Source organism: Chelonia mydas, chromosome 1, assembly GCF_015237465.2.
Source record: "Chelonia mydas isolate rCheMyd1 chromosome 1, rCheMyd1.pri.v2, whole genome shotgun sequence".
Taxonomy (NCBI): domain Eukaryota; kingdom Metazoa; phylum Chordata; order Testudines; family Cheloniidae; genus Chelonia; species Chelonia mydas.
In genome coordinates, this window is record NC_057849.1 from 13,435,099 (window position 1) to 13,506,675 (window position 71,577).

General features: G+C 49.4%; 1 protein-coding gene across 2 annotated transcripts; it reads right to left on the reverse strand.

The window, feature by feature from the left end:
* Positions 1-15,803: 15,803 nt before the first annotated feature.
* Positions 15,804-53,133, reverse strand: P2RY2 (purinergic receptor P2Y2). Of its 2 annotated transcripts, XM_037881335.2 has the most exons (3): positions 52,853-53,133; positions 26,200-26,407; positions 15,804-20,702 (listed from the first exon to the last, which is right to left on the reverse strand). In XM_037881335.2, exons 2-3 carry the CDS (start codon positions 26,232-26,234, stop codon positions 19,631-19,633), a joined length of 1,107 nt encoding a protein of 368 aa, XP_037737263.1. In that variant the 5' UTR covers positions 26,235-26,407; positions 52,853-53,133; the 3' UTR covers positions 15,804-19,630. The 2 variants fall into 2 exon arrangements, with proteins under 2 accessions (XP_037737263.1, XP_043383539.1); XM_043527604.1 differs by lacking the exon at positions 26,200-26,407 and having other exon boundaries at positions 52,853-53,117.
* Between the last annotated feature and the right edge of the window lie 18,444 nt (positions 53,134-71,577).

Below are 71,577 nucleotides of genomic sequence, written 5' to 3' on the forward strand. Positions count from 1 at the left end.
TTGATCCCAACCTCTGAATAAGGACCCTGGCTTCGCCCTTTGAAACCTGGCTCCATTCCTTCCCCCCCGGCATTGGTACTAGGACCTTGACGCTGGTCCTGAATTCAGGCTACCTCTCCGAGGCTCCAACCCCAGTTCTGGCTCATGACCTGTGCCCCTGGACTCTGGAACTGGCCCTGACCAACTAGGCCTGACCACCCAAGCCCTGGTCGTGACAGCTTCCTTGTTAGGCTGGGGTCCACGGAAATCACAGAAAAGCCTTAACCAGCTGGACTGGGAACGTCTGAAGCAGCATTTTTAAATGCTTGGTGATTTGAACAGTCCAGTGCCTGGCACAAAATCAGGCCTTAAAAGAGCTTCCTGAAGAATCTCTTTCTGCTGAGTCTGCAGGAATTTGTTGACTTGGCTACAAGTGACAGCAAGCCATTGGTGTTCCGGCCTGGGAAAGGTAGTGCCCAGAGCCATGTAACTCCCACGTGTAAGTCAGAGTCTCACAAGGCGTCTAGTCCAAGGGAGCTGAACTGCTCAGTAGCTTTCCCCTCTCTATTCACAAGCTAAAGCGAACTCCTCAGGTCACATCAGCAAGCCCTCTGGGGTCCTTTCCTAACAGCAATAGGGTCAGTTCCTCAACTGGAGTAAATCAGCTCAGCTCCATTGATTTCAGTGCCAGTTTACACCAGTTGAGGACTTGGCTCATATAAAGTCACAAAGACCATTGATGTGATTAAACCTGTCCCTGCCCAATCAGAATTAGCCCCTCCAGTGCATTCCCCAGGGCAGTTTTAAATGACTCCAGCAATGTGGGGCAGGTTGCCAGCAATTCAGTATAGTTCCAGTGAATCTAGGCAATATTCTGAGCCTAGCCAGGGTTCTAGTCCTCACCTGGTCCCTGTGACTTTTCATGACCAATGCAATCACTAACATGTCCCTCTAGTGTCACCGTAAATGTCAGAGCAGGAATCATGGTGCAGCTACAGTGTCTGATGCAGAAACTACCACTGCGGTAATAAAAGGGGGAAATCTCTTAGAAAAACACGTCCTTCCTTGTATTGAATCCATCAGGTCCAGGTCAACTGTAGGGTGACACCGGGGCCAGGGTGAGCATGAGCGAAAGCGAGGATATTGCAGCCAAATGGAGGTGTGAGTTGTGGGGAATATCACAAAGAAAACAAGACAGGACCTTTTAACAATGCAAGTCTGATAAGGGGGTGGGGACGGGGACACATGAGGCTTGTGAAAGGGGAAGCAATGGAGTATATGACCCCGAATGTATGAGTGAAGTGTCCAGGGTGCTGATGAATGTGCCATGATTTATCATTAAATGCTGAAGTCACAAGCAGAAGCACCAGCCAGGATTGGGCCCCATTGTGCCAGGCGCTGTACAAACACATAACAAGAGACAAGTCCATGCCCTGAAGAGTTTACAATGCAATGGAAGGGCTCAGGGCTGGGCTGAAGAGGATAAGGGAGGAGAGGGGGTATGTGGGCTTCAGGTCACACTTAGGGGAAGTGGAAAGACAGATGCAAAGTTATCCCAGCTCCAGTGCCTGGATCAGGGAAACAGGCTGTCATGTGACAGTCCCACTTTCTGCTATAGCTGATGACATTTCCTATCCCTGTTGTGAGCCCTGCTCTCTGCTGTATCTTCCCCTAAACCAAGCTCTTAAGGGGGTTCTCAGCACTGGAAATACCCGAGCTGCTCTCTGAAGTGTGAACTTGATGCGGTTTTTAGAGCTGATCTCCTGCTCTGCTGTGGAAAACTGCTATCAGTGATGAGGAATCAAAGCAAAGCACAGGATTGCCAACCTCAGGACCTCAAAAATCATAAGATACACCCCAAAAATCATGAGAAAAAAACTCATGATTTTTAAGCCAAAAATAATACAGTTTGTAGTTTTTTTAAAAAAGAAATTTCCTTTCTGAGACTTTGGGTCACGTTTTCACACTCTTCTCTGCAGTCACGAAGGCTAGAAATGTACGGGGGTTTTTTAATGGAAGTTGAGATCTTCCCGTGCTCTCTTGGCTCCAGGAATTGGGTCTTTAAGCTAAACACCAGCTATCGCAAGACTCGCAATGAAATCATGTGAGTTGGCAACACGGAAACGGTATCCTGTTGATGGATCACGTCACCGCTTGTTTCTCCCCAAAAGAAGTTTATTTACATTAGAAATAGGGAGGCTTAATTTCCCATTGCAACAGGAGAACTTTGGACAGTGACCTCGCAGCAGGCTGCCATCTGAGTGGAAAGAATTGCCGAGAGTACCCGTGAGCAGCATAAACAGAGCGACGTCAAATTATATTTTAAAAGCACTTTCAGTTTTAATAAGCCAAAGTTTTGCTTACAAGTAAAGCAACTTTTCAGACCTAGGCCCTGATTCTTATTTACACATCACAGCGCTCGGGCAGTATGCAAAGTGCCTTACTGAGATCATAAAACATGGTCTGCTTCCAAGCTAAGGGTGCTTTATGCTGCCAGAGTGGTGTGAAGGGGCCTTGAGGTAAACAAGAATCCAGCCCCTGGCATTTTAGCCTGGCAGCCTCCTTAAAATAGATGATTAGCTTGATTGTGCTTCTAGGGGCACAACCTTGCTCACTGCTGCACCCAGCTCATGTGACAGGGCTGAGAAGGGGAATTTTCCCCATTCCCACTGCAGGCCTCATGAGTTTCCCCTCCTAAGGGGTTGGGTTCCCTGGCCTGTCTCCATTCACCAGCTGCAGAATCCCTTCATGCTGCCAAACTTGGCACCCCACCCAAATCCTGCCATGCACCAGGTCCACCACCGGAGGGCTCTGCTGGGACAGGATTTGCACCTGCAGAAGACAGGCGGGACATTTAACAGAGCATCGGCTGGCTCTTAGCACTGAAGACAGAAATCAGCTCATCAGGAAGTCCCCTAGGCTCTCCATGGAAGGTCAGTTAAAGCCACAATAGTTCCATAAAACAGCGCGTGTGTAACGTGTAATGGCATTTCAACTGGTTGCATTATGCCATACAGAGCGGAGCACAGATAGTTCCTCTTGGTCAGCATGGAAATAATCTCTAGGCTACTGGTGTACTCTGCCCTCAACGCCCCCACCCCCAGACAGGCAGAGGGGGAAGTTAAAGGACAAGAAAACAGCTGATCCAGCTGGGTAGCTCTATTGGCTTCTGCAGAATTGCTCCTGATTTACACTGCTGTAAAGGAGACCAAGAGTGGGCCAATTAGGCAAAATAAGGTTATTGGCCGGGATGAAAACCCTGAGGCCAACCCATCTCTGAAATTTTGGGAGAGCTCAGAGCTGGATCCAGACTCTGAAGCTTTGACCGGATCACTGCTTGAATGAGACAATGCACTTCTCTTCTTTTTAAACAAATGATTATTGTGGCAGTGTCCAGAGGCCCCAGCTAAGATCAGGGCCCCATCATGCTAAGCACTGTACAAACTCATCACTTTGAGTCCCTGCCCTGAAGAACTTGCAGCCTAGCTAGACAAGACAAAGGCAGGGTTATTTGCAGCACTATATTAAACACAACCGCTGTGTTCAATGTTCACAATTCCAGCAATGCCCGTGGATGGCATCAGACGAATAACGGATAGCTCATAATAATAATTCATAATAAGGTCTGGGTGAACACAAACTAACCTGCCTCTTCCCCAAACTTTCACCCATTGCTAGTACTGGACTCGAACCTTTTTGAGCCTCCAGTACGTGAAGGCAACATGGCTTTGAGAAAAATGCAGTGAGTGACTGCCATGGTCACCCCATTTCTGCCTCTGGATTCCAAACTCTCCCACTACCATTAAGTCCTGGGCCTGCCCCCCTGAAATCAGTGGCAGGTTACCATTAACTTCAGTGGCAGCTGTCTGTGCATTACTGTCTTTGCCCATCTAGTCCCTGCCGCTACCCCTTCCCGCTGTACCAATTCAATTTTATTGTGTGTCTGGGGGGCAGTACCAAACAGTGCTTGAACAAACAGAAATATCAAGCTGAAAGGAAGACATGTGTTTTCTAGTGGCACTGGATGAGATGTGTTCTTTGTCCACACAGCTTATCTAGCCCCATCAGTTTAACCTGAGACACATGATATCATTACAGCTTTATTGCTGTAATTAAGAGCTGGGTGTGTGGCAGACATGCACTGTGCTTCCATGCCGTGTTGTTTTATTACCTGAGAGAATTCTTCCTAGTGTACGCACAGCTATTTCTTCTACATCAATAGCCCTTTCGTTAACACGCTCCCAGATAAAGCAGGACCTGCTCTGGTAGGTGTCATCCAAGGCCAGATCCATCCTGGGTGTTAGCACGTGTAACTCCAATTCCATTTGCACCGGGGATGGATTTGGCCCATTGTGCCCAGATGCAACAGATCAGCCAGCGAAGTCAACATTTCAGATTGTTACCCACACTTATGTCTGAAACCACTAATGGGGGCGGGGGCAGCTTGAGAGGCATTTGGGGAGGAAAGAGGGGCAGGAGGGAGGAGACAGTGAGTGGACACTTACAGCGTTTGAGGGTTTTTAATCATTTGCATCTCTACAACGTTTCTGAGCAGGCGGATCTCTCTCCTGGCCCCCACCACTGCAGCTGGTATTTCCTCGGGAGCGTTCCCTGTGTTATAAGAGTATTCATGACACTTTGGAATTTACTTCAAGTGACACAATAGTCATTCATCTTTTTACTGGGGCACTGGACAATCTCTAGTGATTTATACCCCGTTGGTGTCCGGTGTCTGCACTGGAGACGTAAGCACAAGATCTGGATTTTGTGCAAGCTGCCAGTGTTGGATCACTACTGGGGCAAAGGGCTTAGCACATGCTCTTGAAGAGAATTTGTGGATCTGGTTTCTAAGATCATTGATGTGCTTGGCAACAATCACTAGACATACAATTTCTAGCAAGGACCATGTTACCCTGAAATTCCCAAAGCAAAGATCTCTCATCATCTCAAAGCTAACTAGGGCAGACAAGTTAAGACTGTCAGCAGTTTTCAAGTCCCAGAGCCAATCAGTGCAGGGCATGCTGAAAGTTTCTTTGTGAAACAGATGCCCAATGCTGCAATTTCTTTGCAAAAACATTCCGGATAAACACAGGAATTCAGTCTCCAGGGGTATCCACTCAAAACCATTCACTTAAAAAAAAAAAGTCAGAAAGAACACTCTTGAATGAGGTGAGGTCTGGTTTCCCTAGGAGATCTGAAAAGGTTACTTATATTCAAAAGCACGGGAATGATCTATATTCCCCATCCGCTAGTATAAATTCTCTATATAGTTTGCTGGAGAGATTTCCTCTCTTTAGTGCTGCCATCTAATAGTCAAGTATTTTCCCCACAAACCTACAACAACGTGCTTAAGTAGTTCAGTGATGACGCTCTTGCTTCCTTTGTTACCTTTGAAATAGCCAATAGCAACATATTTGACACTTGTGCTGCTTTTGTAACGTTATGATTAAATTTCATACCTCCCCAAAGCAATAAACAACCACTACAGAAAAGGATCTAAATCTAAGTCTGTTAGGACAGAAAGTTCAGGCACCATTTAAGCAAACCACGTTCCTAGTGTAAGTTTTCAAAAAAAAACCACATATAAACAGAGGGAATGGAGAGATACAGAGAAAGAAAAATGCACACTCAGTCTATAGTGAAAATTAAATCTGAGCATCTGTATTCATGCTCATTTAGCCTGACAAAATGAGCTATTTCCCATACGTGAATATGTATGTAACATAGAAATAATAGGATTTGGGGGTAACATAAACTGACAGGCTCTGTTTGCCATATCACCACAGCCTATTCTACAGCATAGCAGGATCCCAAAAGGAACCTCATCTACTCAGTTGTCATCCATATTATCATTTGGACACAACTCCCCAGACTGATTCAAACCAGCTGTGGTAGAAACGGGTGAAAACTCACCTGGCAATTGGCTGAGCTACCTTTAATAATATTTGCCAGCTGAGCTGTACCGAGAACAATAGTCCCTTGAAATTTCACTGATTTCCTTGCAAATATAAAAACTCAGCACTATGGGCCTCATTCTTCTCTCGGTTACACCGGCAAACTGAAATGGATGCGTTGGAGTCACTCTGGATTTACACCAGTGTAACTAACAGAATTTGACCGTACATCTTGGAAGGGAGATTTGGTGTATCTTCCTGAATTCTCTGTTTTATTGCAAGACTTCTGCTGCTCCTAGCAGTTCCCAGCAGCTATCCCAGCATCTCCAACATGCAGAGTACCGTAGCTATGAGCCCAAATGCTTACAGTAAAGGCTGTAAATACTCTCCTGTGACAGGAGTTAGAGATTCCAGGAATGTGTTCATTCTTCTTCCTTCTTAACCCTTACAGCACTCAGAGCAGCTCTTAGAAATACATCCGAGCTTGATTTAAAAATTGCCAGTGATGGAGACTCCACCTTGGTAACTTGTTCCAATGGTTAATTCCCCTGACTGTTAACAATGTACGCCTTATTTCCAGTTGGAATTTGTCTAGCTTCAGCTTCCAGCCATTGGCTCGTGTTACACCTTTGCCTGCTAGACTGAGAGTCCATTGTCAAGTTTTTGTTCCCCAGTGTTGCACTGCCTCACATCCTTATTATTTATATTACCATAGCCCCTAGGAGCACCAGGCATGGGCCAGGACCCCACTGTGCCAGGTACAGAACAGCCACAGAACAAAAAGACAGTTCCTGCCCCACCGAGCCGACAATCTAAGGCCTTGTCTACATCACACAGTTTTGTTGACAAAAGTCGGGTTTTGCCGACAAAGCAGTAGAGGTGTCCACACTGCACTGCTCCTTCCACTGACAAAACTCTTCTGTTTTGCCGACAAAATAAAACCACCTCGATGAGAGGCACAGAGCTTTTTGTGGCAAAGTTAGATCACCAAATTGTCAGTGTAGACGCCACACTTGGTTTTGTCGCTGTCAATGGCCTCCAGGAGGTGTCCCACAATGCCCATCCTGACACTCTGGTCAGCAGTTCGAACTCTGCTGCCCTGCATCTGGGTACACAGGTATCTGCCCCTCCTCCTTTAAAGGCCTGGGAATTTCTGAAATTCACTTCCTGTTTGCTCGGTGTGGACAACTCACATCACATCTTCCCAGTGGACCATTGCCGCTCCATGCAGCAGACGCTCTCCTGCTTGGAGCACACCTGAATTGTTGGGTCTGCTGGTGCTGGGGGGAGAGGAGGCTGTGCAGTCCCAGCGCCGCTCCAGCTGTGGGAACTTCCATACCTATGGTCAGATGTCTTGTGGCTTGTTGGATAAGGGCTATGAATGGGACATGGTGCAGTGCCTCGCGAAGATCAAGGAGCTGAGGCTGGCCTACCAGAAGGCAAGGGAGGCAAAGCATCACTCTGGTGCTGCGCCAAAGACCTGCCACTTCTAGAAGGAGCTGGAAGCCATCCTCAGTGGCGATGCCATGTGGAAGACGTTGGTTAGCCTTAAATCAGGGGTTCTCAAACTCCATCGCACCCATAACCCCCTTCTGACAACAAAAATTACTGCCCGACCCCAGGAGGGGAGACCGAAGCCTGAGCCCCGCTGCCCTGGGTAGGGAGGCCAAAGGCTGAGCCCCACCGTTCCAAGTGTGTGCGGGCGGGGGGGCTTCAGCCCCAGGTGGGCATGGGGGCTGTAACCTGAGCCCTGCCGCCCAGGGCTGAAGCCCTCGGGCTTCGGTCCCGGGCAGTGGGGCTCAGGCTTCAGCTTCTAACGCCAGGCCTGGTGACCCCATTAAAATGGAGTCACAACTCACTTTGGGGTCACGACCCCCAGTTTGAGAACCGCTGCTTTAAATAAACTCAGCCTTAGCGCTAGACTCCATGATGTGACATTTTCAGTGTCAACAGTTTGCTATGACGCTGACACAGTGCTAGGGCCAGGACCATCCCTAGGGGGTGCGGGGCCCGGGACAACCCCCCGCCCTCTGGCCCAGGCCCCGCTTCCCACTCCACCCCTTCCCCCAAACCCCCGCCCTACCTCTTCCAACTCCTCCTCCACCCCCTCCCCAACCCCATTCCACCCCTTCCCCCAAGGCCCCGCCCCGCCACTTTGCGGCTTCCGCCCCCTCCCCTGAGTGATGCCGGGAGCTGGCGGGGCGGAGCGGAGTGGGCGGGCCAGGTTGCTCATTGCTGCCGGCACCAGGCTCCCCACTAGCCTCCCAGGCCACCCTGGACCCTGCATCCCGAAGCGTGGGGCCCCCCGAAGCGTGGGACCCAGGGCGGTTGCCCTAGTCCGTTCTATGGATGGGAGGCTCTGACTAGGGCTCCATGGGGCAGAGGGAAGGTTGGGTCCAAATACGAGCGATGTCAGACACAATGAGTGAAAGAGTACTGTATACACCTACTGGTTACAGACCAGGGGCCAGAGTCCGGCCCCACCTCTCGTTGCTTCACACCACTCCAGCAGCGCAAAGCAACCGGAAAGCTGGTTCCGTTGGCTACCTGGCAATCCACTTTGTGTTCAAGTAACCCCCTGACGCAGCAGAGTCAGGATAGCAGCCGTGTGCCGACTCCCTCCTGCCCAGTTCTGCACACCATGGATAGCTGGAGTGCAGGGGGGCACCAGCCACCTCTCCTTTCCTCCCAGAGAACAGCTCTGCACTGGGGTCAGCCCACCCCAGAATCCAGGTGCTGCACAGGTGGGCGTACGGACACCTGTCTTTACCTCCATGTTGAGTGTTAGTCGGGCACAGCTCAGAATCTGGGCACAGATCTGCATCCTCCCAGTAGGTGGGTTGTCCCACCCTCTCCGCTGAACATGACCTAGATTTGCACATGGAGAAGGATCTAGAGAAGGCGCACGCATCACACAGGGCATTTCCTGAGTCCCTTGCTGAAGGAGGAGCCCTGCCCCAGTTTCACTTGGGTTAATTGGGACACTCACGGCCAGGGAGATGCTTGTCATTTTTAGTGAGAGAACATCACCTATTTCGTATGAGGCAGAGATGCCCAGGTGACTTACCCCAGGCCATTCATTGGAAGAGCTGGGATAGAATCAGAAGTCCTGCTTACCAGGCCTTTACTCTGACCATTGGACAGGACAGAAGTGGGAAAGGCAAGGCTGTACCCCATGTGTCCCTCGATCCCAAAGCTATGCCCAAACCACCAGACTGTGACCCTCTCTCACACTGGAAATGGCTCACTCATCGCACGACTGTGGTAAAATCACAACAGATCTCTCTTTGGCCCAGAGCCTGCTCAGTGGTGGGCACCCTCAATTCCCATTGGCATCAGCACCTCAGGATTGAGCCCTTTGGTTTTGGCTGGGTAATTCCTGCCCCCCGCCCCCAATTCGTTTTGTATAAATCTTATGTTTTTAATTCTGGCGAGTGAGATTAGTACCGGTGAAAGGTCCCAGCCTGACAGCTCAAGAGACTGAAGATCTCTTTGTGTCCTCAGAACAGATCTAGCCTGGTCATTAGCAAAGCAAGTTCCTCCCATGCTGACCCCCTGAGAAGGTACCACCGGGGGGAGGGGTAAAGCAACTTGCTTCCACCATCACCCCTTGGCTTCTCTGCTGAAGCTGCTGGTAAGAGAGGACACGAGACAGGTACTAAAAGAAAGAGTTGGTCACAAAAAGGGAAATAGATTTTGCACAAAAAAAAGTTTGTTTCATTCAAAAATGTTCAGCTTGTGAGACCAAAAATTTTAATATGATTTTAATGTTTATATAATAGTTTATCTTTATATTACATATAGATTAAATATTTTAAATATTTCAATAGGAACAAAATCAAAGATTTCATTTTGCTTTGGTGGGGAAAAAGTCCATTCTTTCTTTCTGGCTTTTTTGTACTGCAAAGAGATGGGAAAAGTAAAAAACAAAACAAAACAAAACCAAAAAACCCTCTTTTATTTCCCACTGAAACAGAAGAATTTTTTATTTCCATTTTTTTGTCTCCAAAATGAAATTTTTGGAAGAAAACATGTTCTTGTGAAAAGTTTCTATTTTTTCAAAACACCATTTGTTGTTGATATTTTGTTGTTGGTTTTTTTTTAAAATAACCTGTCAGCCAGCTGTGCCAAACAATGAATGGGACAGAAAAGACAGATCTCATAATTAAATGGCAAGAGGACAGTCAATAAAAGTGAAAGGCAGCAACTATAAAACTGATGAAAAAGAAACACTCCCCCTTCCCCCCCGCACAATGTGAAATTATCCTACAGAACTCATTGCCACAAGATATAATTGTGGCTTAAAGCATCAGAAAAGGATTGGTTGTTTCTGTGGATAACAAGAATATCCAGAGTTAGATTAGTAATGATTTAAAAAAACAAAAAACAAAATCTAGAATTTTGACAGGGATGTAAACCCTCATGCTTCAGGGCAAAAGCCGAACCTCTAACTGATGGGGTCAGGAAGAAATTTTCCCTGTGGGCAGGTTACTGCATATCTGCCTATCCACGGGGTTTATTGCACCTTCCTCTGAGGAAGCTGATATTTTCTACTGCTGGAGACAAGATCCTGGATTAGAATGGAGATACAGTCTGATCCAGTCTGGCAGTTCCTATGTGCCTAACAAAGGATCCAATGAGGGTGTTTTGTTTTATCCATTGGGAGCTAGGCTGAGACCTGGCAGCTCATTTCACATATGCCACTGAACACCTGTGACATGGTATCAAATTCCAGCCCACTAGCAAGGGAGATGTTTGGAGGTTTGCTGTTCCTGGTGTAAACTGACCGAGGCAGGGTTCTGATTCAGGCCCATCCCAAGTGCTTTTGAAATAGCAGGCAGCAAACCATGACTAAATGTAGCCATCACAAAGAATAGAGCAGGTGGGGGATTTACCGGGCAGTGGCTAAATTTGGTCTCTCCCAGCGCTAACACCGGGTCCCCACCTAGGCAATGCTTGTGGATCATGCTTACAGCTCCCTTGCTGTTGCCTGTTTCTGTATCATCTTTATTTGGCACAAAATGGCTGCTCCGGTTTCCTACTTCAGATGGGAGAACAAAGCTTGAAAAGTCACTAAAATAAGCGTCTCTGCTGGTCTCTTTGCAGCAGGTGGCCCCAGACAGGGAGACTTTGACAGGACACAAAGCCAAACTTTTGATCTGGTAACGAGGCCTTACATCAAACCAATGGATTGAGCAGGGTACAGCAGGGCACAGACTGATTCTATTCCCCCTAGGCCCGTGAGCCTGCAGCTTCGGGCAATGAGCCAAGCTGTAAGTTAGTGAGTCCTTAAATAAAGCCTAATTAAAATATTATGTCTGCACACAAAAGCAAGCTGACGGGGCTGGAGAGTCCTACCTTATGGGAGCTGATCTTCCAGAGTGCCTGACCCCATCGCTCATTTAGGGCCTGATCCCTTCCCATCTAATCTCGTCTGTTCACCAACCTAATGTACTGTGATCTCTAGGGGGTTTCCTAAGCCACCTGCCTCTGCGGTGACTCAGCAAAATTCCCAGTGGCTTTAATGGGAGCAGGATTGGGTCTTGTGTGGACTGGTGGATAATCAGATCAGGGCTCAACCACCAAGGCCTGCATAGTCAGGCCAAGCTTTGGTGCCTAAAGTTAAGTAGCTAAACCCATGTTTAGGCACCTGCATGAGCCCCCCTAGAAGCTGTGAGTACTCAGCACCTCTAAAAGACATGCTGCTGATTTAGGTGCCCCACTGTAAGTGCCCAAATTTGTGTATTCTGTGCCCAATCCTAACCCTAATGCATTTAATGGGAATTTGTTCCTTTACCAGGACAGGGACCCAAGACAGGAGAAGAATTATGCAGGATGGTCCGAGGGGCTATAGCTAGGTTCAGTAGTATGAAACTGAGCAAAGGGTATCAGGACTATTTGCTAACAGGGCAAAAAGATGAAGGGAGCATTAGACGCTTTAAGAGGAGTTAGAGCTGTGGTTGAAATTTTCAGAACAGTCCAGGGGATTTACAGACACATCTGCCACTAAATTATTAGCAAGGGGATTGAGATACATGTTCCATTAATTTTAAAACACAAGACGCAGCTCCAAATCCCATAGACAGCTTTCAGACCCTTGCCCTATAGTTACACCAACCTGGTTCGTTTTGTTTTATTCCTGTGACACCTTGCACTGACAGGTAACCACAGGCTCAGTGCAGGTTCTACTTAATCTAATCTGAGCATTTACAGGGGGCTCAAAACACCAAGAGCTTCAGGGACTCACTACCACCAGCTCTTGGAGGGTTACTTTAGCTCTTCCAGAGTCCTTGGGCAGTTTGTGGGGCTATTTTTTTCCCTTTGGATTTCAGTCCAGGGAACCTGATTCTTCTCTGTAGGACACTAACTTGAAACTTGATCAGTAACTTTGATTGACCCAGAATGTCAGTGTCCTGCATGTGCTACTGTGGGAGTGAATCTGTTACAGCTTGTGTCTTGTCACACAGCACAGAGCCTAGCTGACATATTGCCCGGGCATGTGGAATGACCCCAGATACTGCATTCCAAACGGGTGAGTCAGTGCGTTACTCACAGGCACCTTGGGCCTACATGGTGTGCAGCAATTTTATACAGCTCTTGTTGTGCTGAACTCCTGTGTCTGCCATTGCGCTAGCACTAAACACTGAAAGCTGCAGAATGAGGAACGGAGCAAGAAGTAAGAGTTTGGGGAACTGGAAAGTGACCTGTCAATCCAGAGGGCCTGCTGTACTGATCAGACATATTAACGTTCAAACAGCCCCTAATATTAATCCAGTGATGGGCATCTACTCCACAGCAGATTTAAACCCAGCCTATCTTGATGATCAAAAAAAAAAAAAAAAAAGGATTTAATTTTTTCTTCATTGCTTTTCTTGCCTGTCTGGGTCAGATTCCAACTAGAGGTGCTGAAAAACCATGTGAAAGGCCAACCTTGGCCTCCTTTCAGCAGGCTGGAAGCACCAGAAAGCTCATGCAAAAAACCTTCCTTGCAAGTTTTCAAGCCCAATTGGCATGGAGCTCAGAATCTGCCCAGGCACTCTTTGTATAGTTAGCAGTCAAAAAATATACTGCTTGTTTTAATTGAGAGACTCCTGTATGAGCCCACTGGCACTAAGGGAAAAAAACACGGCCTTGTCTATACACAATGTTTTGTTTCAGAAGCACTGAATCATTCCAGCAGCAGGACACTTGGGTGTTTCCGAAATGAAGTATGCTCCCCAGGAGGCTAGCAGCCTGCCGGGCAAGCTGCTGAAGAGCTGGAGAGCCTGGGAGCTGGGGAGCCTGATCCCACAGCCGCCTGCTTCGTGGGCTACTAGGATCTGCAAGAGCCCCAGCTCTTTGGCAGCCATTGGGCTGGCTAAAGAGGGGGGCCAGGGAGCTGGGGCTCCCAGAGTTTCCAGGCTCACCTCTTCTCAGCAGCCCACCTGGCGACCTGATGAGGAATCAGGGGGGCTGGGCTGCTGCCATTTCATTGGAAAACTTGTGACCGGCTCTAGCGTCTCACCTTAGAAAGGACCAACCCCATGCTCGAAGTTTCCCAGATGGGGACCAGGGGTGGGAATTCTCTGCCTTCAGAGTGACAGGCAGAATCTGCCCTCATAGAATTTAAGTTTGGACACCAATGGTCTCGCTGGGTGTGGATGGCATCATGTGTATCAACGTGTCTCTTCTTCAGACTGAGAAGGTTTCATGGATTTCCTAACGTGGGCCTCAGAAGATATTTCTCCCAGGGCATGTTGTCCAGGAGACTAGACTTGCTTTGGGGGTGGCTTTTTTGGCAGTCTGACGCAACGAACAGTATCACTGGGATCAGGGGTGCATATCTCCTGCAATTGCATGGCAGCGGTAATGAGGGAGAGGAGAATGTGCCATTCCCTCAGGTATAAGGAAGGAGAAACTGGGGGGAAACATAACCAGGTCTGAGTACTTACCGTTGGGAACAGAAGGAGATACAGCAACCAACTCAGTTTCAAAATGGCTATAGGAAGAGGGTTGCAGGCAGCTGCTTGGCTCTGCCAGATTTAAAGGGCCACACCTGCCTGAAAGGCATGCTGGGGGGAAAAGTTCCTATAATACAGCCCTGGGGAGGGTTAGTAGGAACCAAAGCTATCCCCAATCCATGTAGGCAGACCCCTGTCACTACACAGAGCCATATTGAATTCAGAAGAGTTCCATGGGTTACAGGGCTCAGCCCCCAGAGAGAAAGGTGTAGGAGTGGGGCCTTAGGATTGGTTTATGCTTAAAAGTTAGGTTGACATAGCAAGGTCAGTGTGAAAAAATCCACTCCCGTGACGAGCATTGCTATGCCGACCTACCCCTGGTGGAAACAGAGCTTGGTTGACAGAAGAATTCTTCTATTGGCATAGCTCCCGTCGTTCGGAGAGGTGGTGCTCTTACACAGACAGAAAGACTTCCATTGGTGTAGGCTGTGTCTATGCCAGGGGGTTATGCCACATCACTTTGGTGACATAACGATGCCAGCATAGTCTCGGTAGTGTAGACATACCCTTAGGTATGGAGTGCTGTAGCACAAATGCTTCGTACCTCCACGGAAGGGGTTTTTCCATCAATGTAGATAATCCATCTCCCCGAGCGGCAGTACCTACATTGAGGGAAGAATTCTTCCATTGACCTAGCCATGTCTACACCAGGCATTAGGTCAGTTAACTGAGGCACTCAGGGGTGTGAATTTGCACACCCCCGAGTGATGTAGCTAGGTCAAGCTAAATTTTTAGTGTAAACCAGGTGTGATGGAGGGTGAGGCGGGAGGAGACACTCACCTCTTGCGAGTGCCTCTTGTCAGCTGGGTACAATCCTGCACTTTTTTTTTTCTGTTCCCTGCACCTTTTTGGTGGGTGCCTTTGTCAGGCAGGTTTTCAGGGGCAAAAGACACATGAAGGAACCCCATCTGGGGTAATACAGTCCAACAAACAGTTGTTCTTTCCCAGGGTCTTCAGCCCCATCTCTGGGCCTGTTTAAACTCGAACCCCTTTCTTGGGCTTCAGAATGAAACTTGTCCCCTTCTCAGTTCTTTGGCCATTCTGCCAGTGTGGGGACCTGGGTCCACCCACTGCTTTGGATCCCAACCTGGGGGCCCTACAAGTAGCAGCCACATGCTGCTTTCTTTACAAGTAGCTATTGCTGCATTCCCTGGGCTGCTTCCCACTCTGTCCCACCCCCTTCTTGGGTTCTCTGTCTGTTCCCTGTGTGAGCAGGGTCTCTCCCACACCTCCTTGGCTGGAGAGTTTCCTCACTCTCTGTCCTGGTTTCTCAGGGTCTCCGCTCAGGCCTCCTTGCCTGGAGAGCTCTGCCCCCTTTGTGTCAGGGTTCTGTCTCCCAGGCCTCTGCGCCTGGAGAATCTCACAGTCCTCTCCCTGCTTGAGCAGGGTTTCTCCCCAGTCTCTTTACCTGTGAGTCTCACACAACCTTTCACTCCTTCTTCCCCTTCTGGTCCCAGCCAGTAACTGCCCTGCTCAGCTCCTGTAGCTCTTTTTAACTGAGTCTGCTGCACTCTGATTGGCTGCTTCCCTGCAGCCTTTCTAGGCAGCCCTGGAGGACCCACCTTCACTGAGCCTTTTCCTGAGGTGGGGTGGGGTAAGACCACAAGGCCTCCTGTAGGGGGCCTCAAAGAGCCTGGTACACCCCATTACACCAGGGCTCCATTTGTAGCATTTTGGATCCAGGGATTTGGGTTGGCCATTTATAAAGAGAAGAGCTGTTGGCAAAATCCAGTTTCCAAAGAGCCTTAAAGTGAACGGGTTTCTCAGTGGTATTGTGATGACATTTGCAGAGCTAAACATTTCCAGGCCTGGAGCTGAAAACCTCTCTAACATGTTAAACAATTCAGTCATTATGCCAGGCCTCTCTTCCCCACCTCTTCCGAGATTGACCCAGGTTTGACCAGATTGCAGAAAAATAATAATAATAATAATAGAAATAAACTTATTTTATCATAAGCAATACAAGATCATTACATATTACAAAAATAAAAATGTGCTATATTGTCCCCAAAATGACCGTTTTTTTTAGTATAAGTTAGTACTTTCAAAAACAAAAATAAAAACTTCCAGTCAGTACCTCTCTGGTTGCTCTGAACCCGCATAACTTTGTTCACTCATATCTGATACTGGGCCACTATTAAATCAGAGAGAAACATACTAAGTGGGATTTTTAATCGTGCCTAATCCTGTCTTTCATATGAAGCCTGATCCATGTCCCTCTGAAGTCAATGGAAATACTCCCATTGGCTTCATAGGCATTGGATCGGATTCTTGCGTGTATCACACGCGGTCTTATACCGCTGGGTGTCTTTGTCCACCACACATATGTAAAATCTAGGGACAGGAGAAACTGAGAGGTCTTATTCCTAGCAGTGGGTTTAGATGGGGGCAAAGTGTTATCTGCATAGTCCTAAAATGCAGCCATGTCTGCTCTTGCAAAATTCTACTCACCCACTTCTCTGGGAAAAGCAGTTTTGTGTTGTGTTTAGTTATGGGTGAGTAAACATCACCCATTTTTCATCATCATCATCATGTTGGTAACGGAGGGCAAGAAATTTTGTGCTTGGGCTGAACCATTTTTAAGACCTAGAAATTAGAGATGGAAAAGATCTATTAGCTCAGCTAGACCTGACCAGTGCAGGACATTTTCTAATGTTTTCTCCAGTCTAGCTTCAAATGTCTCAGTTGATGGGCATATGAATCTTGGAAGGGAGTGGGCAATCTGATCAACATGAAGGTTGTTTTGCTTGTGAACTCAACCCACCAGCAATTCCAAAAGGGAAGATACAAGCACAAGCAAATATTAGGGAGGGTGCACATTTATTTTAACAATCATGGGCAAGATCCTAGCAACCTTACGCACACTGAGGAGTACTGTAATCTACTACTAGTTCCATGGGAGCAGAACCTCAGAAGGTGTAAATCAGTGTAGCACCCTGGGCTTTGTGTTCAATAGAAAATGCTAGACCTTGATAAACTCAGCTATGTACTTATAGCTTTTAAGGCCAGAAAGGACCATTAGACCAACTTTCTGTATAATCCAGGTCATAACAGTAGAAGAGATAGGAACAGAACCCAGCTTTCCTGACACCCAAGACCATGTTCTATCCATTGGACCACTCTGCTTCTCTACAAATCAGTGTAATCAGGGGCAAGCCACGTTAACCTCATTTCAGCTAGTCAGGGTTAAAACCTAGTGGAAGGATAGGATTAACCACGACCTGTGGACATGATGTTGAATACAACTTGTCCCTAGTCTGTCTTCACTGCAGAGTTATCTCAGGATATCTCCACTGATTTAGCCTAGCTTGAGTGAGTGCACCCACACTATGAAATAACTGTGTTCACATTGGCGTTGCACTCACTCGTGTGTGGCGCTAAGACTTCTCGGGTCATATCCCACGGTTCTTTGCACTCCTGCAAGCTGAGCCACTCTATGAATTCTTTCCCAGTGAATTGTGGCTGGCCTGGTCTGTCCTTACTGGGCACACTGAGGGAATTGTGGGAAGGCATTGGAGGACTGGTCACACTCAAGTGGGACTAGCCTGCATCCACACTTAAGTGGTCATGTTGGCAGCTCATGAGTTGCACTAACTCAAGCTTTAGCTCCTACGCCTTAATAGGCCAGCAAACTCGAGTTAAAAGCACCACCACACTGGAGCTAAGGGTTTGCGTGTGTAGGCAAGATTCGAGTTAGGGACAACACTCACGTTATAACTTGGCAGTGAAGACAAGCCCACTGACTACAAAGTAGGGTTTAACATCATGTTACTTAACCTGACTCCTCTCGGTCGTGTTCTAACACTGCCTAATTTTCTAGCGAGGACCATTGGCTTTAATAATGCCAGACTGATTTACACCAGCTGAGGATCTGGCCCATGGTTGAGTCAGGCTCAGTACTGAGTAAAAGTGGCAGAATCGGGCCCTTTCTCAATTAGCTGCAGCTCCTGGCAAATTGCTAAAAGTTGCAGCGTGCTGTCGCCTCCATGCTAGAACAATGTTTCCCAGCTGCTGTACATCTAGTTGCTTAGGCCACGTCTACACTAGCGAGCTCACAGTGGCACAGCTGTACCAATGCAGCTGCGCCCTGTAAGATCTCTGATGTAGCCGCTCTGTGCCGGCAGGAGAGCGCGCTCCCGTCACACAATTAAACCACCCCCAATGAGCCGCAGCAGCCATGTCAGTGAGAGAAACTCTCCCGCTGACATGGGGCTGGGCACACTGCCGCTTACGCCAGCGAAATTTATGTCGCTCAGGGGGTGTGGTTTTTTCACACCCCCGAGCAACATAAAATTTTGCCAACATAAATGGCACTGTAGATGGAGCTTACACGCCAGCCCCGGATTGCCTGGCCAGCTATATCATGAAAGGCCTTATCGCTTTCTCAGGAAAGATGAATCACTAGGGAAAGGATAAAAAGAAACCCCACCCAAAATTAAAGTCAGTATTGGGCAATTAGTAAAAGCTGCAGTTTGGAGGCCTTATGGCTTTCGAAAAGCCTTTAGAATTTGGGTGTGACAGGGTAGGGCAGCACTATCCCGTGCCTGGTGAACAAGCAGTGTTCTCTGGAGAAAAGCTATGAGAACAAACACTCGGGAGATAGAGGAGGGCTATTGCCTTTGAGAAGGTCAGGCAACCCATAAAAGTGGGTAGAACCCCTTGCTGGGGAGTTTTTCTGTTTCCTTTCTGCCTATAATTTACTTACTTTCCTTTCTTGTGCTAAACATTCACCCAGGAGGAAAAGACTTTGCAGAGTTTAACTACTTTTCTGCTGAGTCATCCCCCCGGCTTGGAGTGAGGCGAAAAGTCTCACATCCCTAATATGAATGATAAAAACTTCCCCAATAGATGCACTACATGAAAAATGGGGAAATGATTTTGTGAAAAACGTCAAAGTCTTTTCCATTTCCCAGAGCTCCATTTTCAGAGATATTTTAAGTCAATATTCAGATTGAAATTTTTATCAAAATAATTATCGGCATTTTTCACGCACTGCTTTTCTTGCCGATTGCAATAATTTCTTGATAAAAACATCAACAGAAAATATGGCAGAAAATGTTGTGAAAGGCAGAACATTTCAATAATATCGACAGGTGGGTTCGGGTTTGGGGTTTTTTTGAAAAAATTTTAGAAAAATTTTAGAAAAACCAGTATGAACTTTTAGCACGGCTATTATTCTTTTAGCATGCTTGTCACTTCTTTGGCCTGACCACCATGCAGCAGGTAGTTTTTTCTCACTCCTGGATAGACACCATTCCGTATCAGAGAGAGGAGCGGGTTTGGAGGAGGAGTATTTGGGTTTCAGAGCTGAACGAAGACATGCATATGGGATTACAATATATCATTGAAGCAGCACCTTAGTTCCACAAGCTCATTAAACTGGTGACATACACACAGGTGTATCTTGTTGAGCCATTCCTGCTCAAGCATCAACACCTGAAGCCTAGGGAATCAACCGAATGGGTGACAGCCGTCACCTTGGCTGACCCACCACAGGTAGGACCTTCAGAGCGAAAAGCAAGAGCTGCTGCAGCTTTAGCTAACGAGTCATGCCTCTGTAGCTGGGGGCTGCAACAACTCAGATCCTCTGTAACTCAGTGCAGAGTGGGACCTGTAACACACTCACCAGTGGGTTACACATGCATAATGGCCACATGCCAGACTCCCCTACACACGGTGGAGAAGTCCTTCCACCATGGAGACAGAATAGTCTGCAATGTGGCAGGACAGTGGACAGAAATGTAGCAGGCTTGGATTTCACATTTTGGCTATCATATCTAGGTTGTTGCTGGTTCCTGTGTTGCTGGTGGGAGTTACCCTCAGGGCCGTTCGGTTTGGAGTTTTCACTGGCATTTTGTTGCCCGAGAACTTCACAAACCTTTGGCCTACTAAGAAGTACAAAATGGGATCCAGGCAGCTGTTGGTGCTCGCTAAGGGCCTGGTCACTTTGTAGGCTAAGTTAATGGCATTGAGGGTCCCGCAGCTAAGGTCCCAGCTCCGGAAGGAGTAGTACAAGGTGCGAGTGACGTGGAAAGGAAGGAAGCAGATGATGAAGACCACCAGGACAACAATGATCATCTTGACTGACTTCTTTTTGGACTTAGACCTCTTGGAGGTCCCCTGGGTGGGCTGCAGCAGCTTCCGAGCCATCAGGTAGTAGCACACGATGATGGTCAGGAAAGGGATGCAGAACAGCAGCACCAGCATCACCGAGCTGTAGATGACGAACTGGCCGAAGAGCTCCTTGCTCGACGTGTCGTGGCAGGTGATAGTCTTGCACCTCACACTGGTGGTGACAAAGAAGAGCACCGGTGATTGGCACGTGATTATGACCAACCAGACCACCCCTGACACTCTCCGCGCGTAGCGGACACGGCCCCACTGCAGTGACTTCAGCGGGAAGCAGATGCCCAGGAAACGGTGGACACTGATGCAGAGCAGGAAGAGGATGCTGCAGTAGAGGTTGGTGTAGAACAGGAAACGGACTATTTTACACAAGCCCACACTGAAAGGCCAATTGTCCCCCTTGGCGTAGTAATAAACCAGCAAGGGCAGGGAAACCACGTAGAGCGTGTCGGACACGGCCAGGTTGAACATGTACGTGGTGGAGGCATTCCAGGTCTTGATCCTGAAGAGGAAGACGTAGAGGGCCAGCAGGTTGAGGCACAGCCCCACCACACACACGATGCCGTAGGAGACGGGCAGCAGAATGTACTTGAACTCCTCATCAAATTTGCACTTGTACGTGTTGTCTTCCACGCTGCAGTCGACAGTGGATGAGTTGGCGCTCGTGTTCCAGGAGCGCAGAACCATAAAGTTCTCCATTGCCCTAGAAAACAGGGAGTAAACCGTCAGCGAATGCAGGGGTGGCTCATTGAAATGGGAGAGTAAATATGTTTGGATGAGAACTCAAGCAAGACAGCGTATCACTGGGCAGAAGAGATGAGTCACATTGTAAGGATTGTTATGTATGTGTGTGTGTGTGTGTGTCCCAGACTGCACGCCGGGGGGGGGGGGGGAATCTAGTCACACAGAGTGTTGGGGTTCTTAGGGACTGGCTTGTTTTGGCCTTGTTTTGAAATGGGATTAGCTTGATTTTTGGCTTATTGTGAAAGTCAGGGTGCTTATTTATCATGTGAAAGTTGGCAACTGTTCCGTGGGCATGGAAAGCAGAACCACACTGGATGGGTGGAAGGAAGGATGCAGCTTAGTTCCTTAAGTTTAGTTTCCAAAGTTATATTTGGCATTTTTTGCAGATGTGATGCAACTTACATCGACTTAAGCTGTGTCCATTTTTATGGGTATAGCTGAATTAGTGGACTGATAGAGTCTGCGGGATACTAGTGACATGCTTCATTGACAATAAACCTGACTGGGTGCCTTTGTCCCTTAACAGATCTTGTGGTCATTAGGCGGTTCGCTCAAGGTCTGCCGTGCCAGCTGTCTGCGCAGGGCTGGGGCGGCACACAGAAGGAACACACACATGGAGCCAAACATCTATCAACTTCTAACCACAGCAGTAATGTAGACAAGCCCCTTGTAGAAGCAGGTCACCAGAGAGCATAAGAAAAATCAGCACGTAAATCACACACATGGGGAGTGCATGAGAATGACTGCATGCTAATACCTGCTTCATGGAAAATCTGCATCCTCTGAACCTCGAGGGCAGGGAAGGCACAAGGTGGGGCAGCTGGGTTCAGTTTTGCTTTGCTTTCGGAGCAGGACTCAGGGGAGCCGTGGGGAGATATGTATGTAAGTGTTACGCAGTCATTTTCTCTAGAGCTAGCTAGAGCAAGCCTCCTCCTTTATGCTTTTCTTCTGGAAAGGGCTGACATAAGCGCTGTTGTGCTCACCTTCGCTCTGACCCCTTTGTGGTGTAGAGAGGCCCTAGATCCCCCGTTCTGCTCAGGGAGGGAACCCCTTGGCATGACAAGCCCTGCCATAAGGGGTGTGCTGAAGATACAGCTGGGGCTGCAGCAGGCTGCACTGCAGAGTTTCCTGGCAGCACTGCATCCCATACAGAAGCCCTGGAAGGCTGTCATAACTTAGACAGGCCCCTGGGGCTGTCTAAATCACACTGGGGGCTACTAAAGTCTCTGGAGCAGCCCAGGATTGGGATGGTGTGAAGGTGGCTTAAAACTACCTTAGTCACTCCACTCCTGGCCCCAAGTTCCATGCTGCGTCTCGCAAGGCCTAGCCCTCGAGCTCCACTTCCAGAAGCCCAGGCAGACTCAGCCGAAGCTGAGTGCTCGTGCAGCTGGCAGAAGCGCTTGAGTCTTGTCTCCAGCCATCCGGAGGGCTTTACCTCCCACCACAGACAGTCCATGCGCGAAAGATTCAGTCCAGAATCTCAGGAGAGATAATGAGACCCACCCCGAGTAGAGTACTGTAAACTAGAGGGGTATGAGAAAACGGGCCCAGCTTTCTGGAATGTGGATGCTGCCCAGACACCGCTGGTACACATCATATCTAACGGTAGGGTTGCCACCTTTCTAATTGCTGGTAACTGGACCCTCAAGGCCTCGCCCCTGCCCTGTCTCTTTCCCCAAGGCTCTGCCCTGTCGCTTGTTCCCTCCCCCCCACACCCCAATTGCTCACTGGATCATCTCAAGAAGCCTGTCTGGTCAGGGGTTGGCACGGGTTAATGACCCGGCGCCTTCCCCCACCCTGCACTAACCCAACTTTTGGTTCAGATGCAATTTAGGGGTGCCAGGTCCCCGAAAACCAGGCACCTGGCAACCCTAAGTGGCACCCGGACTCAGAAGCCAAAAACCGGCCAGGTGGCAGCCTCATCGAACAGAGCTGCTCATACCACACAGCATCACTTCTGCTAGCCAGATCCAGAATGGTATTCTCATCTGACGCGTGGCTTGTCGGAAATAGCGGGTTACATTAATATCAGCAACCCGGTAAAATGAGGAAGGATCGTGTCTGCTCTGGACAGCTATCCTGTTCAGAGCCAAACCTCTCCTGAGCAAGGTGCCCCCGGCTCCGTTACATATGCCATGTGCCAAAGGGCCCCACATCTCAGCACCGATGGGTTCCCCGCTGTTGTATCTCTTGCTCTTTACCCAAAAAATTTCAAGGCGTCAAATAGTCAACGCTGGGTCCCCAATACAAAGAGGCCAGGTACAGCTGCTTTGTAATAACTGAGCCTGCACATTCATGCTAAATGTAAAAAGTATGTGAGAGTTCGTAAGATGTCACAATAACAGCTGTTGAAGGGAAAAGGGATAAAAGGGAGACAGATTCCATTAGTCTAAACAAAATGCCCCGCTGATATGATTCAAGGACTCTGTTGGTGTTGGACTTAATCAACAAGAAAATGTGGGTCCGGAAATTAATGAACCAAAATGGGTGTGTTGGATATGAGGCCTCCGCAAGGGACAAAATAATGAGGGGATGGGCTATTCCACCCACCGCTGCCTTCTGAGGTCCTTAAAGAAAGAGACTTTGGGGAGGTAATGGAAAGAACAGACAGAGGCATGGTTGCTCCCCCCAGCATTTCCTGGGACCCGGGCCTTCATGGTGCTCGTCCTGAGATGTCCTGACCAGACCAGGCCAGAGAGAGGTACCAAGATGACATCACCACCCCTACCAGCTCCTCCTGCTGATTCCCAAACACCACCTGAGATGAAACAGGACCAGACGTCAACAACAACAGCAGCTCCAGCTCATCTCAACTTCTCTTTTACCCAACAGGACAGTTATTACCGTCTTACTGTTGGACAGTGACTGGGTGATGTTAACACCTTTGGCCCATTGGATTCCATGTCACTTAACACAACACTACACACAAACTGCTGCTCTGGCTGCAGAACACCGTGAGCACCACTAGAAGGCTCACAAACTATTTAAAGGGATACTGTCCTATTCCTATACACTATGTACACCACTGTATACATGTTGGCAGTGTTAACATCCATACAAGGGTTGATTCCTGTATTGCATTCCTCATTGGTCCATAACACAGGTACCCAGAGATACAGCTTCAACATCGCTCCCAAGCTGGCCACGCCTGGTCATAAGTCTCTCCCTCCCCTCAGAGCTGAATGCGCTGCTTCCATAGCCCAGGGAAGATCAGAAGAAAATCAAATCCAGTTCTTCCACAGAATAGTGCAGAGCACTCACTAGGCTGCCCTAAGGCCAGCCCAGTGGTAGGGCACAGAACTGGGTGCTGACGGATAAACCCATGGAGTGAATCTGGGCAAGCCACTGAACTGCTCTGAGCCCCAGTATCACTATTTTACAAGGGGGGCGGGAATAATACTTCTTTGTACAGCGCTTTGAGGCCTACACATGAAAAGTGCTCTACTCAGCGTGGATTTAGCACCATGGCTACTCAGTGTGGTTATTAACTGGTGTATTTGCATACTATTGCCCCCTGCTGGCTGGACTTGGACTCGCTTAAGAATCTATGGCTATGTCGCCATCTACTGGCAGACCTAAAACGAGGGTATAAGACTTCCATCTAGCGGCTGCTAATGCAGTATCTCCATTAGCACAAGTAATTTTCTGAGCTGAAGGTCCTGAGGTTTTTCCCCCCACGCCACATGAGGGCAGTTTAGCTGATTGAGTGGAGAGTTACATACCCACATACTGTAAAATGAGCCCATACTGGACTTGCTCTTTGGTTTGGCCATATAATTATGGAGAACACCACCGGCTCACAATGGTGTATTGTTATTTAGTGTCCTAATATACATTTCTTTTTTCCAACATGAAGCTAGTTGGTTGCTAGGTCTGGAGAGACCTGCCCCCGTCCTTCCCCTTTGTTTGAGCAAATGCCCTAAATTCCTACAACAAAACCTGCTGTGTCTCTTTGGGCTCCCAGCTGCCTGACCCCCGCCCACATCCTACTTCAGCTGCACTGAGTGATCGCATGGGAGCGACAGCCAAGCAATGCAAGGACACAAAAGGGAGCAGGTTGACCTTTCCCCAGAGGCAGAGCAAGGACTGGGAGTGGGATGGAAGAATGTCAGCGTGTGCGTATGACAGATCCAAGCACTGACCAAGACCGGGGACAGGGCAGAGGGGAGGGACCAGAGGGAAACATGGCATTCTCCCTTCCCATGATGACAAATGTTGATCTCAGTTATGCCTCGTGGAAATCTACTGACTCCCAAAAGCAAATCCAGAGCAACTCCATTGTCTTCTTTCATGACCCTCCAAAGGGTCAGGATGGGCAGCTGTTCCTCTCACATCTGGCACTGGCCACTGCCGGTGACGGGATGCTGGACTAGATGGGTCACTGGTCTGAGCCTGTCTGGCAGCTCCTATGTTCCCTGTGTGCATTCCCACAAGGCCCACTTCTGTCCTAGTCAATAGATAGGTCAGACATCTAGGGAAGACTGTGAGATGCTATTGACTTCGGTGCCACAGAAACACTGATGACCCCCAGCCCTACATCTCCTGTCACGTGCAGACGGTGTTGACTCCGGAACCTGAATGGGACAAGCCCCTGGATGAAGAGCAGCTGGATACAATTCAACCCAGGCAAGAGGGAGAGAAGGAAATGCCATGAAGAGCTGGCTGAAGCCAAAGCCAGCCTCTGCCTCCGGGTGTCTGCTCTCCACTTGAAAAGGTGGAGCACAGCACCGGGGTCCTGTTGGACGCCTCAGTGCTCCTTGGTACCCACAGCGCAATGCTGCCTTGTGCCTGTGGCTGGCCGGGAGGCTGCACCCCTGGCTGCCGGCTGAAGTTCTAGCTGCAGTGACCCACAGGCTCACTACCGCCCGCCCTGGTGATTGCGTCTGGACTGCTTGATGGGGAGGGAAGTGAGCACCATCAGGAAACGCCAACTTGTCCAGCATGCAGCAGCCGATGTTATGCGTAGGGCAGTATGTCAGGAGCACATCCCTCACATGCCTCCCACGCTCATCCGGCTACCTCTGCAGTTCCGGACCAGCTGCCAGGTCCTGGGGTTACTGCACCCGCAGTGGCCTGAGCTCTACCTCTTAGACTGCCTCTCCTTTTGCGAGCTATGGACATCAGGACCGCTCTAGCTGGCAAAGCCCAGGGGGGAGCAGCTCTCAGAGACATTCCTGGCAGTAGGCTCTGGGCTTGGGACACCATCCACCCAGAAATCGGAATGGGCCCAAGATTAAAACACCTCAAGAATGAAAGCAGCGATCCACCTCTTGGGACTTGACTTCAGGCAACAACTACTCCACTAGCCCATGCATAATAGACACATGTCTACTATACATGTATATAGGATACCTCCTCCAGCAACATGAATGGAGGGATGGAGTTTCTCAGCCCTGTTTCGATGTGTAGAGTTCTGTGAGTGTATCCAGATATGGTGATGGAGGCAATATATTTACCTAGACAGGTAGGAGTTATTCTGTATCGACACCATTGCACCTGAGATCAGGATCTGTCGACTGTCTCCTGACTTCAGATCCGCTGGCACGTAGCAGACTACTTCTCCACAGGCATCTGCCTGGCTCTCTGCAGCAGCCCACAGACACAGCTGCAATTGTCCTGCTGAAGCACTTGAGTAGTTAGCCTAATGTTCTCCGGAGGAAGGTCCTGAAATTAACCAGAAACAAAATCTTCATTACTAGTAGGAGGTGAACGTCGGGGCAAGTACTATTCCGTCTGCCCTGGAGGGCGCACGGTGGAAATGATTCAGTGTGTGGGAGACAAATAGCTATGTGTTTTCAAGAGAAAACATCCTGCTTGCAGTCTGTCTCCTGGATGCTGCTTTGCAAGCAGTTCTGAGCACATATTGCAGTACACACACACAGAGGCATTAGAACGGACTAGTGGCTGACAAAGTCTGTCATGTCAGTTCTGTTTTTTCCATAGAACAAAAAAGGGACCATGTTGCTTCTCAGGCCAGCTCTTCAATAGGGAAGTGAAAGGATTGGAGCGCAGCCAAATTTATGTTCATCATGGTCTCAGGAAAGCAAGGATTACAAAATGGGCTTCACGTTTCTCTGCAATAATTTCAAAGGGTCAGTATGGAGGAGTTTAGGCCCCAGGTTTAGGTTCTGTTTAAATTAAAAAAGTCCCAAACCCCAGCGTGACTAGCACTGACGTGAGCTGTTTGGAAATGTCGAAGGAGGCGGGCCTTTCATGAGTTTAAACTTTGGACCCCTCAACACAGTAGCCTTGAGCTGATGCAGATAACCGGAAAGTGAAATTGACTAGACACAATGGGCCAAATGCTGCTCCTGGCAACACAAATGCAGCTCCTACTGGTTCTGGTGGAAATTATACCCGTAACCAAGAGCAGAATGTAGCCCTGAGAGTGAAACTAACGCCACTGTCCAAGCTACAGGCAATGCAGAATGTGAACTAGATCAGTGCTCCCTTGTAACCAGTCAATTTGATGTCTTAAAATTACTTCACCTAAGGACATTTTCAAATATAGTAAATAATATAATCCCTAAAGTAACAATACTTCCTTTCTCCCACTGCCGTATGTATTGAGATTGTGACCAATTCTCATTTACACTACTATGACAGTGTAAAGGGATCTTAAAGTAGTAACTTTACACCCATTCACACCCACCTGAGGGCCCCTATCTGCTCCCAGAGCAGTGCTAAGGAGCCTTGGTCTAAATGAGAATGAGGCCGTTAAGCTCTTTAGGGCAGGGACTGTCTCTTACCACCTGTCTACAGTAATAAAGCCTCTGTCTTTGGTTGAAAGCTTGAGGTGCTCCTGCAATAATAGTAGATCACGTGAGAGACCTAACTCCCTCGTTAGACATCTAGATAAGCCTGGCCTAATTCTTCAGGGTGCTGAGCACCCACAATTCCTAGTGAAGTCACTGGGGACTGCAGGTGCTCAGCCGCCACTGGTTTTTATTTGGGCATCTACGTACATATGTAGATGCCTAACTCTAGAGACGCTCACTGGGATGCTTTCAGCCACAGTTTTATTAGTAACACAAAGATTAGAGGGTTTTTTACTTGTTCTTTTCAGTGGGTTTCTGGTCCAGCTAGCTTCTAGGATCTAATGTGGTCTGTGACTAGGGCCCTGCATTGGAAGCCAAGAGAACTGATCCCAGTCTAAGGAGATCTAAGGAGATCCCTGGCTCAGCTGCTAACCCCCTTGGGATGGAGCAGAGAGGCCCCACATTGGCAATGAGAGGGTTAAGGAGGCTGACTGGTTCCTCACTGGCACTCAAAGTGTTAGGCCTGTGGACCCAGTTGGCCTTACCCTGCTTCCTCTGCAAGGGGAGATAGAAGGAGAGGGCCTCACTTGGGTGAGTGCTGACCAGGAAGGAGGTTGGAGCTCTGCTTCTCTGAGGGGGGGGAAGAAGGGGAGGCTGGTTGCAGCCCTGAGTCAGAGCTCGCTGGTCAGCCAGATCCCTCCTCCTGGAAGGGAGGCCCAGATAATGGGAAGGGAACTGGCAGGAGTGCAGACTGTTTTGGAAACCAGCCCTGACTAGATGGGCACGGAAGGGGTGTGGGATGGCCCTGGCTTTGAGCCGGGTTTCTTTTTGTTCCTGATTACCATTGAACTTCAGCACCCAAAAGGGGGTAGGACTGAAGGCACCACGACCCTGGCCTCAGAGTGACTGACCCTGACGATCCTGGCCTCGGGGTGATGAAAACAGATCAACGGAGACCTGCAACAGAGCAAGCTGTGTCCTCAAGGGCAGCGAGGGGGCACTGGCCTGGCAACCTCACCCCTGTGTGATCCTGAGCGCGTCACTTCATCTGTCTGTGTCTCCTGCTCCCCTTCCTAGGTGGAATGTTAGCTCTTCGGAGCAGAGACTGTCTCTCTGGGTTTGTACAGCACCACAGGGCCCTGAGGTGTTACCTATCAGCTCTGTGTTCTTGGGGAACCAGGGCGCAGTACCCAGCTTGTCTGACTCACGAAAGACCTTCCCCCCAACCCCTAGCCTCTGCTTGAACCAAAACTGATCAGAAGAAAGACTTACAAAAAGCAATGAAAAAGCAGTGGGAGACACACCTGAACCTCTCCGGACAAGGGTGACAGGACTGAGGCAACTCCCCTAGCCTCATTTGCATTGAAGATGGGACAGGGAGGCGTCTCCATTAGCATACAGAATGGAGAACAGAGATTCCAAGGCAAGAACCGCATGGAACTCTGGGACCAGAAAAGCAGGGAAGCACTGCATGATGGGGGATCTCTGCTCCAGGTGTTAATGAACCCATGCCTGCACACATCCTGCTCAGTAGTTATCAGACCAATTCTAGTAATAAATCCTTTATTGGTATCTAAAATAGTGTAGCTCCCGAATTGTATTGTGAGCTCCCTCCAAGGAACACTGCCCAAAGCCAGGAATGATCAGCTCCCATGGTCTAGCCTGAACAAACCAACTTTGGTATACTCCCTTGAGCCATCAGCTTACACATAAACAAATCTAGTGTTCTCCCTTGAACCATTGTTGTTTCTCTACAAAAACCCCGACCCATGCTCAAGTAAATGTTCTGATGCCTGGATCCAAAATCTGCATCAGTTCCATGGGGACTTCATCTTCTCCTGACTGATCATGCTGGGGTTCTGCCTGTCTCCAGCACTCCGGACCCTCAGCTACCACCACCACCACCTGGGGACCCCAATCGATTCAAGCTTCACGGAGTGGTGAGAATCCAGCGCTATCTCTCTCTCTCCCTCTAGGTATAGCCTTCTGACCCTGACTTGCGTGATCAGTTATAGTTTTCTAAACTTGACTTTTATAATCAAATTTAAGTTAGCTTTACTATTACGGGGGGAGGGATAGCTCAGTGCTTGGAGCATTAGCCTGCTAAACCCAGGGTTGTGAGTTCAATCCTTGAGGGGGCCATTTAGGGATCTGGGGCAAAAATAAGGGATGGTACTTGATCCTGCTGTGAAGGCAGGGGACTGGACTCAATGACCTTTCCAGGTCCCTCCCAGCTCTATGAGATGGGTATATCTCCATATTAAATAAAAAATTATAAGTGGTTTGTTTGTTTGGGTCCCCTATGGTTATTACCTGGCAATAAATAACTTTCATGATTAAGCTGGTTGCTTCTCTCCCCCTCGTGGGTGTTTTTTGGTTTCCTCATTCGCTCTGCAGCAACACTCCTCGTACCTAAGCTAAAGATCCCTGCAGCGCCCAAAAATCCTGTGGGGTTTGCTCATCAAGTGGGTTACGACCAGAACAATTGTAAAGTGAAAGTGGGGATAGGGACGTGCTGAACCTGGGGCATATGAGGATGGCAGATTGAAAGTGCTGCTCGACCCAGTCTGCTCAGACGGGCTCTATTCCGGTGCGCTACCCAAGGCATATGAGGGTGACAGCTTGGAGGTGCTGTTTGACCCAGCCTGCCGAGTCCAGGGACATATAAGGGGTCAGCTTGGGAGTGCTGATTAACCTGGTCCTCTCAGACGCGCTCTGTTAATGTGTGTGTGTGTGTGTGTTCGTCTGATTCTGGGGCTGGAAGAACCCAGCCTTGGGGAATCTAGGTCCTGCAGGATAGCTCCACTGGAAGGGACTTGCAGCAGGGAGAAGTAGAGCTCCGTATGAACACACAAGTGACCACAAGCAGTACGTTGACAGAATTACAGAACCCCCCCCTTCCCAGAAGAGTAACCCTAATAAATGAGCATACCCCAAAGGAACGGGCAACGCTGGTAACAGAGGTTTGCCTGTGGACCCAATTGCCTGTGACCCAGGGATCTTTCTGCAACTGTAATAATAATAAATTCTCCGTTAGTCTGTCACTAGACCTGTGTCATGGAGAGCAGAATCTGGCCTGGTAACTGCCAATGCTATTCCTGCGATCTTCGAATGTAAAAACTTCCACAACCCATGTTCAGTTGACAGCAGCTCCACTAATGTCTCCCAGTAAAACACGGACCCAGATAACACGGTGTCGTCTCTGCTTTAATTTGCAGAACTTTGGTGCCGAGGAACTATCTGAGCCCTGGGAACCAAGCATGTTTTCTTCCTCCTCCGAGACCACAGTTAAAACCCACAGTAGCCAAAATAAAATAATCAGAAAGCTCTGACATTACAGAGCCTTGTCCGGACAGGAGAAACAAGAGTTGGGGGGTACGCAGTGATGAGCTGCCAAAATCTTAACAACGGGTTCCCTCCTCACCCCACGAGGGGGTCGTAGCCCACCCCCGCCCCCTGGGGACTCCTGCCCCATCCAACCCCCTGCGTTCTTTGACGCCCCCCCCAACCCATCCACCCCCCTCCCCTGTCCCCTGACTGCCCCCAGAACTGGGCAGGAGGATCTCATGGGCCACCGTAGTGGGTGCCCACCCTGCCCTGCCCCTAAGAGCCAGAGGGACCTGCCGGGGGGCGAGATGGGGAGTCCCGGTGGGGCTCACGTGGGGCGGCTCCCACGCAGGTCCCTCTGGTTCCTAGGGGCAGGGTAGCGTAGCTGGGGGGGAGCAGCCGCTCCCTCCACTGATCACATCAAAAGTGGTGCCTTAGGCGCCGACTCCCTGGGTGCTCTGGGGCTGGAGCACCCACGGGGAAAATTTGGTGGGTGCAGAGCACCCACCGGCAGCTCCGCGCCCGGCCCCAGCTCACCTCCGCTCCGCTTTCTCCCCTGAACGCACCGCCCCGCTCTGCTTCTCCGCGCCCCCCCCCCCGCTCGGCTTCCAGCGAATCAGCTGTTTGGCAGGAAGCCGGGGAGGCTGAGAAGCAGGCGGCAGCTTCCTGCTCAGGCTGAGGGTGGCGGAGATGAGCTGGGGCGGGGAGCAGTTCCCCTGCGCCCCCCCCCCACCAGGTTACCTGCTGTGGGGCAGGTGGCCCTCCTCGTGCCCCCCCACCCCCTTCCCAGCTCACCTCCGCCTCCCTGGGCCTGAGCAGGAAGCTGCAGCCTGCCCCTCAGCCTGCCCCAGCTTCCCGCGCGAACAGCTGATTCACAAGGAGCCTGGGGTGGGGGGCGGAGAAGCAGAGTGGGGCGGCGCATTCAGGGGAGGAGGCGGAGCGGAGGTGAGCTGGGGACGGGGGTGGGGAGGGGAGCTGCCGATGGGTGCTCTGCACCCACCAAATTTTCCCCTGGGTGCTCCAGGGCTGGAGCACCCATGGAGTCGGCGCCTAAGGCGCCACTTTTGGCGGGTTAAATTTAGAAGCCCTTTTAGAACTGGCTGTCCCTCGCGGAACAACCGGTTCTAAAAGGGCTTCTAAATTTAACAACCGGTTCTAGCGAACCGATGCGAACCGGCTCCAGCTCATCACTGGGGGTACGTTAATTTGGGTTATGCTGCTCATTTAGGGACCTGAGCATGCTCCAGTAGTTTCTGCTCCTTAGACAAATACAGAGGAGCATCCTCAGAGCAAACACCACCATGTCAATCCTCAGCTCACGCTCATCTCTACTGCAAGAGGCTGAGATGTGGATTGGACTACAGAGCCTGCCTTACCTTACCCTCACAGCTGCCGGTTCTCTGAATCTGCCTACTACAGAGAGCTGGGCCCAGGCTGCAAAGTTAGGCTCCAGATCCCAACTTTCCCAAAGTTCAGGCTGTTTTGATTTGGCCACTCTTGACTGCTGCGGCCACCACCACGTTTCCCTCAGGCAGTACTGCTCCTTGGACAGAACTCTCAGCCATGCCACCTTCTCCTTCTGTTTCAAGTCCTGTGGTTCCTTCTTTTCTGGACTCCCCAAGTCCTTCCCTGAAAATTTCAATGAGCCCTTCCCCTGCAATCTCCTCCTCTTGCGTCCCTTTGACACGGACCTCGCCTCAAGCCACCCAATCCAAAATAATTCTTGTCTGTTGCTTCAAGTCCCCATCCAACCTCCAGCCCCCTCTCTGGGTCACACCTTCATCATAGATTCATAGGTATTAGATTCATAGATATTTAGGTCAGAAGAGACCATTCTGATCATCTAGTCTGACCTCCTGCACAACGCAGGCCACAGAATTTCACCCACCACTCCTACAAAAAAAACCCAAAACCTCACACCTATATCTGTGCTATTGAAGTCCTCAAATTGTAGTTTAAAGACTTCAAGGAGCAGAGAATCCTCCAGCAAGTGACCCATGCCCCATGCTACAGAGGAAGGCAAAAAACCTCCAGGGCCTCTTCCAATCTGCCCTGGAGGAAAATTCCTTCCCAACCCCAAATATGGCAATCAGCTAAACCCTGAGCATATGGGCAAGATTCATCAGCCAGATACTATAGAAAATTCTTTCCTGGGTAACTCAGATCCCACCCCATCTAATATCCCATCACAGGCCATTGGGCCTATTTACCATGAATATTTAATTACCAAAACCATGTTATCCCATCATACCATCTCCTCCATAAACTTATCGAGTTTAATCTTAAAGCCAGATAGATCTTTTGCCCCCACTGCTTCCCTTGGAAGGCTATTCCAAAACTTCACTCCTCTGATGGTTAAAAACCTTTGTCTAATTTCTAGTCTAAATTTCTTAGTGGCCAGTTTATATCCATTTGTTCTTGTGTCCATATTGGTACTGAGCTTAAATAATTCCTCTCCCTCTCCGGTATTTATCCCTCTGATATATTTATAGAGAGCAATCATATCTCCCCTCAACCTTCTTTTAGTTAGGCTAAACAAGCCAAGCTCCTTGAGTCTCCTTTCATAAGACAAGTTTTCCATTCCTTGGATCATCCTAGTAGCCCTTCTCTGTACCTGTTCCAGTTTGAATTCATCCTTCTTAAACATGGGAGACCAGAACTGCACACAGTATTCCAGGTGGGGTCTCACCAGTGCCTTGTATAATGGTATTAAAACCTCCTTATCCCTACTGGAAATACCTCTCCTGACGCATCCCAAGACCGCATTAGCTTTTTTCACGGCCATATCACATTGGCGGCTCATAGTCATCCTGTGATCAACCAATACTCCAAGGTCCTTTTCCTCCTCCGTTACTTCTAATTGATGCATCCCTAGCTTATAACTAAAATTCTTGTTATTAATCCCTAAATGCATGACCTTACACTTCTCACTATTAAATTTCATTCTATTACTATTACTCCAGTTTACAAGGTCATCCAGATCCTCCTGTAGGGTATCCCTGTCCTTCTCTAAATTGGCAATACCTCCCAGCTTTGTATCATCCGCAAACTTTATTAGCACACTCCCACTTTTTGTGCCAAGGTCAGTAATAAAAAGATTAAATAAGATTGGTCCCAAAACCGATCCTTGAGGAACTCCACTGGTAACCTCCCTCCAGCCTGACAGTTCACCTTTCAGTATGACCTGCTGTAGTCTCCCCTTTAACCAATTCCTTATCCATCTTTCAATTTTCCTATTGATCCCCACCTTATCCAATTTAACTAATAATTCCCCATGTGGCACGGGTATCAAATGCCTTACTAAAATCTAGGTAAATTAGATCCACTGCGTTTCCTTTGTCTAAAAAATCTGTTACTTTCTCAAAGAAGGAGATCAGGTTGGTTTGGCACGATCTACCTTTTGTAAAACCATGTTGTATTTTGTCCCATTTACCATTGACTTCAATGTCCTTAACTACCTTCTCCTTCAAAATTTTCTCCAAGACCTTGCATACTACAGATGTCAAACTAACAGGCCTATAATTACCCAGATCACATTTTTTCCCTTTCTTAAAAATAGGAACTATGTTAGCAATTCTCCAATCACACGGTACAACCCCTGAGTTTACAGATTCATCCTATTCATACTTCTTCCCCTTGCCTTCTGCTTGATCATACACCCCCCCCCCCCCCCCCCCGCCTGTGTCTCTAACCTGCTCTCCTTGTGATTTCCCCCCACGCTCTGCTCCGCCAAGGGCACTAACCTCAATGCTCCTTTTGTCTAACATCTCTGTGCCTTCCTCCATTCAATGGCCACCCAAAATCTGCTTCTCTGCACTCCACCCCTGCCCCATTCAATTCACTCCTCAGCATAGTCCCCTACCAAAAAGAGGCATATAAAACCTCCATACCATCCAGACATATGTCTGCCTCACCTGGTGTCTGCAGAGCCTCATCAGTAGCCCATGTCCCTTCCCAGCCATCTCCTTCCCTGGGGTATGTTCCCTCTTGGCAAGTCCAGCACTTCGATTCTGAGCTATTCAGGGCAAGCACCTGTCTCTCATGTGTCTCCTGTGAAGTATCTAGCACACATGTGAATACTTTATAATAATAATTGTCTGAATTGTTCAATGACTCACTTTCTCCAATGTACCCGGAAGGAGCAGCTCATTGCCTTTGTCATGGGGAAACCTTCATTTTCTTCCTGTCCATTTCAGAAACCCCCCTCATCTCCAGGAGTCTCCATGGACTTATCAACCTCCCCCACTCCCCATGTGATTTCATCTCCATGACCCTCCATGGACATATCCACCCACCACAAACCCCACTATTTATGTGACCTCCTGGGGCCAGTTTCTTACACTCATTGTCCCTTTTCTTTCTGACCCCACCGGGCCCCTCCACAGGTGAGAGGGTGGGGCAGTAGCTCAATGTCTGCAGTGGCTTCATTAACAGGAACAGCCTCCCTACCTCTGGCTATTTTCAGGTCCCTTCTCATCTCTCTTATGCTAGGGTGCCTAACTGTCTTCTCCAATAGACCAATCAGATCCTACTCGGAGAGCCTTGCAATTTTCCCAGCTGCTCCGTCTTTCTCCCCAACAATTGGCTATCGGCCATTGCTCTGCACCTCTATAGATGCTTGCAGGGCCCAGCGCAGTTCACTTGCATTTGCATGCACAGAACCGTCAGCTGGGGTGAGTTACTGAGAGACACGTTCCTCAGACAGAGGCAAAGGATAAGTGGCACTGTGGAGCTGACCCCGCCAGCCCTTTCCACTCCCTGCTCTGTGTGTGGGGGAACTACCACTCCCATCTGGCTCCGTACAATACAAACAAACCCAGCAGACTCTAATGAGAGGGGTGAGACAAGTCTCTGGCAGCAGCTGGCTTGTGGGCTGCTTTTGAGCAAGAGTGCTCCCAAGGCCAAGCAGCGGTGCGGGGCGGGGGGAGCCCGCGCACCATTGGTGCTGAGCTTAATGTGGGCTGGACGCAGATTCTCTAGTCCCTCCCCCCCTCTTCAAACAGCCCCATTTGTTTCGCTGGGACTAACGGCATAGCGAGATGCTACTCAGCGTGAGCAAAGGTGTCGGACCCTGGCCCTGGGTCTGAAACTCATTGAAGTCGATGGATATTTTTCCATTGACTTCAGTGGCCAGAGTGCATTAAACACCCCACTCCCAGAACTGGACAGAGGCCTTTGTCGGTCCAGCGATCTCACAGGCATGGGGGAGGAGGAGAGAGGAATCTGGCTCTTTCTTTGTTGCTCTCCCTCTCAGTTCCCACCCCCACTGCCTGCCAAAGCCCTGCCCTCTTATTCCCTAGTATGCGCTGGGGCTGGCACTTGCCCACGGAGCAAATCTTGCACCCTGCACATGGGGAGCCTGGAGCTGGTGGAACAGGTACAGTTCTGCTGAGGGGAGGGAGGGGGCAATATCTGGGCAGTGCATTCTGCACCCCATGCAGCCCAGCTCTGCAGGGGCTCCCCGCAGTGTGGGGGTTCAGGCAATCAGGATGTGGGATGAGCCACTGGAGCTCAGCCCCGTCATGGAGCAGGGGTCTGAAATTAGAACATGCAGGAGCCCCTGGGTGATAGTCCTGTGCTCAGACCTCACCTCTGGCCAAGGAAGCGCCTTTGAAATAAGCCAGACTCGGCTGCTAAGGCTCCTCCCGTGCAAGCACCTGCAAAGCACTGGGCCTGGGTGGCATCCAGCATCGTGGGAGGAGGGCGTTGCTCATGGCTTTGCAGACTATTCAGTGGAAGCAGACCTGCTCTTGGAGACAAAGCACAGCAAACAAAGGAGAGCACTCTACCAAAGAGCCTATGCTCTGTGCTCCAACCCCCTTCCCCTGCCCTTCCCCACCCTGCCACCTGCAGAAAGGCCACTGGTAGTTTTAGATGAGACCCCCCTGGGCATATCATGGCAAATTACTGTATTTTAAAATGCTGTGCTCAGAGCTGGTTGGCTACGGTATTCTTTGTTCATGACCTGTCCTAAAATTGTGTGCACGGTGGCTGTGTGCCCTTAAACATCCGCCATCCCCACCCCCAGAGGTGCCTGCATTTCAACAGCTCACGTAAGTTTGGGGCAATCAATTTCACCGCTCTGTGCCTCAGTTTACCCTTCTCAGGGGAATGTGGCAAGGACAATCGGCATTTGGAAGACACTCTGATTGGATATTTATATTACCATAGCACCCAAAGATCCCAATCAGCAGGGGGGCACCAATATGCCTGACGCTGTGCAAAACCAGAGGTAGACGTGTTCATAGAATCATAGAATATCAGGTTGGAAGGGACCTCAGAAGGTATCTAGTCCAACCCTCTTCTCAAAGCAGGACCAATCCTCAACTAAATCCCTGCCTCAAGGAGCAAACGCTTGGAAGAAAGATGCTACATCAGTGCCACCTGTTACAATTCATAGTCTGTAGTAATAATGAATAATAAAAGAAGTGCTTTGCGCTATAAGAAGGGATCATATGTTTATAATTTATTCACATATGTAGAAATGCTATAATGAGAGGAAGTATGGCCCAGTCAGTAGAGCACCAGCTGGAGACCTGGGCTCAATTCCTTGCTCTGCCACAGACTTTCTGTGTAACCTTGGGCAAATCACCTGTCCTCTCTACCTCATTTCCCCAGCAGTAAAATGGGAGCTGCCCCACCTCACAGGAGTGCTGTGAGAATTGATACATTAGTGACTGGGAAGGGCTGGACACTACAGTAGCAGACAGAGGGTGCTCATCCAGACATTTTAGGCACTTTTCTAACACATCCTAGAAGTGACCATTTAAAATAACCCACCACAAATGCCCCTCACCTGGGGGCAATTCCACACCACTACAGTCACAATCCCAGCCCCACTTCCACATGCCTAGGGACAAGGCTGAGTTTGGAATGTGTCCAAAAGGTGACCAGATTGGGGCTGTTTCAGAACAAGGGTGAAAATTATTCCTGGAGCAGTGACTGCCCTAGGTGCAGCAGCCCTGGTTTATACCGGCAGGGCTCTGGCTCAGATGCCCTGGATGAGCTCCGGTTGTGCCAAGTTGTTGCACTGGTACAGCTGTGCCACTGTGAGCTCTCTAACGTAGACAAAGCCGTAGTGAACATGACCTTTTCAGCGTGACCGTAGGGAAAGCAACAAGGAAACAAACACAAGCATTTCCGAGCGACTCATCAAATGGTGATGTTACTCTAATGGGCTGTGCGTGCGTGTGCTGGCGGGCTGTGGTTTTGAACACAGCCGGCCACTCGAGAAAAGGCTTCAGTCAGGTTTGGAAAGGCACCGCGCCACACGCATCACGTTGGGCTTTGCTTAGCGCTCGAGCCTTGTTCTGTGAGTCTGGCCCAGTGTTTCTCAAGGCCTTACGTAGGGTCATGGCTCACGTGAGTTTAAAAGCGTTTGCCGGTCTCCTCCATGAAGAAGGCGGCGTGAGGAGTCATGGGAGAAAGATGGAGCATGAAACCCCAGATCGCTGCCTCTGCCTCCCCAGGCAGAGGGGGCAAAACTCAAAGGGGAAACGTCAAGCCCTGCCCCTGCTGCCCTCAGCAGGAGCTGTAGCATGGACTCCATGGAGCAAGCTCAGGCCCTAACAAGCCCCACTAACCCCTGCTCTCTCCTGGTGCAGTGTAGAAAACTCCTGAGTGGAGGTTCCAAGGGCAGAAGCAACTGGGGAGGCCCCTGGTAGCACAGCAGAGACACAGGGTCTCCATCTGGAGGAATCCCCAGGTTGTGGGGGGCTGGACTCACTGATTGGCCGACAAAGGGCAAACCCCATCCCACCCTCACGCTGGGGAAGCCCCATGAGGGGAGCATGAGTTTCCTTTCACCTGTGCAAGATGGTCTCACAGAGGAGACTGGGTCACCACAGAGCTCTCCACAGTGGGTGAGGTTGCCAGGTGTCTGGTTTTCAACGGGAACGCCTGGTTGAAAAGGAACCCCGGCGGCCCAGTCAGCACTGCTGACTGGGCCGCTAAAAGTCCGGTCAGTGGTACAGTGGGGCTAAGGCAAGCTCCCTGCCTGCCCTGGCTCCACGCGGCTCCCGGAAGCAGCCAGCAGGTCCAGCTCCTAGGCACAGGGGTGCCCATGGGGGCTCCGCATGCTGCCCCTGCCCTGAGTGCCAGCTCTGGAGCTCCCATTGGCTGGAAACTGTGGCCAATGGGAGCTACAGGGGTGGTGCTTGAGGGGCAGACAGCATGCAGAGCTCCCTGGCCCCTCCGCCTAGGAGCCGGACATGCTGGCTGCTTCCGGGATCCGTGTGGAGCCAGGGCAGGCAGGGAGCGTGCCTTAGCCCCACTGTGCCATGGACTGGGAGCCACCTGAGGTAAGAGCTGCCTGGCCAGAGCCTATATTCCAAACCCACTCCTGCACCCCAACCCCCTGCCCCAGGACAGAACCCCCTTCTGCACCCTAGTTCCCTCCCAGAGCCTGCACCCCAGCTCCCTGCTCCACCCCTGAGCCCTCTCCCACACCCAAACTCCCTCCCAGAGCCCACACCCCGCACCCGTTCCTGCACCCCAACTCCTTGACCCTGCCCGGTGAAAGTGAGTGAGGGTGGGGGAGAGAGAGCGATGGAGAGAGAGGAGATGGAGTGAGTGGGAGCAGGGCGTTGGAGAAGGGGTGGGTCAGGGGCAGGGCATCGGGCAGGGAAGGCGGCAGGGAAAGGGCATTTGGTTTTGTGTAATTAGCAAGTTGGCAACCCTAGCAGTGGAATGTCCAGCAGGATATTGGCCCTGCACTGGGGGCTCAGCGTGGCTGTCTGTGGCCTCTGGTGATCCCCACATTAGTGTTGTTGGTGTATCTAGAGCACACCCATTGCTGGGCACTCAGGGGTGACACAGGAGGCCCCTCCCCCCCCCCTCGAATTTTGTACTGGAGGTCTGTTCGAGCCCAAGATGGAGCTCTTAACAGCAACACACCCTGAGTGTGAAATGTGATGATTTCTGGGCTGCTCCCAGCTTCCGCCCTTGGGGGCAGGGAGTTTGTTTATAAACACAGGCAGGGTGATTAAGATAACAAAAGGCTTGTCATTAAATTAAATTAAGGATAGTTAGATGTTCCTGAAAGCATTGCCAGGCGCTCCAGGTAAAATATAGGAAACAAAGGGTAGGAATAAATGGTCAGTTTTCAGACTGGAGAGAGGTAAATAGTGGTGTCCCCCCGGGGTCTGTACTGGGCCCAGTCCTATTCAACATAAAGGGTCTGGAAAAAGGGGGAAACAGTGAGGTGGCAAAATTTGCAGATGGTACAAAACTACTCAAGATAGTTAAGTCCAAAGCTGACTGCGAAGAGCTACAAAAGAATCTCACAAAACTGGGTGACTGGGCAACAAAATGGCAGATGAAATTCAATGTTGATAAATGCAGAGTAATGCACATGGCATAATATAATCCCAACTATACATACAAAATGATGGGGTCTAAATTAGCTGTTACCTCTCAAGAGAGAGATCTTGGAGTCACTGTGGAGAGTTCTCTGAAAACATCCACTCAATGTGCAGCGGCCGTTAAAAAAGCGAACAGAATGTTGGGCATCATGAGGAAAGAAATAGATAATAAGACAGAAAATATCATATCACCTCTATATAAATCCATGGTAGGCCCACAGCTTGAATACTGCCTGCAGATGTGGTCACCCCATCTCAAAAAAGATATATTGGAATTGGAAAAGGTTCAGGAAAGAGCAACAAAAATGACTAGGGGTATGGAACGGCTTCCATATGAGGAGAGATTAATAAGACTGGGACTTTTCAACTTGGAAAAGAGATGACTAAGGGGGGATATACTGGGGGGTCTATAAAATCATGACTGGAGTGAAAAAATTGAATAAGGAAGTTTCAGAGTAACAGCCTTGTTGTTATGTAACACAAGAACTAGGGCTCACCCAATGAAATTAATAGGCAGTAGATTTACAACAAACAAAAGAAAATATTTCTTCACAGTCAACGTGTGGAACTCATTGCCAGGGGATGTTGTGAAGGCCAAAACTATAACAGTGTTCAAAAAAGAACTAGATAAGTTCAGGGAGGGTAGGTCCATCAATGGCTATTAGCCAGGATGGGCAGGGATGCAACCCCATGCTCTGAAGTGTCCCTAGCATCTGTTTGCCAGAAGCTGGGAATGGGCAACAGGATGAATCACTCAATTATCGCTTGTTCTGTTCATTGTCTCTGAAGCATCTGGCACTGGCCGCTGTCGGAAGACAGGATACTGGGCTAGATCGACCATTGGTCTGACCCAGTCTGGCCGTTCTGATGTTCTTATACATAACCCAAATGTATCTGCCCCCCACTGTAACCCACTACACCCCACTCCTCTCCCAGAACTGGGATAGAACCCAGGAGTCCTGACAGGGTCTCTCTCTCCACAGAATTAGTAACAAGGAATAAAGTAAGAATATACATTAAAATTTTAAACCTAACCAGGGTCCCTTAAATGACTTGCCACAAGATGTCCGAACATGTTAGTATTAGAGATGAGAGGGTCCCATATTTGTTTACTTTTCTTTCTTTTGTATAGGAATGAGACACGGTGCTCCTGTCAGCTAATTGCTAACTTATCTGCCAAAAAAATTGAGTTTTCAGGTGCCTAGGTAGCCTACCAAAATCTGAAATGGTGCCCCTGGGGATGGTGTGTGTTATAAGTGAGCTGAGGTGTCCAAGTCCCACTGCTGTGAAACGCCTCAACCCTCTCTACTGCTTAAAAGAACTTTCCCACTGCTCCCAGGGCGCCTTGGAGAATCGGGGCTGGGGATGTGCCATGAAGTCAGGAGATGTTTGGGGGCAGCAGCAGACGGCTATTTCCTCCCATGCTCAGTTCCACAGGAGTGGAGCAGCTGGCTTGGGTACGGAAGAGACCTACCCCCATGCCTGGAGCTGTAGGGAAGTTGGGGTAAGGACCTATCTATGGGGCCCTCCCTTCCCATGCTCAAGAGTTGGGGTGAGGGACTTTCCTTCCATGCATGGAACACGGGAGCTGGTGGACAGGGAATTGGTCTCCTCCAGGCACAGACCCAGTCTGGAGCTCCTTCAGCATCTGTGGGAATCATAGAATCGTAGGACTGGAAGGGACCTCAAGAGGTCATCTAGTCCAGTGCCCCGCACTCATGACAGGACTATGTGTTAAAGGGAAGGAGGGAGCAGGCGTGGCAGGGACAATGTGGCCATCGCAGCAAGCACCACAAGAAACCCAACCAAGCAGCATAAAGCAGATGGTCTACAAACCATGACCTCCTGGCCCGAGGCACAATGGAGCGACCCCTAATGCTTGGGTGATGTCTGAGTGCAGATACCTGCCTGGATAAAGCTCCGGTGATGCTGGATTGACAGCCCTGGAGAATAAAACCCTGAGTTCCTCCACAGAACAGGGCCAGCACAGGGCAGCCGGGCCTACCACTCCAGCCTGTGTGCTTCCTCCTGTCCTGTGGGAGCACCCTAAGCAATGAGCTTTGTATTGTGTCCGACTGTCCCTACATTTCTCCGACCCACCGAGCTGTTCGGTGTTGGCCCATCTCGCCTCCTGTCAAGCACCGTTTGCCCCGGGCACTCGAAATAACAACAGGACCGAAAGGGTTGCTGAGTCTCCGTAGCTCTCTTCAACGCTCAGCTTCTTTGCTGACGCTGCCTGCAAGGGGGCCAGCTAGTGCCAATTGTAGGGACGGTTTGTGTGATGTGGGCAGCTGCTGGCTACGGACTGGAAGGAGACCATCAGCTCCTTTCACACAGACCACGGAATAACACTCCTTCCAGCCAAGCGTCTTTTAAGCGGTGCCAGACATTCCCCCTTCATTTCAGCAGTGGAATGACCTCAGCGTGCCCATGGGTTTCTGTCAGACAGCAGGCAGTGCTGGTCCGGGACACACACATGAGACCTGCTCTGTGACTGGGGGGGTGGGGCGGGGGGACTAGCAAAGAGCTTGAAGGGTCTAACAAAGTAACTGCAACACCAGGTGCAAAACTGGACCTGCAGCCCTGCAAACCCCTCCACTGAGAGCAGGAAGAGTGTTTGGTCCCAAAGCTCACCAACATTTTGAGAGGTGAAGGGCTGCCAGGTTGTGCACTAGAGACAGGCCCAGAGCAAATGGGGGAGTATAAACAGGAGTCTGGGGGATGGGGTGCTAGCGTGAGAGTCAGGAGAGTGGGAGCTAGTCTCAACTCTAATGTGCAACCTTAGGCAAATCATGTCACCTCGCTGTGCCTCAATTTCCCCACCCGCCCTTTCTCTGTCTTGACCACTACTATGTGGGGGCCTCTAGGTGCTATTGTGATATAATAAATACCTTAGAGTTGGGGAATGTTCTGATGCAAAGCCCAACTGCCTAGCTGGCCTGCAATTCACTGAACCAGAACCCTTGATCCAAACACCCCCTGGACTTCGGATGTGCTCAGTGCAGGGTCTGAAGAGTGCAGCTCTGGCCTGGCTCCATTATATATATTAGTGAATTCCGTTTTATTACTGACTCTACTACAGTAAATGAGTGACTTTCTGGTCGTAATCAACGAGACAAGGGGTGAAGATATTGGAGCAGGGAAACTGTGGGTCAAAGTCTGTGGCACTTGAAATGTATTCGTAACCTGTGGTCGTGGCCTTTGTGTACAGCTCAGAGAACCGACCCAGCTGAATGAGCTGGAAAGCACAAGAGTCTCACCTAAAACAAACCCTTCCCAACATTGACCTGACCTGCACTCAGCTGCCTGGAAGCTCTCTTCTCGCAACAAAGACAACGGGTGCATTTGTGGATGGATGCTTCCGGCCAAATGTAAATGCACTTTCCAGGGGCTTTACATTACAGATTTTAAATTGATGCACTTTATGGGCTTTATGCTGGCTTCATTTAAACTGGAGGGGAATCACCCCCCCCCCCCCCTTTAACTGCAGTGGACTTTTCTGTAGAGCGAGAGCGGCTTTAAGCACTGGTCAGGGCTCTGGAGACTGCCTGTGTTGAATTACAGCTGAGACCATGGATTAAGAGCACACTTCAAGTGCCCCAGACCTTCACCCAGAGAGTCGGGCTGCTCCAGCATCCGGCATTTTCATATCTCGCTTGGTTAATTAGGAGCAGACAGCGCAAAGGCACTTATTTACTGTAGGGAAAACGCAGTCCAAGCGTTGGCAGGACCCTGCCTATTCTTTTCTGCAAATGTCCTTGAACTAACATCAATGATGACGGTGTGGAAAAATACACACAGGATTCCTGCGCAGGGCCTGGGGTCAGGCCAAACTGTGCACAGCACAGGCTGCGCTGGAGGTGCCGAGGCACACGTCCACACGCGGTCCGCGGAGGTGAGCCTCCCAGCCCAGGTCAACAGACGGGGTCAGCACGGCTCGCCCTAGCGCTGTACAGACAGTTGGGTAGACAGCACTTTGAAGTGGCGGCTTAGGCTGGAGCTCCGGCTCTGACACGTAGGGACGGGGGTGGGCTTAGAAGCTCGCCTGACCCTGGGGCTGCTGTGTCCGGAGCTGGTGCCCAAGGTGAGTTACAGCAGCTTGAGGAGTCCTCGAATCACAGCCAGGGATTGGGGCAGTGCAGGGGCGCCCTGGCCATATGTCCTTTCCTCTCCCCATGTCCCCTGTGGTGGCGTTAGCGGGTGAAGTGTGGCGTAGGGGACTCTACACCGGGTCCATGCCACTAGAGGAGTCTCCTGGCATTGCAGCGAGCACCTGGGAGATGGATTCTCCGCTCCACCCCATCCTCTTTGTGCCGTTCGGATGCTGAGCAGCAACAGCCAGCAGAGAGTTCCCTGTTCACTGCCAATGCCTGCACCCAGCGCGTGGTGAGAGATGGGAGGTTATTGGGAGTGAGCTGGAGGCAGAAGCGGGGGCCAAAGCAGGGCTCTGTCACATCAGCTCTCCACTGATGTAAGTCGGAGCAGCTGCATGGCTGCTCCAATGCCAGGGCCAGGCCAGCACTGAATCAAGGAGCCTGAACTAGTTCCCGGAGGTACCTCCCCGCTGTTACGGAGCGGGATGTAAGCAGTCTGGCCTAGTACTCAGAGCAGGAGTCAGGTCTAGTGGGCGGAGCAGGCGTCCAGGTTGGGGAACGAAGCCAAGGGTCAGTATCAGAATCAACAGCCAGTTACCAGAGCCAGGGGTCAAGCCAGAGTCAGAACCAGGAATTGAAGTTGAGGGTCAGAGCCGAGGTCAGATGGCAAATGCCAGAGCCAGGGGTCGAGCCTGAGTCAGGGTCAGAAGTCGGAGCCCACGATTGGAACTGGTAACCAGTGGGCAAGGCATCTGGCAGGAACTGGAAGGGAGAGGAGGATTAACCACGGAGCAGGACCATGGTGGGAACAGGAGCGAAGGCAGGGGCGAGGCAGGAGCCAGGAGTGGAACAGGAAGCAGGAACGGGGTTAGGGTCAGCAGGCAGGCACAAGCAGGGTCCGATGCAGGCTCAGCAAGAACAGGAAATCACCTTGTTGCTCGGACAAACTTCCTGTGCCTCCTTCTGGCTTAAATAGCGTGGTTGGACCGATCAGTGGAGCCAGGCCATGACAGCAGAATGCCAGGTCGTCCTCTTCCTTCCTCTCCCAAGCAGTGTTTATCTTCTCCTGTTACTCCAGAAAGGGAGAGGAGCTGACTCAGTCTCCACTGGTCTGGGCAGGCAGATTCTGGGGCTCTCCCGACACCTGTTCTTACTGGATCCCAAAGACACTAAGTGTCGGGAGGGGGAGGGGAACCGTCCCTCACTTTGCACCTCTTCCCTCGTTCATCAGCGGGTAAATCTGAAAAGTGATTGGTAAAATAACCCTAAAGCACCCCCATAAATACTCCGGGGTGACTGCAGCACAGAAATCACAGTGAGCTGGAAGAACAGGGGCAGCTGCAGATATGCTTCCAGAGAAAGGCTGCAACCCTGCAGGTGCCTGGGCATTGCTGAACTGCAGTCAGGTGTCCGCATCACGTGAATCAGTATCACACTGGGGACTAATTAGCTCCTTACATCAAAGGCTGTGCGATGGGCACACAGAGCCAGATCTGTGCCACCTGGGCTTCTACACAGGGGCAATCCCCAGGCATCATTTCCTCCTTTCATTCTAATTCCTGAACCAGACAGCATGACTCCTGGGACTTGTCTACACAGGAACGCTAAGGAGAGTTAATCTGAAATCACAAAAGGAAGGTATGAATTTAAAGTGGAGTAGTTAAAGTGCATTCGGCCCTTGCGCGGACGCTCTCATGCAGAATCAAAGTGGCCTTAATCTGGTTCATTTTAATTTAGTTGGAAGATATGAGTCTTGGAAACTCACAACATAGCAGGTTCTCAGACTGGCTCAACACAGAACCAATGCAATCAGCTCTCCTCTTTCACTTGTTCGGAGCAATACTTATTGTATAACATCTCACCTTCTGTCACTGCTGCTGTGATGAATCCTGAACTTCCCACCCACACAGCTACCTGCGTAATAAAATTCCCTTCTCAGCTTGCGTGGCAGAGCTCTTCCCTGTAAACCAAGCCATTCTATTGTATAAGGAAGTTCAGTGTCATTTAAGACTTGCAAACATTATAAAAGGGGGAGAAATTGGGCTTGTGACCTTTTATGCTTCTTTGTGACGGACAGTGAAAGCTGGAAAGACTTTGTAAATAGGGCAGGATTCTGCTTGGTTTTTACATTAGAAATCCAGCTTTTGTCTGCCTGGAAGACTCTGTGATGACTGCTTGAAATTTTGTACAAAAGTTAAGAGAATGAAATGTGAGCAATTGAGAGGGGGAGAGATTTGTAGTCAATATGTTAAATTGTTTATATATGTGACATTATTTAACTGCAATGCCTGCTTACATTTTGGAGAAAAGGCAACTATGTTAAAGATTCAATACACCCGGCCCTTTGATTCCGTGAGCTCCCAGCGAACATGCTGTGGGTCTCCCAAAAAGTTCTCTGCCCCAACCAGACTTGCCATTGCACACGGAATAGAACCAGTTGAAATATTTGTAAAAAATTGAAGACGCTTTGTAATTTTTGTGACCCGCTCCCCTCCCCACACACACACTATTTTTCAACCATCTCTTGTAAAAATCACATTAAGGTGGGGGAAAAACTTTTAAAATGTCTTTTGGGACCTCTTTCTTCATATGCCAAAAAAGGTACAAGCATAATTTGTGCCCGTGACACTTCAACACTGTGCTGTAGAGAGCACATCAGGAAGATGGTCCCTGCTCTACGGACCTCACAATGTGCTAGAAGCAGGGAAGCTGGGGTAAAGTGACCGATAACAGCGCTTAGACACGATGGAAGCAGTTGCCACAGAAATATCTTAGGGCCAGATTCTGATACCCTGATTTAGTTGCACCATGCGTCAGTTCCATTGACTTCAGGGGACAACTCATGGTATAAAGTACTATTCGTTGGAAGACGATTAAAATCTCACATAGATCAATTTTTATTTTTTAATTAATATCCACTAATAATGATGGATTGATACACTTCCTGTGGGCATCATGGGAGATGTGAACATTAAGAAGGGACTTGACTACAAAAATGGTGGCAACTTTAGTGATCACCTAGACCTTTTTTTTTTTTTTTACACTTGTGTTACTATCCAGAGATAATCGCCTCCTCTGTATGGCCAGGAAGAAATAAATCATTGATGGAATAGTTAACATACTTAAGTACCTTACTTCTCCAGTTTTCTATAAACACGTGCTGTACGTTAGCCCTTTCGCCTGGAAAGGAGATGTGGAATAATTCCAGGACTCCAGAAGATTCATTTACAAAGCTTTCGCCCTTCAGTTGCTGACATATGCTTCATTTAACTGGAATGTTTACTGATGAACTTAGGAGAAAGGAGGACAAAGATTTCTGTGTGTACATAAAGGAGGAAGAAGGATCCATCAGCTTTATTAGTTGAAGTGAAAAGTGAAATCCCTGAACATTTTAGAGTGTGGATGATTTTTCATGCCACAAAATATATCACCTCTGGAATGTTATCGAGTAATTATATGTGGGGGTTTGTTCAGAGCCGGGATGAGATTTATTGCTCCCTCTGAACACAGAGGAAATGGCAGATTGCCAAAGTCATTTTGTAATCAAGCAGACAGAAGGTTGGAGCAGAAAGGGAAATAAGATACTTAGACAAAAAAGCTGCCCCTGCAAACATGGAACACCATCAACGCTGCATTCACTAACTCTTGTAGCTTACCCAGAAGTTCCAGTTAAGAAAACCTGTGTCATTGCTTGTCCCTGATCAACAGCAAACTAAATGACTGATTAGCCTGGTTAGAGATGATGGGCCTCGCTCTGATCTCATTTACGCTGGTAAATTAAAATTAACTCAGCTGAAACCGACGACAGTATAGTGGTGTAAAATTGCAAAAAGGTTGAAGACTGCAAGACCCAGTACATCCGCCGCGTCACCCCAGGGAAAGAAAGTAGGCTAAAAGTTCTAATGGTGTGTGGCTTTTAATATAGTTGCGCGCAGGTGGTTATTAATAAAAATACATCGCCAATCCCCACTGACGCCGGGAAGCCCCATTTGAATGACTGAATGTTGTGAATGAATAGGTGAGTGACAAAACCATTTAAGACAAGCAATGCGAGGCTTGTGCATTACACCAGGCACTTTGGCCATTTCTTGTAAGACCGGTACTTTAGCTCCACTGTTATTTCATAATGAACTAGCAGACGTTCTGTGGGCTAACATAGGATCCCATTTAGCCGTAACCCCGTTGGTGACACCGAGTCATTTGGATAATTGAGAGTTTGACCAAACAGGAGTCTGTGAGTGTGGAATGAAAACGAGGACTTTCGATTTTCTTTTGCGTAAAAGAGACACCTGAGAATAGCCAAGTGTGGACCAAAAGCAGGATAAGGAGCAACTGTGATGGATCTGCTAAGCAGGGGACTGCAACTCCCATCAGCACCCTCCCCACCACAATTCCCTTTCCCCTGACCAGCTACCAGGAAGGGTCCTGATCCGGGAAGGGCTGAACTCTGCTGGGAAGCAGCAGGTGCATGGTGAGCCAGGAGCTGCAGAGAAAGCCCCCCTGGAGCTGTATGCAGAGCAGGGGCTGCTGAATGTTACAGCTGGGAGCAGGTCTGGGTGGGTCTTATGGGGAGCAGCAGTTACTGGGGAGGAGCCAGTGTGGAGGGGCCTGTGATGGGGTTAACATAGGCCGGGTGGGCCAATTAAACTATGAGGCTGCAAGCTGGGGGATATTTAGGCTGAGAGGAGCGCTCACCTGTGCAGGAATAGATGGGGGCATTTATAAAACCCAGGAGCTGGTAGCAGGAAGGGGCTGCAGAGAAGAGGGCTGTGTCATTCTCCCTGGGACAAGGGAGAGAAGAAGCTTTGGCCCCAAGAGGAAGGGTCTGTCTAGCGGAGCCAGGCGAGAGGGGTTTGGCTAGAAGGGCAGAGGATGCAAGCCTGGGATAGGCAAGGTAGGAAGCAGTCCAGGGGAACAGCAGGAAGCTTCGGGCTAACACAGACCTTGGCTGCTGGAGACAGGGTCCCGGGATGGAGCCAAGAGTTGAGGGCAGGCTGGGGTTCCCCTAGCAGCCCCTGAATGAGTGGCACAATCTGGGCCGTGAACTTCAAGACTGTCTGGGTCTCTTTGTTCAAGTCACTGAGGGAGCAGCTCGGCCAGGGCAGTGGACGTAAGGGCCGCCTGGGATCGCGGGGAAGACTGTGATAACAGCTGGGAAGGGCAGGATTCTTGTGACGTGGCCAGAGGGCTCAGCCATGAGGATGAGGCGCCGCAGCTCCCGAGGAGCCAGAGAGGGGGCAACAGAGTGAGACGATGGGCCGAGGAACCGCAAGAGGAGGGCGTCAGGCTGAAAGAGCTAATCCCCAGAGCAGCCAGCAGGAGGTGCCACGGAGCGGTGAGTAGCGCACCCTGTGGCAGGACCCCAGTGAGAGACACTCACCTAAGGCTGTGTCTTCACCACACAGTTAGCTCATGTCAGAACTGGAGCGTTACCCCTAACGCAACGCCCAGCCACACACACAAATCCCTAGCTTGAGTTAAACGGTACTTTAAACTCCCCCGAGCTAGGCTGGCAGCGGGCGGGGGGGAAGGAGCTGAAGCTCGAGGATGCTGATACTCAAGCTAGTAAGGCAGCGGAGAGGCAATAGCTGGCGTTACAACTCGGCAGCAACTGCCCCAGCCTTCCCGCTGTGCAGCTACAGGGCTGGCTGGCAGTGTGGCTGCTCTCACTCGAGCGGGGCTAGCTCTGATGCAGTAACTCGAGTGCACTAGCTCGTGCTAACACTTGCAGTGAAGACAAGCCCGAAGGTGAGGCTGGCCTGGAAACCTGCAAGTACCCATTTGCTTGACTAGAGACTAGACGAGAGAGGGCACGCAGACCGTGATCCTGAAGAGCCCTGACCGGGGCGCTGGAACAGGGGGGGCAGGGATAGCCCTCCCACTTAGTACTGGCCGTAAGGACGAGTGAGGAGGGGGAAGAGGTGGAGAAGAGTGAGTGGGGGGCGGCGTCTGGGGGGAAGAGGCACCATGGGAGCAGGATCTCTGGCAGAAGGGATGGCATGAGGAGAGGGGCTCAGAGAGAAGGGGCAGCTTGGGGGGGGCCAGGCCATGGTTTGGGTGCCATTGCCCTCCCCCCCACACACACACGCTTTTAGGGAGCTTCCATTTCTTCTGTCCCTGACAGTCACGTTGGCTTCCCCCAGGGGCCAAACCAGACCCCTTATTGCTCCCTTTGAACTGTGATTGTCTAAGCCTCTGCACCGAGGATATTTGCAGCACCCACCAGGGCCAGCGCCTACAAGCCTAGCTCTTGATGCACCAAGTTGTGGCACACTGGGATGCTACTGGCACCCTTGGGGGGCGGGCGGGTGTGCACTCTGGCACTGAGCAGCAGCCGCAATAACTACACAGGGACAGAGCCCTGCCTGTTTCACCCTCCTCTGCCTGATTCACAGGAGAGTGCAGGGACTTGAACCTGGGTCTCGCATCCCAAGTAAGTGCCCTACCACTAGGCTCTTCTGGCCGTCTCCGTCACCTTTCCTTCTCTCCCCTGCCCCCAACCAGGATACTCTGGGGTGGCCTCTCTCTCTCAATTACATCCTGGACCCCAGAAACCTTCCCAACAAATACATTTCTGCAAAACATTTCAGCTTCAACAGAAAAACATGCATCGAAATTCTTTTGCCCACCTCTAGTTATGTGTTTTTCTACGCGCCTGATGGCCAGAGGCTACAAGTCTACTGCAGCGGCTGGTTAAGAGGGCCAGCTCTTTAGCTCCAGCTGTAGCAGTTTATGCTCTTCACTTTCAACTGAAGGGTCTAGGTTCATCCTGGTAACAGCCAAGAGGGAAGTCGTTACATATGCTTTGTCCTCCCGCTGCCTGTTTACTGAGCTGAGTAGGTCTCAGGTACCTGGGGGCCTTCTCTTCACTGGGACACTGAGAGCTGCTTGCAGATCAAAGGGACGTGCTAGGTGCTGCACGAACGTGGTGTAGACCGTCCCTGCCCTGAAAAGCTTATAGTCCTGGTTCATGACAAGATGCCATAGGTGGAGGCAACAAACAGGTCTGCGTTCTTGCCCCTTATCCTGTTCCAGCTTCCTCCTGCTGTCTCAGGGGAAAGCAGGAACAGATCCCCCACCCAGACCAGCCAAACAGCTGTAGCTGCTCACACACCTGGCTGTTCACTCACCTACTGCCCCAGTCCTCCTCTCTGCTCCCATTCCCCCTGCATTTCCCACTCCAGCTGCCACCATTTTTCTGCCTTTACCTTTCACTCCTGTCAGAGTTCAGGGGTTAAACTGGCAGCAGAGGAAATGAAACTGATAAGCAAACCCGGTGTTTATTTTTATTATTATTTTCTTTTCTGGTGGGGGAAGCAGGTCAGGAAGTGCGAGGACAGAGCAGCAGAGAACTACAGCCACACTGAGCCACTCTCCTCTCATTTACACTGGCGTCAATCTGGAGTCACACGCCGATTTCAGGGCTGCGCCTCCTGGTTTACACTGGCATGGCTGAGTGGCACCTGCCACTGCTTTGAAACCTGCTAAATATTTACAGCCAATCACAATATCAACAGGCAAGCTAGCCCCTTCCTGCTGCTCTGAGCAGCGCCCAATGCTTCACTCCACACCCTGTCAGTCTCTCCCTCGTTTGGTCTCCAGCTTGTTTCTGACAATGGATCATGACAGCAGAGCAACGGCAATAAATAGCCCAATGCACAGTGTCCAGTTACCAAGCGAGATGAGGTCATGTTTGCAGTCACTCTGCCCAGAGCTGCCAACCTGCCCTTACAGTGAGTTGGGGGGGAACCTCTCTGGCTGTAGGTTGATATGAAAGGGGAGTTTTTCAAGTGTGTCTTTCTGTTCGGCTGGGTGCATGTCAGTGAGGGCTTTAAAACCTCACTCCTCATTAAGCACTGGAATGGGTTACCTAGGGAGGTGGTGGAATCTCCTTCTTTAGAGGTTTTTAAGGTCAGCCTTGACAAAGCCCTGGCTGGGATGATTTAGTTGGGGATTGGTCCTGCTTTGAGCAGGGGGTTGGACTAGATGACCTCCTGAGGTCCCCACCAACCCTGAGATTCTATGAGTCTATGATTCCTGAACTTGAAAACATCATTCAGTCAAGGCAGGGCAGTTGGACGCAGCCCCTGGCTGACCATGTCACTCAGTTTTCACTCCCCTTCATAAACAACAAGGACCCACAACAGCAGTGAGTGGGTGGAGAAGGACCGAAGCTGGCCTCTGTTCTGCTAGATCTTATTCTTAGAAAGGGATCCAGGTAAGGACAGTGACAACCCAGAGACAATCAGCAACAAGTTACACCCTGTGATTAGCATTAGAGCATGTGCACGCGTGCACACACACACACACACACAGAAGCAGCGTCCAATGTTCAGGCAGCACAGTCCCCTCAATGTTTAGTTTTTCTCTCCAAACCAAAGATAAATCCTGGAGCTCAAGGGGACAGCAGTTACTGGTAACAGTGCTGCATACACCCACCCCTCTCAGGGAACTAAATGTAACTTGGTTTTGTGCTCCCTTGTGCGTTTGTGAACGTCGCTCCCAGACAAATCTGAATAGGGGAAGAAAGAGAAAGTACAGATTACCACATTACAGTCACACACTCACAGATTTGCTGTTCCAGGTTTCTTGGAAAATCGTTCTCCTCCTCCTGCTGCTGCCTTCAAGTTGCTTTCTTCCTGCTCACTTTCATCGTCAGCTGTTTTGGAGGAGTTTTTGGTGTTATTGTTTCTCTGTCACTTTCCCCTCCTTCCTGATTTGTGAGAGCCTACACACAGGGAGCAGCAGCAGCTTCTACGAGTGCCTGCCTGTCAAGGCAAGCTCATCCTTTGCTTGGGAGGGGAGAACTCTTTACTTACTGCTTTCACAGCTCTTGCAAGCCTACTGGCGAGCAGAGGAGGCGTGCTGGTGCAGAAGAATGTCATACAATCAGAGTGATGCCATCGGCAGCCAGCCCACACTAGTCTTACTCTAATAAGTATGGGAATCAAACCGGTTCCCAGCTGTCAGAGCAAAGACGAGTTTTGTTCTAGTTTGAGCTGACCTAGCAGGGGAATGATGGGAAGATGTAATAAAGCAAGCCAGCAAACCAAACAAATCCTAGCGGACTTTTTTCTGGAGTGCTTTCCCTGAGCAGCATGGAGTCAGAACCAGATGGGAAAGGGGCTCCAGACACCCATTCTGGATCCAGATTTAGAACACCCAGGATTTCTTGGCTCTTCCGATGCTTCCTCTGTCCCCAGTTCATTTGCAAAATGCAGATCCTGCAAACTAAAATTCTGACTGCAAAGAGTGTCGGTGTTTGGATCTAGGGGGTTTGGATTATACAGATCTGTGAAATCCAGAATCGGGCTATGATTTTGATCCACGTCCATGCAGACAGCAGGATGAATTTTTTTCATTGAATAGGTTTTTAACTGATAAAAGCATTTTCTGAGTCCCGAAAGCTATATGTCGAATTCAGGTTAAATTCAGCAGAAGGTATTGATTGGAAAAAAAAATTCAAAAGAGTCGACGTTCTGTACCAAAGTGGCTGTTTTGACTTTACAATTCTGAACGGGGTTTCAAAGTTGACATTTGGCCAGTTTAAAAAAAAAACACCCAAAAAAAGGGAAAATACTCCCAAAACAGCCATTTGAAAAGAACCCTTGAAAAGAAATTCATTTCTAGTTGACTCAAAATGATTTTTTTTTTAAATGAAAACTTTCAGGAAAAAGATTGCTTTCGATTGAACTGGAATTATCTGGATTTTTCGGTTCAACCTCTTCAACAGAAAAACCCATTTTTCACTCTGTCTCACTCTCATATGTATGCAATGCTTACCACGTTGCCAGCGCTCATGCTTTTTATCATGAATCTCATGATATTTGGTGCTTTTCTTAAAGACCCAGCTTCTGGAGTCATGCTGTTTCACAAGGATCTCTGCTTTCGTTTAAAGCAAAGGGAGGTTCAAAACCTATAAGGCAAATAAAAAGAACTCAACAATTATTATTTGTAAAAACCCTGTGATTCTTGTAAGCCAATATCATGATTCTGGGGGGGGGGGGGGGGGGGGGCATGGCCTGAAATTTTTGAACGGCTGTGGCTACTAATACTCAGATCAGGGGTACTCAGAATTGGGGTTTTGGTCCCAGTCCATATTGAGAACAAACAGGTATAAATGCTACTGAACCAGATGGACAACCTCAGCTGACCAGACCAAACTGGACTGGCAAGGATGACATTATACAAGCAGCACGCGAGTGTGAGACATAATCTGTGTGGGAGCTCGGAGACCTAGTTTAAAAGATTTGTGCCATGTCGCTACTATGGGGGAAGACATTTGCCATGACTTACATAGCAAGCGGGGGGGTTATAATGCCTTCACTTAGCTTATAACTCCAGTGTTCTTTGCAAGGTCAATCAATTCAAACACCAAAATTGCACTTTCAACCTTAAAGGGACTCTGCGAACTTGAAATCCATGGTGGTCAACTGAAAGAAAGAAAGAAAGAAAGAGGTCAAAGACGTTTCAGTTACTACACCTAGCCTGGAATTCCTAAGACAATTTCTGAGGTTTTGCAATCCCATTTTCCTACTTTTAAAAATATTTTCCTCCCCTCCCTGTTGCTACCTGAAAGACCCCCACAAACAAGGGGGAAACTGATTAAGGGCTTGACTACATGGTTCGTTAGCGTGTGGCAAGGTGAGATGTGAATGTACGGCACACTAGCTTGCCTGGATCCTACTACACCACAATAAAAGACCGACGGCTGGCCCAGGTCAGCTGACCTGGGCTCACAGGACTCATGCTGGGGGGCTAAAAATTGCAGTGTGGATATTCAGGCTTGGGCTGGAGCGCAGGGTCTGAAACCTCACAAATGGGAAGGGTGTCAGAGCCCAAGCTCCACCTTGAGTCCAAACGTCTACACTGCCATTTTTAGCCCGGCAAGCCTGAGTCAACTGACCCAGGCACTGACATTTGGTGCTGTGGCTTTTTTATTGCAGTGTAGACGTACCCTAAAAGTTCTGCAGTGCCTTTTGATGGGAGGCCGTCAGAGAGCGCGGGGGACTTCTAGCAGGCCCACCATGGCTAGTTTGTGAGTTGCAGGCTAGCGTGGTGTACATTCACACCCCGTCTTGCCATGCACTAACTAGCCATGTAGTCAAGCCCTAATTGACTAAGGAGCCAGAACAATGGAGATGATCATACCCAAAGTCCTGTCAGGTGAACAAAGCAAACAAACAGAAATACAGAAAAATGTTTCCTCTATTCTCTTCTATTTTTAGTCACCTCGGCTGTTACTCGTGAACAACAGGCTGTAAAAAACACCCATGAGATTTTTAAATGGCTGCCTAGACATTCAGTATAGCAGTGGTGGTTTGGGTGTCTTTATTTGGGGAGGTGGAGTTGAGGTTATTTTTTTTCCTCTGGGATCCTAAGCTAATGTGTGTTTTCATACCAAATAAATTCCTTGTTATCTGATTGTGGCACCATTCCACTGAGGAGCTCTGGCCCAGATCCTCAACCGTATTTTGGTGGCTAACTCCCGCTGAAATCAATGCGAGTTAGGGCTTGGCTGCACTTGAAAGGCTTCAGCCCCACGGCCGCAGCGCTTCAGTGTGGACACCCCCTACGCCGATATAAGGGGTTCGCCCATCGCCGTAGTTAATCCACCTCCCCAACAGGCGGCAGGTTTATATAATTTTTAGTAGTGCCCAGAACGGATCCAAGTCCTGCCCCCACCCCCCACACCTGCCTAAGGCTCTGGGAGGGAGTTTGGGTGTGGGGTGCAGGCCCTGGGTTGGGGCAGGGGGTGGGGTGCAGGAGGGGGTGCGGGGACAGGCTCTGGGAGGGAGTTTGGGTGCAGGGGCGGGCTCTGGGCTGGGGTTGGGGTGCAGCAGGCGGTGCAGGGGATGGGCTTTGGGAGGGCATTTGGTTGCAGGGTACGGGCTCTGGGCTGGGGCAGGGGTGAGGGAGGAGGTGCAGGGGGCAGGCTCTGGGAGGGAGTTTGGGTGCAGGTGAGGGGGCAGGTTCTGGGCTGTGACGGGGGTTGGGGTGCAGGAGAGGGTGTAGGGGGTGGGCTCTGGGAGGAAGTTTGGGTGCGGGGGTGGACTCTGGGCTGGGGGTTGGGGTGCTGGAGGGGGTGCAGGGGACGGGCTCTGGGAGGGCGTTTGGGTGTGTGGGGTGGGCTCTGGGCTGGGGATTTGGGTGCGGGGGGGTGCAGGGGCAGGCTCTGGGAAGGAGTTTGGGTGCAGGGGGCGGGTTTTGGGCTGGGGCTGGGGCTAAGGGTTGGGGTGCAGGGGATGGGCTCTGGGAGGGAATTTGGGTGCGGGGTGCAGGCTCTGGGCTGGGACTGGGGGTTGGAGTGTGGGAGAGGGTGAGGGTGAGGGGTGCAGTGCTTACCTCAGCTGGCTTCCAAAAGCAGCCCGCACCCCCTTCTGGCAGCAGCTCCTAGGCGGGGGGCTACAGGGGTCTCCGTGTGCCGCTGCCCGCAGGCGCCACCCCCGCAGCTCCCACTGGCCACAGTTGGCAGAGTTGGTGCTTGGGGCAGGGACAGCGCATGGAGACACCCCCACCAGGGGCGGCAGGGACCTGACAGCCACTTCCGGAAGTGGACGGGCAGGCAGGAAGCTGCCTTAGCCCCACTGCGCTGCTGGTGGTGGCGGCGGGGGTGCTGGGCCCTTTTAAATTGCCTGGGGGCGGCAGGCGGGGCCAGGGGAGAGACCCAGCCCCGAACTTTGGTGGAGCCAGGCCCCCATGCTCTCCTATTGGTGGAGCACAGGCACCATGAGCCCATACAACTCGCCGCCCCTGACCTCCCCGAGAAGGGGTAGCTAGGCCAGCAGAAGAATTCTTCCATAGACCTAGCGCTGTCTACACCGGAGGTTAGGTCGGTTTAACTACACCACTCAGAGGGGTGGATTTTTCACACCCCTTAGCGACATAGCTAGGTGCCTCTATGTTTTTAATGTAGACCAGGCCATAGGTTCCTTATTCCCTGTGAGGACCTGGGCCTAGGTGTTTCGCAGAGGACAGACGTCATTTTAGGTTTTTTTAGTAACGGAGGAAGAGACATTTTTTAAAATGTTTTGGATGCATTTTTTGTTTGTTTGTTTGTTTTGCCTTGTCGACCTTGAATAAGAGAGTCACAGACATGAGAGATGAAAAGGGTCTGGTCCATCTCCCTGCTAAGGGGGGGATGTTCTCTACAGTATGGTTCCTGGTGCTTTTCAGTCTAGTCCCCAGTGACAGTGCGGGAACATGAGATTGCCTTCCTGGTGCAGAGCAATGTCCATTTACAACAGTGTCCTGTCTCTCACAGTGACCAATATCAGTTGCTTCAGAGAAAAACATAAAACCTCCATAATGTATCTAATTGCTCATTATTATACCATGGGGGAGACTTCTTCCAGACCACATCTGGTCATCAGCTTATGCTCTGAGACACTAGGACAGATAGCACTGGGAATTATTACTGGACCGAGAATGACCATTACACTTCTTAATTATGTATGGAACCTACCAATAAAAGCAGCAACAGCCGGGCACATCTGAAGTGTGCATTATAGAAATACCAATCCGGTCACAGGAAAGTCAATCACAGCAGGTTAGATTTAAATAAGTACAAAATACAAGAGAGGTTTTTAAATAAGAGAGACAACCTGAAGTCGAGTTCTGTGTAAGCTCGAAGCAGAAGTTGGTCCAATAGCAGATATCACCTCCCTCACCTTCTCTGTCTAAGATCCTGGAACAATGTGGCTCCAACACTCGATGTAAATAAAGGCTGACGTACACTAGAAGGTTTACCAGCTGCCAGGGCATCTGCCTGGTTTAGCTGGGCTTTTATACCACATCTCTCAGGCCCTTTGCTTTTGGGTTGTTCTGATTTTCTCTGAAAAATCCCTGGGTTTTGAAAATATCAGTATTTGGGTTTGACTGGTTTTTTGTTTTTTTTTTCACCTGAATTTTGTGCGAGCTGAGACTCGCTCCCTCTTTGCAGAGTCCCAGCCGGTGCAGTGCAGCCGTGGGGCAGTGAGACGGACAGCTACAAATACTGCAGCCACAGAGGGTGGAAGGGTTCCTCAACTGCTACATCAGCGAGCATGGGCTCCCCTGGCCCCCCACGTCCCGTGAGTACGGGGCACCTCTCAGCTTCCTGCCCACTGCCCTTCGCTTTTTACCAGTTTTCGCCCTTGGAATTAACACTGATCGATTCCTGGGAAATGTGGAACAACCAAACGAAACCCGAAAACGACGGGCCTGGCACGTCCAGCCCCTGTGTATCCATCGCAGTATGGATAATGGGCTTGAATATGGCTTTGTTCCAGCTTTGGGCTGGATTGTGTCCTAAGGCCACAAGGAGTCGTGCCCGCTACACCACGCCCCCGGAGCAGTTCCCTCCCTGCTCCACCCCCATGCTCCAGCAAGGTGGTAATTCCCTGCTAGCTAGACAATGGGGAAATGGAACCACACCTGCATACTCCCTGCCCCACCACCAGAGAGGGAGGAGGCAGGTGCACAGCTCAGTTTACTACTGTGCACCTGGACCCAAGCTCCAGAAAGCCTGCGTCAGTGGGGGCTCTTATTCCTCTGTGCAGGTGAATGTAACGCACTGGAGAGCGCCTCTGTGCCCAATCCACTGAGGAAGTGAGTCTGTTCCAGCCCCTTTATCAGGGAGGTTGATTCTTTAGCTCAAACTGTAGCAGCTTGTGCTTTTTTAGTCCTGGAGTTCCCTGGTTCTAAACCCCAACGTGGCAGCTGCCACGTCTACTCTAAGTCACAAGATAGCTTTATAATGACAATTACCTCATTTCCGACAGAGTGGGGATGGTTTGCAGTCCATGTCAGCCCTGGTTAATTACCTAGTATAAATTAGCCTGCTCAGAGCAGCTAAGCCATGGAAATTCACAAAATCAAGGCACCATTTGTTAGTTCAAGAGCAGGAATGAAAGCTGGAGTGTCAGATCTGATTTTTTAGCCTTCCCTTTATATTTCCCATCTGTTTTTTTTGTGGGTGTAAGTCAACCCCTCAGTGCTACTTTACATCTGGATCTAATTTTATTTTGACTCCCTCTAACTTTTAGTATCAGAGCCGTGTTAGTCTGGATCTGTAAAAGCAGCAAAGAGTCCTTTGCCGCTCTAACTTTTAGCACCATTAAGGGGCGCAGCTACGGTAATTACATGGAAGAAATAAATAGTTGAGATACTCTGAGTGTTGTGATCAATTATTCAAAAGCCAATAGTGGCAGCTAGCGAAGAAGTTATTATCCAGGGTGCACAGGGCATGATAATCTGGCAACACAAGCAGAGGATGCAGCTGCTCGTGGCGAACAAGGAACTGTCTACAAAATGACGTGGCTTAACAGTGGTAAACGGCAGACACCAACAACACTCTCATCAGGGGCAAACAAGGCCACCTACTAACAACAGAAAAAGAACAAGAAATGCCCTGGACAGAGCATTTCAAAGAATTGCTAAACAGGGAACCATCTAAAGAGGAAGCAAACATCCAGGAGGCAGAAGAAGATCTTAATATCAACACAGACACCCTTCTCATCCCTTGAAGACCTGGACTTCACAGATGATCTCACTCTCCTATCACATACCCAACACCATATACAAGAAAAAACAACTCGACTCAACGCATTCAGCCAGCAAATTGGACTGAAAATCAACCACAATAAGACAGATCTCATGACCTTTAATGTTGCCTCACCATCACCAGTACGGATAGAGGATTATGTTCTCATCAATGTAGAAACATTCACATACTTGGGCAGCACCATCAGACAGGCCGGTGGAACAAGCCAGGACATCCGGAACAAAGTCAGTAAAGCCATGAACACCTTCAGAAGCTTAAATACAGTCTGGAAATCATCAAAATACAACACCAAAACCTAACTCAAGATTTATCAGAGCTGCAACATTACTTTATAGTGCAGAATGCTGGGGAATGAGAAAGTATGACGTGTCCAAATTGTCTTCATTCCATACAACCTGCCTCAGAAAAATCCTCTGTATCTTTTGGCCCAGAACAATCTCAAACCAAGATTTATTGACACAGCGCAGCCAAGAAGATATGAGCACTATCATTGCCAGCAGGTGTTGGAGATGGATTGGGCATGTGCTTCGGATGGAAACTGATTCCATCACCAGAGTAGCAATAAGATGGATACCTGAAGGCAAGCAAAAACGAGGCTGCCCGAAAACAACATGGCACAGAGCTGTGGAAGCCGAGCTGAAAAACCTGGGGCACAGCTGGGGAACCATTGAAAGACTAGCCAGAAACAGACAGGAGTGGAGGAGCTTCGTCACTGCCCTAAGCGCCAGAGGTGTAATGGGAACATGATGATGATAGGGTGTGCTCCTTTGGCATTTGCTATGTTTTGTTGGATGAATCAATGATGATTGTCCAAGCCAAGAGAGATGCTTGTTTCCCGTTTCTTATGCAATCTGTTGTTTTAGTAAGAAAAGCAAGGCATCGGGTCACAGCTTTTCAGGCACAATAAACGAGGAAGGACGAGTTAGTGGTTAACATGCAAGACTGAGAGTCAGAAGTGCTGTTCTGTTGCTGGCCCTGCCACTGACTTTCTGTGTGGCCATGAGAGAGTCACTTGGACCTCCATTTTCATTTGGGGTGCCTCCATTTTAAGACACTAGGGGCCTGATTTTCAGAGGTGTTGAGCCGTCAGTGCAACCACGCTGCTGGAAGGTTAACTAGGCAAATTCATATTAGAACTAAGGTGCAAATTTGTAATAGTTAGAAGCATTAAGCATTGGAACAACCTAGCGAGGGCTGTGGTGGATTCTCCATGGCTGGAAATTTTAAAATCAAGCCTGGATGTTTTTCTAAGAGTGATGCTCTCGTTCAAACAGGAATCAGTTCAGGGAAGTCCTATGGCCTGTGTTATCCAGGAGGTCAGACTAGATGATCACAGTGGTCCCTTCTGGGTTTATAATCTATGAAGTCAGTGGTGGAAGTAGAAAATAATTACTGCTCCCCATCGGGGTCTGGCCTCCCCAGCATCCCTCCAGTCACTTCTCTCAATATGTTGGTGGGATCTCATTGTTCAGCAGCTTTCCACTTGCCTCCCATCCTGCCAGCTGCTTCTCCCATTGGGACTGAGGGGGTGGGGCTATCATTAAGCACCTACCCAGGGAAACAGGGTTGCCAGACTGGATCTAACCTGAGATCCATCCAGTCCAGGATCCTGAACCAGATGGTTCAGAGGATGGTATAGGAACCCCACAGTAGAAGATGTGGGGTAACCTGCCCCAAGATTAGGTCTCGTCCTGGTCTCTAATAGTTCATGGAATGTGCATTACTAGTGTGTAACAGGACTGATCGAACAGAAACTTCCCTTGAGCATTTATTATTTTATATACTCTTGTCATGTCCACCTTTATTCCTCTCCTTTCTAAGGTAAACAGGCCCAGTCTTTCTGATGACTCTTCACAGGAGAACATTTCCAGGCCTTTGATCGTCTCTTTGCTCTTCTCTGAGCGCCCTCTAGTTCTGCAATATCCTATCCAAGGTAGGCCGACCAATATGGCACCCGCCTCTCTAAAGGTATGTTTAGGCAAGTCCAAGCAAGTCAAAATACAGCCAGAATCATAAGAATAAAGAGGCTGAGATTTTATATACAGCTGCAACAAAGCTTGGGAGTTTGTATGAGGCACAGAGAGAAAGAGAAATTAATGGAACCGGCTTGAGTTTGTGCATCAGATGATTGATTTAAAAATCCACGTCCTGTTATGGGTTTGTAATTAGAAACCAGCCTTTGCCTTCCCCTCTTCATATTTCTAGATGATCCTGGCAATGACGCGGGTGTCTGAGATGTATCAAAAACCATCACAACATGGAACGTGATACTCAGCAGGATTAATGGAGCAGAGTTCCTGGGAGGGCTGTGTTGTCTAAGGGCCAGATTCTACTCTCTGGTTCCCTGCTGTCAGTTCAAAGGCACTCTTTTGGCTTTAATAGTTATATATAATTTCTGTGGGCCCTATGACTGCATCATCTAAGTACCTCATAAGGAAAGGGACAGATAATAAGACAGAAACTATCACCATGGCACCACATAAATCCAGGGGACTCCCGCACCTTGATTACTGCCTGCAGTTCCAGTCACTCCATCTCAAAAAATATATATTAGAAATGAAGATGCTACAGAGAAGGGCAACAAAAATTATGGAACAGGTTCTGTACAAGGAGAGATTAAAAGGACAGGGACTGTTCAGCGGAAAAGAGACAACTAAGCAGGATACGATAGAGGTCTATAAAATCATGACTGGTGTGGAGAAAGTAAATAAGGAAGTGTTATTTACTCCTTCCCATAACACATGACCCAGGGGCCAGGCAATGAAATTAATAGGCAGCAGAGGGTTAAAAGAAACAAAAAGAAGTACTGCTTCCCACAATGCACACTCCACCTGTGGAACTCATTGCCAGGGGATGTTGTGAAGGCCAAAAAGTATAACTGGGTTAAAAAAAGAATTAGATGAGTTCAAGGAGGATAGATCCATCAATGGCTATTAGCTAAGATGGTCAGGGACAAAAGGGAGTGGGCGACTGGAGGGGATCACTCAGTAATTGCCCTGTTCTGTGCATGCCCTCTGACACACTGGCATTGGCCACAGTCAGAAGACAGGGTACTGGGCTAGATGGACCTTTGGTCTGACCCAGTCTGGCCACTCTTATGTTCCCACAATCTTTGAGGTCTGAATCTTAGCACACTGCTACTACTCTCATTCTACAGCTGGGGAAATAAGACACACAGAGGCTAAGGGACTTGAAGCCTGATCTTCAAATTTCTAGACTAGTGCCCTAACCACCTGACCATCCTTTACACTGCTAGAGCTAACAAAAGAATTTGGAGCTAAATATTTGTGCAGGTGGCGTAAGAAGGGGAAAGCCCCAAAGACTTGTGAGCCTTTCCTTACTCTTCTTCTGTAAAATTATGATTAGTCACTCAAATTAAGTGCTGTTTGCAATGTATTCCATTCATTGCTCATTGCTGCTTTTTAAAGTCCTGGGCACAGCCAAAGCTGGGCAAGTACTAAAGAGAAGTAGTTGTGAACTTGCATTCAGATAAAGACGGCAGGTTCCCTTCAATGGGAATCACAACCCCTTTGATTTGGGCCTGAGTATTTATGAGTCTATTTTGTTTGTGGGAATGTTCAGAGAAAGAGGTAAGTGTTGAGATTATGTGTGCAAATATGTTTGCACGAATATCCACATAGGTAGTTTCACAATTGCTTGTACAAAAATGTGTTTGTGCATGGGATCACTCATTCAAATCCTCCTCTTGTTTATAAAAAAAATCAGCAATGCAATCAGGAAGCAGAAACAATGCCGAGTGACATAGGAGGACTAACCACAGGGCAGGAATAGCAAATACTTAGTGAAGTTGCCCAGTGCAGGACCCCATAAGGGTGGGAAGCAAAGGCTGGCCCAGTCCCCAGACTCAACGCTGCTTCAACGTTTGCCCTGTTGACTGTGACCCCAATGGGCTGTTTTGGCAGCTGGGAACAGTTGGAGCATAGAATTGTTCTGGACCCAACCAGGCTCCCTACAGCTGGATCTGCAAGGAAGGGTGGAATAAAGCAACCATACCAGCTCTGTATCACCCAGACATTCCCTCTGCACAGGGGGACTTCCCGGGTGGCCAGATATGCTGGCGTGAGAGCTGTGAGTGTGTACTTGCTCATGTCTGTGAAGAGAAGGAGGGTGTGAATTCATCAACAGATGGTTTGCTCTAAATATTTTGCCCTACTTTAGGTGTCTTTCTGCTGGAGATGACCCCAAAGCTGGCCCTTTGCTTCTCAAGAACAATCTGTGGCAGGGATGGAAATGAATCCAACATCTGTTATTTCCTATTATCCCTGCTCCACACATATTCAGAGTATGAAACACTTCGCCTGAAACAAGGCTGATTCCTAAACCAGACTCACACCTAATAGTTCCTGAATCACATCACCTTCAGCTTTGTTCTCATCAGCCATTATCAAATGAGCCGATTTGGACTAAAGGGAATCCAGGGCGAGATAATCCAGACCAGTAGTTCTCACCCAGTGGAATGCATCCCCCTGGGGGTACGCAGAGGTCTTCCGGGGTACAGCAACTCCTCTAGATATTTGCCTAGTTTTACCCCAGGCTACGTAAAAAGCACTAGCGAAGTCAGTACAAACTAAAATTTCATACAGACCATGACTGGTTTATATTGCTGTATATACTGTACACTGAAATGTACATACAGTGTTTATATTCCAGTTGATTTATTTTATCATTATATGGTAAAAATGAGAAAGTCACCCATTTTTCAGTAACAGTGTGGCTGTGACACTTGTGTATTTTTGTGCCTGAGTTTGTAAGCAAGTAGATTTTAAGTGAGGTGAATCTTGGGGGTACCCAAGACAAATCAGACTCCTGCAAGGGGTTCAGTAGTCTGGAAAGGTTGAGAGCCACTGACCCAGAGCACTGCTGTGACTCTGCTGGGGGCACTCTGCCTGACTCAGTAGTGACCTAGGGGGAAATTTTCAAAAGCATCTCAGGGGTTTAGGAGCATAAATCAAATTCAGTTTCTCCCCACCCACTCCCTATTGACTTCAGCAGGCGCACAGTTAAGCCATCCAGTGTTTTTTGAAAGTTTCACCCTCAGCTTTGTGTGTGTGTGTGTGTGCGCGCGTGTGTAACAATTTTAAATTCAATAGCAAGTCCCTTGAAGACATGTAGGGCAGCTGAGAAGCCAGCGGTAGCACTCCTAATGCCACGGAATGGTTTGATAGATATTTTCCTTCTGGACTCATTAAAATAAAATAAATACGTATTTCGGGACTTTTAAAAATGCATATCAGGCCAAATGCAGCTCCATTGAAGCCGATCATCTCTTTAGAGTTGGACCCACTTGCCCTGGGGCTGAATCTGGACCACAATGTCCAGTTTGGAATGGCTCCTTCAGAATTTGTAGACATCTGTAAGGATTGTGTAAACAGGTATCCAGGTGTGACATAAGATATGTATGATTCACCTGCTTGAGCTCTTTGTAAATGCATATTTCCTTCCCCTGGAGGTCATGCTGCACTTGAGAGCCATCTTATTAATAAGTTCAGGTACTTAGAACATTCCACTGTCCAACACCTACTTAGATGGTAAACTCTTTGGGGCAGGAACTGGCTTTTTGCCCTGGCACGACAAGCTGTTATCTATGACTGTGGTCCCTAGGTGCTTCAGTAATACAAATAATAAATAATCATCAAAAAAGTACACACCTGAACGTAACAAGAGCTGTTCTTTTCCACGCGACTTTACTCAGCAAGTTGTTCAATATAATATTTGTATTAACCATCGAGATTTAATTTATTTCCCTTTTTTTGAGTTGTGCTTTCAGTTCCTTCATTCGAAATATGTTAAAAACAACCCCCTCACACACATACATTACAGAACGGTGCAAGTTTCTGTATTTTCTTTGTATTTCTGGAGAAGTGTGTGGGGTGGATACCGGTGAAAAGGCTGAGGAAGCAGAGTGGGTTTCTGTCGCCACTTGCACTTTATTGTAGGGGATCAGGCAGGAAGCTGGCAGCTACGCTGAACTCAGAGGCCCACTGTTAGGTTGGAAAGTGTAGCCAGCATTTTTGTGTCTGAGGTGCTTAAAGCTAGACTAACTAAATCCATATTCAGGCTCCAAAAGAGAAGTGTGACCAGCTTTTCAGAGGCATTGAGGACTGCAGCTGCCATTCCCTTCTCTGGGCATGAAGAGCTAAAAAGTTAGGTTGACCCAGCTACGTCAGCTCGGGGGGGAGGCGGGAGTGTGAAAAATTCCCACCCCGTGAGCGATGTAGTTAAGCTGAACCAACCCCCGGCGTAGACAGTGCTGGGTGAGGGGAAGAATTCTCTCCTTGTCCTAGCTACCGCCTCTCGAAGAGGTGGATTTAGTCCAGCAATGGGAGAATCCCTCCTGTCACTGTGGTGAGTTTCTCCCCATTGAAGTGCGACAGTCGCACAGCTGTAGTGATGCCGCGTTTCTAGTGAAGATGCAGCCTAAATGTGTGGCCTTCCCGTTTCTAGTCCCAGTCCCAGACTTGCTAGGAGGACTTCAAAACTGCCCAGCAAGTGTTGCATTCTCCCAGAGGCTGGAGGAGCCACTGCTCTGATTATTGACACGATCCTTTCATTGCTGCGCCCGTGCTCCGCCAAAGACCTCCCAGGCTGTGGAAGTTGTGGGGCTGGGACACAATAACACTAATAAAACCAAGCTCTCATCTAGCGCTTTTCACTCCTAGATCTCAAAGCGCTGCACAACGGAGGTCAAGTGTCATTAGCCCCATTTTACAGAAGGGGAAACCGAGGCACCGAGTGGTGAAGCGACTTGTCTGAGGTCACCCAGCAGGCTAGTAGCCGAGCCAGGAATAAAACTCAGGTCTTCTGAGTCCTAGTCCAGTCCACTAGGCTGCCCTGCCTCTGTGAAGAAGAGAGCTGTGGTGGGGCTTTGCATTCTGTTCATTGCATTAAGAGCCTAAATAAACACAGCAAGCCAGGAAGTGGGGAGAGACTTTTTAAAATTAAGCTTATGGTCTGGTGCACATGCTCTTTAATGCCTGAACAGTGCTTCCACCAGGCACTCTGACGCCAGGGTGATGGGCATTTTCTGAGACCCTCAGCAGGACTGACTGGATGCAGTGGGAATCATAGGCCCCGACTTCTAGTTTTCCCCGGGGGTGCTCCATCCCGGCTCTGTCCCAAAGCCCCACCCCCACTCTGCCTCTTACCCCAAGGCCCCATCCTCACTCCGCCTCTTCCTGCCCCCTGTCCATCCCCTCCTGAGGCCTGTGCCTGCCTGCCACTCTCCTCCCGACCCGAGCCACCGATCAGCTGCTGGGCAGGGCCGCCGAACAGCTGTGGCCGGTGAATGCTGAGCATTCCCTATTTTTCCCTAAGGATGCTCCAGCCCCGGAGCACCCACGGAGTCAGCGCCTTTGGTGGGATTTGTGGGTGCTCACCACCCCTGAGTATCCTGTCAGTTAGGACCTGCTTGTGCCTGGCTGTTCTGTGGTGGGGAAAGGCACCAGGGGCCTGCTGCGACCCTGCGTAACGCCGACAGACCCCGGTCGGCGGCGGGCGGACTCGAACTGGGGGCCTCTGGAGCTTGGTGCATGAGCCTCTACCGCTTGAGCTAAAAGCCACCTGCCTGTTAGTTCAGGCTGCAGGGCAGACTCATTTTCTCTAAGTGGTCTCAGTGCCACTGCATGGGACAGAACCCCACACCCAGGAGGAGAAGCTGTAACCCTTCTGGGTGCCTCCAGGGCTGCAGGACAGCCCCAGTGGGTGGGGAGAAAGCAGTATCATGATCCCTCCTTTCTGTGTCCCAGCCAACGGAGCTGGCTGGGTGTGCTGGAGGGCAGCCTGTCGCACCCCTGGAGGAGAGCAGCAGCAGCAGGTGTCCAGAACGAATCCTCCAGGCAGAATTCCCCAGGGGCAGTGTGACGCTCGGCTCTTGTGCAGCAGGGCCCTGGGCCTGAACGACCTGCCGTGGCTCTTCTGTAGGCATCTGAATACAGATTTCAGTGCCGCAGCTTATGCAACTAGTTTTGAAAATGTTGGTTTTGGCCTCACCGTTTGCGCTGCACTTTTCGATGGTAGGCCAGAATTGATCGACATTGGACAGAAATCCAGAAAACACACCGGGCTTGCTCCGTCGCCTGGCCTTGTTTGTCTAGCCTTGTCCTTTCCCGGTTACCGCTGGGTGTTTAAGATTTTGAAATCTGCAGGCTGAGTTGTCCACTTCGCAAGTTCCAAAGTTGCCTTGCAGGGGACTTAGACGGGACTGTGAGGAATTCAAAACACACTCGCAAAAGGCCAGTGAAGAGAATGGAATAAATTCAGCCCTGGTGAAACTGCATTGACTTCAACAGCGATGCTCCACTGGGAAATGAGAGTGCTTATTTAATCTCAGAGCTGATCCTAACTAGTCAAATTAAAGGATGGTGGATTTAGTCCAAACACAATTATAAAGCTACAAGGTCATCATACTAGATCAGGGAGTATTGGCTTGTTTTTCCCTGTACTTGGCCACCTTCCAGGCCAAACGCGAGTGATTTACAGGATCTGATTGTGTGCTCTCATGTACCTGTGGCCAGTTACACCAGTGCAAAGTGGGTGTGAAGTGTTGCCATTCTGACTCTGGTGTGGTTGGTACCTGCTTTGTACTAGTGTATGTAACTGCAGGTCTGATAGTATCGAAAGGGGATTCAGTTGGAAGAGGAGCTGTCATCAGCCCTTCTCACCCGGAACCAGGAACCTTGTTAGCATTTTTAGTTCTGTTTTTGCTGCAAACTGAAAAGCACAATAAGCTCTCATTAAAACAGAAATGCTAAAAGGTGTGTCCAGCACACATTTTACAAAAGCACTCTGCTTTGATTCCTCTCCTTTGTCTGCATTTGTTCTTCTCTTGGGATGTGAGATGCAATTGTCTTCTAAACCTTGGGGAAGAGAACTGAGCAGCCCTGAAATCCTGGGTCTGGTGATAGATCTCAGTGGGCTTTGGATCAGGCCCCATAACAGTGGGATCTGCAACACACATGCCCGGGTGTCATTGCTCTCTCTGGAGGTCCCTCCCCGAAGTGGTTGGAAGAGGTTCACTACCACCACGGAGCAGGCTGCAGTGTGACTTGCAAAGGATCCCCACAGGATAAAGCTGGCAGAGGGAGTTACAGTAAATCTGTCTAAACAGCTGGGAAGTATGTGTCCCAAAACTAGGGTCTCTAAAAATAGCATCTCAAAGTAACGTGTCAAGGTGAGGAAAGCCCAGTGCCCAAAGGAGAGCCCCGGAATGGGCGGCAGTGAATGAGGGCTGTTTCTGCACTAGCCATGCCTGAACTGGTTGGGAGAAGATTTTTCCACACAAGACCAGGCCCTAGCAGCGCTATGAAGAACACTCAGAATGCGAGTGTAACCCACACACCTTCTGGGGGTGGTGTTCTGTCCCCGCTAGTGGCACCGAGACCACTTAGAGATTAATGAGTCTGCTACAGCCTTAGCTAAGAGCCATGTGGCTTTTAGGTCATGTGGTAGAGGCTCATGCATGTAGCTCCAGAGGTCCCAGGTTCGATCCCACCCACTGATGACCAGAGTCTGTCTGTATTACACTGGTGCAGTGGTTCTGGGGTGCTGTGGGCCCATCGAGGCACACTCTACAGCCTGGGCAACTCCCTTGACTTCAGAGCAGTTAACCCTGAGCAGGGGAGAGGAGAAATACCGGAAAGGAAGCTCGTGGGTCAGAAAGTCCCCTAAAACACACAGGGAGCTTGCTGCCCAGGTATGCCTTTTTGAAAAGGATTTTGGAAAATGAGAGCGTTGTGTAAGTTAGAAGAAAGGCAGCCACATGATGATAGAATCATAGGACTGGAAGGGATCTTGAGAGGTCATCTAGTCCAGTCTCCTGCACTCATGGCAGGGCTAAGTATTATTTAAACCATCAGCGACAGGCGTTTGTCTAACCTGCTCTTAAAAATCTCCAATGACAGAGATTCCACAACCTCCCTAGGCAATGTATTCCAGGGCTTAACCACCCTGACAGTTAGGAAGCTTTTTCTAATGTGCAACCTAAACCTCCCCTGCTGCAATTTAAGCCCATTGTGTCTTGTCCTATTCTCAGAGGTTAACGAGAACAATTTTTCTCCTGTCTCCTTGTAACAACCTTTTATGTACTTGAAAACTGTTATCATGTTCCCTCTCAGCCTTCTCATCTCCAGACTAAACAAATCCCATGTTTTCAATCTTCCCTCAGAGGTCATTTTTTCTAGAGCTCTAATCACCTCTTCTCTGGACTTTGTCCAATTTTTCCACATCTTTCCTGAAATGTGGCTGTGACAGGATCCCCGGGGTTCAGCCTGGGACTGTAGAACCGCTGTGCCCCCTTAATTCTCTAGCCTGGGCTGTCTCTCACAATGCTTTGCTAATGACAAGCAGCAAACCCCTCCAGGAGCTGTGATCACTCAGCATAACCACATGTGGAGCCCCACACTCAGCTAGATTGCATGAATGCTCCCAGAGCCACTCATGAGGCACACAGAGAAAGGCACCAGCCAAATTCCCCCATCTCCCAGCACTGTACCTCAGGAATATATTATCTTGTACTGCTAAAGATGAGCAGTGCAAATTTATTAATTGGTTCATCACTTTATCAATGGAAAGTGGATATACACCATGCTTAGCAAACCTGAGCAGATTTACCAAACACTTCATACAAACTCACTGGTAAAGATAAACAGTTGAGCAAATGTATTAACTACAAAAGATAGATTTTAAGTTATTATAAATGATAGGCAAAAAGTCAGAGTTAGTTACCAAAATAAAATAAAATACAAGCACACAGTCTAAACTCTCAACCCTATTAGACTGGGCAACATCTAGATCAAGCAGATTTTTTCACCACACTGGTTACTGAAGTCCTTAATATACAGGTTTGTCCCTTAAGGGCCAGTCTCCTCTGTTGGAGTCTTCAGTCTTCTGAGTGTCCTTGTTGCTTGCAGCATAGGTGGGGGCAAGAGAAAGGCCAAGCATTGGGCCCCTGTGTTCTGTTTTATACCCTTAGTCCATGTGCTTGGAGAATACAAGTCCAGGCATGTCTGATGGGAATTGCTGAGTCCCCAGGGAAGGTTGAGCAATTCCCTTGGTGTGGCCTTATGCAGGTGAGTCATTGAATTGTAACTCCCTGGCTGGACAATGGCTATTGATGGTTTTTTGACACCCACTCGGGCGTTGGTACTTTTCTTGCTGTTGTCTCTGGGGAGCTAACATCTGGCTGATTCCCCAACTTACAGCATGTTTTACTGACAACCATACAACACAATCTCATACCTTCATATGCACTAATGATATACGTATGTAGGTAGACCAGTGATTTTCAGCAGATCATAACCTTTCCCCTGATACCTCACATGGCCTGCTTTATATGCAAGATCACAATTATATATAAATAAGGAATATGGGGGATTACAGGGTGCTCCCCCAAGGTATAGAATGTCACAGTGGCACCCAGAACCGGACACAGTACTCCAGTTAAGGCCTAATTAGCGCGAAGTAGAGAGGAAGAACTGCTACCTGTGTCTTGCTTACCACACTCCTGCTAATACATCACAGAATGATGTTTGCTTTTTTTGCAACAGTATTACGCTGTTGACTTATATTTAGTTTGTGATCCACTATGACCCCCAGATCCCTTTCTGCAGTACTCCTTTCTAGGCAGTCATTTCCCATCTTGTATGTGTGCAACTCACTGTTCCTTCCTAAGTGGAGTACTTTGCATTTGTCCTTATTGAATTTCACCCTATTTACTTCAGACCATTTCTCC

Coding starts and splice junctions, on each gene's coding strand:
- P2RY2 (XM_037881335.2), bottom strand. CDS start 26,234: ATGGTGTCGATACAGAATAACTCCTACCTGTCTAG. Junction 20,703..26,199: donor AATAACTCCTACCTGTCTAG/GTAAATATATTG, acceptor CCTGTTTTCTAG/GGCAATGGAGAACTTTATGG.